Source organism: Camelina sativa, chromosome 19, assembly GCF_030686135.1.
Source record: "Camelina sativa cultivar CO46 ecotype springtype chromosome 19, ASM3068613v1".
NCBI lineage: Eukaryota > Viridiplantae > Streptophyta > Magnoliopsida > Brassicales > Brassicaceae > Camelina > Camelina sativa.
This window is the reverse complement of record NC_141898.1, coordinates 15750732-15822414: the sequence shown is the minus strand read 5'-3', so window position 1 is coordinate 15822414 and position 71683 is coordinate 15750732. Positions and strand designations below refer to the sequence as shown.

General features: G+C 35.2%; 5 protein-coding genes, 2 long non-coding RNA genes and 1 other non-coding gene across 10 annotated transcripts; 3 read left to right on the top strand and 5 right to left on the bottom strand.

Moving 5' to 3' along the window:
• Nucleotides 1–7204: 7204 nt before the first annotated feature.
• Nucleotides 7205–7311, top strand: LOC147920633 (small nucleolar RNA R71). The gene has a single exon (XR_015591905.1). It is a non-coding gene; the product is annotated as a small nucleolar RNA R71 (small nucleolar RNA).
• Nucleotides 7312–26558: 19247 nt separating this feature from the next.
• Nucleotides 26559–28377, top strand: LOC104766559 (autophagy-related protein 8d). Its single transcript, XM_010490471.3, has 5 exons — nucleotides 26559–26828; nucleotides 27517–27572; nucleotides 27650–27702; nucleotides 27820–27938; nucleotides 28049–28377. The coding sequence occupies exons 1-5, from the start codon at nucleotides 26792–26794 to the stop codon at nucleotides 28144–28146; spliced, it is 363 nt and encodes a 120-aa protein (XP_010488773.1). The 5' UTR covers nucleotides 26559–26791; the 3' UTR covers nucleotides 28147–28377.
• Nucleotides 28378–28785: 408 nt separating this feature from the next.
• Nucleotides 28786–29635, top strand: LOC104766558 (protein PROTON GRADIENT REGULATION 5, chloroplastic). The gene is made up of 2 exons (XM_010490470.3): nucleotides 28786–29269; nucleotides 29391–29635. The coding sequence occupies exons 1-2, from the start codon at nucleotides 28973–28975 to the stop codon at nucleotides 29493–29495; spliced, it is 402 nt and encodes a 133-aa protein (XP_010488772.2). The 5' UTR covers nucleotides 28786–28972; the 3' UTR covers nucleotides 29496–29635.
• A 1411-nt stretch (nucleotides 29636–31046) lies between these two features.
• LOC104766556 (uncharacterized) lies at nucleotides 31047–34459 on the bottom strand. Its single transcript, XM_010490469.3, has 9 exons — nucleotides 34303–34459; nucleotides 33250–33444; nucleotides 32673–33064; nucleotides 32515–32587; nucleotides 32343–32423; nucleotides 32188–32251; nucleotides 31629–31716; nucleotides 31453–31537; nucleotides 31047–31329 (listed from the first exon to the last, which is right to left on the bottom strand). Exons 1-9 carry the CDS (start codon nucleotides 34390–34392, stop codon nucleotides 31288–31290), a joined length of 1110 nt encoding a protein of 369 aa, XP_010488771.2. The 5' UTR covers nucleotides 34393–34459; the 3' UTR covers nucleotides 31047–31287.
• A 13413-nt stretch (nucleotides 34460–47872) lies between these two features.
• LOC104766554 (uncharacterized) lies at nucleotides 47873–51043 on the bottom strand. Of its 2 annotated transcripts, XR_015590730.1 has the most exons (5): nucleotides 50885–51043; nucleotides 49524–50799; nucleotides 49256–49356; nucleotides 48372–49095; nucleotides 47873–48298 (listed from the first exon to the last, which is right to left on the bottom strand). It is a non-coding gene; the product is annotated as an uncharacterized LOC104766554 (long non-coding RNA). The 2 variants fall into 2 exon arrangements; XR_015590731.1 differs by lacking the exons at nucleotides 47873–48298; nucleotides 48372–49095 and having other exon boundaries at nucleotides 49268–49345.
• A 5015-nt stretch (nucleotides 51044–56058) lies between these two features.
• LOC104766553 (uncharacterized) lies at nucleotides 56059–59971 on the bottom strand. Its single transcript, XM_087500636.1, has 3 exons — nucleotides 59808–59971; nucleotides 59488–59729; nucleotides 56059–56767 (listed from the first exon to the last, which is right to left on the bottom strand). The coding sequence occupies exons 1-3, from the start codon at nucleotides 59896–59898 to the stop codon at nucleotides 56063–56065; spliced, it is 1038 nt and encodes a 345-aa protein (XP_087356762.1). The 5' UTR covers nucleotides 59899–59971; the 3' UTR covers nucleotides 56059–56062.
• Nucleotides 57054–57959, bottom strand: LOC147920632 (uncharacterized). Its single transcript, XR_015590575.1, has 2 exons — nucleotides 57539–57959; nucleotides 57054–57426 (listed from the first exon to the last, which is right to left on the bottom strand). It is a non-coding gene; the product is annotated as an uncharacterized LOC147920632 (long non-coding RNA).
• A 10118-nt stretch (nucleotides 59972–70089) lies between the features above and the next one.
• Nucleotides 70090–71027, bottom strand: LOC104766552 (glycine-rich protein 3 short isoform). Of its 2 annotated transcripts, none has more exons than XM_010490465.3 (2): nucleotides 70776–71027; nucleotides 70090–70599 (listed from the first exon to the last, which is right to left on the bottom strand). In XM_010490465.3, the coding sequence occupies exons 1-2, from the start codon at nucleotides 70849–70851 to the stop codon at nucleotides 70295–70297; spliced, it is 381 nt and encodes a 126-aa protein (XP_010488767.1). In that variant the 5' UTR covers nucleotides 70852–71027; the 3' UTR covers nucleotides 70090–70294. The 2 variants fall into 2 exon arrangements, with proteins under 2 accessions (XP_010488767.1, XP_010488768.1); XM_010490466.3 differs by having other exon boundaries at nucleotides 70090–70593; nucleotides 70776–71001.
• Nucleotides 71028–71683: the final 656 nt, after the last annotated feature.

The window sequence follows — 71683 nt, the reverse complement described above, 5'->3', positions numbered from 1 at the left end:
CTAGATCTAATCTCAACCTCTCGGTCTGAAAATAGCATTAAAAACATCAATCTAGAAGGGAATTTATATAAAATAAACATTCAAACTAAGACATCCTAACTGATCAAGAATACATATTTGTCTAACCTGTCCCTAGAAACTTTATTTCACTACTCAGATCTCATGGTAGAAAGCATAGAAACACAAATGAATCAAAATTGCATTGTATAGAAAATAAGATAAAAGTGGTAGAGTACAGAATCGAAAACTAAAAAGAACAGCAAAAGAAACAAAATCAAATCCTAACTAAGTGGAAAAAGTGTTTGAGTCGCTTAATCTCTCTCTCAAAAGCTCTCGCTCTCTGTTCTGAGTGTCTGCGGCGTGCTAGGGCGAGAGGAAGAAGAGGGGGTTTATATATGGAAACCCTTTTAACCTAGCTGCTCAGTCCTGCCCGAGGGTCTGCTCGAGACGGTGCACGAGGATCAAGTCGAGTAGTTCCTCGGGTAGGTCTTTTGGTTGTTCTTCCTGCTCTTAGATCCTCTTTGATCGGGTTGAGGCTCGAACTGTTCTTCTTGCACTATCGTTCCTTCGGGTACATGCTCGTTTTTGACCTTGTTTTCCCCATTTTAGGCTCTAAAGCACCTGTTTTCATCCAAAATGCACAAATGCAATAATGCAACACCCTAAATGGCCTAAATGCAAATTCCTACAGTTAAGGACCTGAAAATGCTAAGGTTAGGATATATACAATGCAAAATATGGACAAAAAGGGTGTCTAAAACATGTAAATTAGAGAGTTATCACACCCCCAAACTTACATCTTGCTAGTCCTCTACCAAGGAAGTAGGAGGATGAGGATTAAAAATGGGGACTCATAACCTTTTAATACTAAGCAAAGGATTCAAGCTATAGTCTTTAAAGATAGTTTAATAGTGCTAAGATCAATTAACATACTTACAAATATTTTTCTATGCTTATCACCATGCATCGATCTAGTTCATCCTCCAACTAACAGTAAAGACTTGCAATTCCAAAGAACATCTCTTTCACATTCATTAAAGTGTTTGGCGAATTCTTGCTAATGGAAAGTGAATCAAGCTCAATCGGTTTCAAAGGTAAGGCTTTTTGGTAGGTAGGTTTCAAACAATATCTTTAGGTGGCTTACTCTCAAAAGAAGGAATGCTAGACAATTGTGAAAACTATCTAAGAATGAGAACAATTGGGGCATACAAAGCTTAGCACTTGATGATCTACCCTTTTTCTCATTCACTTTCTTTTTTTCAAACACCCTAGAGTAAAACTGCTCACAACCTTGATTTTAACTCCCCTTTTTTTACAATCCCTAAGGTTTTAACTTTAAACATCAAGCTCTCGTTAATTTTTTTTTCTTTTTCTTTTTTTGCTAAACTTCTAATATACCTATATATATATATATATATTTTTTGTAGGATACTATAGCAAAATCTTTCTCTCTCTTTTTTTTTACTTAGAGACTTAGAGATAATTAAACTGAACCTTATGGACTTTCTTCTTTAGTTTCTCTTTTATCCCTCAACCCTACCCCAAATAAACATGCTAACCATCTATCTTTCAAAACCGATTCTATTAGCTAATTCAAATGATTCTAAACTTAAAACAAGACCCAGTTCTTTGTCGTTCTCAATACTCTCAAGGTTTCACAACCTATAGCACCATGAAAAGGCCTCACTCAACAAATCACAACAAGGCTTGAAAGAAAGGTTTGGGTTCAAGGGTAAGGAAAACAATTCAGGTTAAACGAAAAGATTGGCAAAAATGGAGTGTTAACCCAAGTTTAGAGTTACCATGAGCAAGCATTCAAATTCCATAGGCAAGATAATTTAAGTTCAGGTTAAGTCCAATAATATAGAGATGTTGCAATTCAAGCAAGTTTTACACAAGTGGAGGAAGCTTTCAAAAGACACAAGGTTTTAAACAAAGATTTGTCATTTTTTTCCAAAGATTGATCTTGCAACAATGAATTGTGATTACGGGCTATAGCTTCAATCCTAAGGTTGGACTTTAAGCAAGGTGGTTTTAATCATTGCCTCCTAAAATGCATATGCAACAATCCTATATGAAGCAATCTAGAATCAATCCTAATATGTAAATGCAACTACATAAACACTTTTTTTTTTAATTTTTAAAATTTTCAATTTTTTTTTTTGGTTTTTTATGCAAATAGATGCAGACTCAAATGAATAAAACTAGTATGCAAAAATTTGAAATGAGAAAATAAGAAAATAAAACACAATGTTAAATACATTCTGAGACCCTCCCCCAAACTTAAATTACACAGTCCCTTGTGTAAAGAAAAGTCTGAAAACGAAGTCTGAGAATCACACAAAATGAAACAAAATAAAATGCAATGGTATAAACAATGGTTTGGATGAAAGTGGTACCTCATGGGTTGGTGAAGAAGGAGGTTGTGGCAGCCTCCATGCTCGCCAAAGTGTACCCAGGATCGTCACCGGCTTCAGCAGGTGCCGAGATTCGCTCATCAGAAAGCTCGGTTATGTGCACAGACGACTTGCTCGGACCAGCATCCGAGAGGTTGATCGGGTAGGGCATCGCGTAGCTCACCGGGTAGGGTATCGGGTAGTACGATGGGTATGGTGATAATGGTCCAGAATGGTCACCCGTGTAGCTGCTCGTAGGATGCATCAGGTATGGCATAGTGTACGACATCTGGTAAGGCTGAGGGAAGGGACCTGAGTGGTCACCCGAATGGGTGCTCGATGGAGGCATCAGATACGACATCGTGTACCCTGTCGGGTGAGGCATCGGATAGGCATCCGAGTGGCTTCTTCGTGACTTATCAGGTCTTGTAACACCCTCCTCTGCTTGTGGCTCGTATGATGATGCCCTATGAGGCTCTGCCGGTGCCAAACCTCGGATCCCTCCTAGTGGTCCGCTCCTCCCCATCCATGGGGGTGCATATGCTGAAGTGGGAGCTGAGGCACAGCTTGCCTTGTCTTGCAACTCCCTGATCTGGTCCTCCCATCACCTTCACCTTGCCGGTAAGGTCCTTCACCTTCCTCGCTAGGAACTTGTTCATCCTCTTCAACCACCCGATTCTCTTGTGAGCTTCTCTTACTCCTACCGATTTCTTTTGAGAGAAAACATACTCCTCAAAATCGTAATCCTCTGAATCACCTCCCTGTCCTTGCACTGTTGGCTCTCTCTCTTCAGCTTCAGATTCCCCTTCAGGGTTGTACAGCTCCTCCAATGGTGGCATGAAGTCTATGTTCGTCCCTAGCCGGATTGGGCAGAATCATTTGAGTAGCTCCGACTGCTGGATGAACGAACTTGAAGAGTAACCTATCCTTTGGCTTCTCATAAGCCAAGTATCTCGCCAAAGTGAGGTAGTCGATATCTAGCCATCTCGGCTCATATACCACTCCCTTCAGGGACACATCGCAGGTTACCAAAATCAGTGTGACTAAACCTCCTATGGAGATCTCTCCAGATCCTTCCCGTCTCTCAGTTTTCATTGCCCAGGATTTCAGATACAAGAACTGATCAAGCAGCACAAAAACTAAGCTAGTGTCCGCAACATCCTCTACTAGTGGTCTACCATCCCTAGCATTAAGATTCCACACAAGGCTATGTCTAGCAGTTGGAGCTCATGATCATTCACATTCCCAGTTTCCTTCCTAGCAAATAAAGTGCAGGCTAGGGACTTGTGAAAATACCTCAAGACAGGGCTTTTTATTTGAGTAAATTTGGAGCTTGTGAATTTGTAGGGACGCTTATCTCCTATTGTCAGCCATAGGGATTTCATCTCTTCCTTTCTCACTTCCTTGTTTTCTCCACTACCGGCCTTGAAACCATACAGCTCCTCCATCTCCTTGAAGGTAAGTCGGTATTCCTTGTTGCGCACGGAGAAGGTGATGAACCCGATCCCCCCATCCGGTAGCAGGGTCGGGTGGTCTTTGAAATAATGTAACCGCAGCGTGGAAAGAAAGTGAACCGTCTCCTCCTAGTAGGCTTCAAGGTTGGTTCGCATCATCTGGCCCAGGTAGCACATGTCGAAAAGGAATTCGACATCTCTAGCGATCCCCAACTGTTTCATTGTCTCCCGGTGGGGGTAGCGGGTGCCAACAAAGCTTATCTTGCGGAGGACTTTGAAGAGCTTGGCCGGAGTCTCCACCTCTCTTTGCTTCAGCCTCCTCGATGCTAAGCAGGTGTGTTCTCTCTGCTCCTTTTCATTGTCATGACTCTCACCCTCGGTATCTTGATCTTCTTCTTCCGCCACCCTCTCAGCTACCTTCTCAGCCTTTTTCGAAGCTGGTCTCTTCCCCCTCGCAACTGCCGCTCTGCTTCTCAACCGGGAGGTTTGGTTCTTCTCCGGTTCTTCTCCATCGGCGTCTAAATCGACCTCCATAGAATTGGTAACGGTTCTCTCGAACGTAGATAGGTCCCTACGTCGAGGAGATCTGCGGATTGCACTCGCTACTGGGCTTGGAGAGAGAACTTGGGTATCTACACGATCGGGTGCTCGAGTACCTCCTCGGGTGACAGATCGGGTTGATCATCGGGTAGGGGATTGGAAATATCCACTCGGCGATTGGGAATGTGAAGCGTCTCCTCCTCCCAGGGAATCACGAGCATCGACGCCGTCACCACCAGTTCTAGCAGCGGCGGAGGTTGATCTGGTCCCCTTCTTTTGGTAAGTCTTTACCTTAGGAGCCATTGGTGAATCCTTGAGAAGAAAAAAAAAGAAAAAGATACTAAACCGATATCGATAGGGTTAGTTACCAAGATTGAAAACTCGATTTTTAGGGAGAGAGAAGAAGTTTGGAAGACAAAGAGTTTTAGGGTTTAGAGAAGACTTATGGATTTATGAAGTTGGGGAGTTGAGGCTCCTTAAATAGAGAAGGTCGGCTACTTGGGCTTCACCGAGAGTGGGCTAGGGTTTTGTGGAATTCGGACTCCACTCGCCACCCGAGTAGAAATCCTATAAGACGCGTAGTGTACGTAATCGGGTAAAGCCTCGGGTTCCCCAAAATTTCCATTTTCCTTTTTCCCCCCTTTTTTTTTGAATTATATATATATATATATATATATATATATATATATATATATATATATGAAAACTTATAGAAATAATAAAATATTGTAAAATCCAAATTAAACAAAACAAAATAAATAAAATAAAACTAAAAGAAAGTAAAAGATACATTTGGGACTTCCTCCCAAGTGAGCTTGTTTTAAGTCACTAAGCTTGACTCTTCATGCTCTTCAAGCATTTTTTTTGGGAGGGAGAGGTCTTAGAATCCTCCCCACTGTAGCAGACTGATTCAACCGATTTTCCGGGTTTTGTCCTGGTTCCACATCAATTGTAGTATGAACTTCTTGGCGATGCTTGATTCCTCTTAGCTTCGTTTGGGTGGAGAAAACTTGACCATCAATGGTAGGCCCTTTTATTCCTTTCTTGATGTCAAATTCCATTTTGAAGTGCTCTCCATACTCAATGTTGATCTGTCCCTTTTTTTACATCAATCAGTGCACCTACTGTTGCCAAAAATGGTCTCCCTAGTATCAGTGGATCTTCTGGTTCCTTATCCATGTCAAAGATCATGAAATCGGTAGGAATCTCCACTCTTCCAATCCTGAGAGGCAAGTTTTCCAGGATACCAATGGGATGCCTAATTGTCCTATCAACTAGGACCAAATACATGCTGCTTGTTTTAAAACTGCTGAAACCCATCTTGTTGGCAACTGAAAGTGGCATGATACTGACCGGAGCTCCCAAATCGCACAAGCAATTGTTGAAGATCTGAAAGCCTATTGAACATGGCAAAGTAAAAGAGCAGGGATCCTCCAACTTCTCATTAATTCGCAGACCAGGATCTAAACATACTCCACTCCTCAGAATCGCATTCCCAATCTTTTTAACATCTTCCTTTACTTCAATCTCCAGCTGAGTTGTCTCCTTGATGATTTCCTCTCGAAGAGCGTGTGGTGGCAAGAGCTTAGGAGGTGGGGATTTTCGTTTAGACATACGCTCTACAAGTGCTTCTAATTGGATGTCAAGAGCTGCTCTGATTCTTTTCTCTAATTCCCCTTCCTCAGCTGTAGGAGGTTGAGGTTAATCTGTCATCTGAACGTCTACCCGATGGATCGTGTGATCACTATCGTCGGGTGTGTCATCGTGTTCAGCCTTGAGTGGTGCATTGGTTTGCGATTCTCGAACCAGAGCTCGATCAGCCTCCTCGGGTGAAGGATCGTGTTCATACTCCGATAAGTAGTACTGGTGCTCATAAATCCCACTGTGATCCATATCCCCCCCCCATTGTGAACATCGTTGTCCTCAGTGAGGTAGTCATCAACATCTTCAAGAAAGATGGCCTGGGCAGTAGCATAGTCTTTTGGGTTCTCAACAGCTTTACCTGGGAGATGGTTGTGTTTTGTAGGTGGTTGGGTGTTGGGTTAGCCTTCTAGGTATTCCAACTTAGTATTGAGAGAATCATACTTAGCATTCAGGTCATTGTACCCAAAATCGATTTTGTTGCTCATCTCTGCGAATCGTTTTGCATTGTCCATCGCTGCCGATGCCTGACTTTGTATCATCTGCTGAATTAGTTTGCGTAGGTCAGCTTCTTGAGATTGGTTCTGTGATCCTTACTGTTGTGGGAATCCAGGTGGTGCAATTGGTTAGTGGTAATTGCCAGGGTACTGCTGCTTAGGAGCATAGCCTTGATTGTATTGGACAAAAGGCTTTTGCTGGCCCTGGTTGTCTTGGACTGCGGACATGTAGATTTGATCTTGAGGATTTGCAACATTGGGGTTACGGTATGAGAGATTCGGGTTCGGTTTGTAGTTGTTGTACCCTTTATTATAACCTCCCTGATTGTCGATGTAGTTTACATCCTCTAGCTGAGGACTCTCCCCATCTTGTTGGTTAAACTAGACTTCCTCAGAGATGGAATAGACATATTGCTGCTGGTTGAGGAGTTTGTCCAATTTGTGACTTAGTGCTTTCATGTCGCGCTTGTACTTTGTATCATCGTCTCTAGAAGATCGTATTGTGCGATCATACTCCTCATTGTACTGCCCATCAGATTGAGCTAAGTTCTCCACTAGATCCCAACCTTCATCAACATCCTTGTTGAGAAAGTTACCATTACTAGCAGTGTCCAGCAACATCCTTATCTTAGGGACTACACCACGGTAAAGTGTACTTAGCAACGAAGCATTGATGAATCCATGATGCGGGCATCTGCTTGTGTATCCCTTGAAACATTCCCAAGCTTCATTGAACGTCTCATTGCTTTTCTGAACAATGTTGGACATGTCATTTCGCAGCCTTGCAGTTCTAGAGTTGGAGAAAAATTTAGCAAGGAACACCTTTTTGCATGCTTCCCAAGTGGTGATAGACTCCTTGGGAAGTGATTTCTCCCAAATATGTGCTTTGTCACCCAAAGAAAATGGGAAAAGTCGGAGTTTGAATCCATCTTCACTAACTCCGTTGATCTTTGTGAGGCTACAGAGCCTATCAAACTCATCGAGATGGTCCAATGGGTCATCCATTGGCTGTCCATGAAACTTGTTGCTTTGAATCATATGGATGAGACTACTCTTGATCTCAAAATTGTTGTTTTGAACAGTAGGTGGCACAATGCCATGTCTTTGAGTGTGAGTAGACGGAGCATCTCCTGCTCCTATGTTGGTCCTCTCTTGAGGAGCTGGTGGACCATTCTGATTATTCATGACCTCCTCAATTGTTGTTGTTTGCCGGGTTGGTACTTGTTGTTCACGGAGTAACCTTGGTCTTTCGATGTAGTCAATGAATGGACTCAGGTTTTGGCTACCCTTGGATCGTGTTTGCATGCACAATCAGTTAACCGAGTGAGTACACGAAGGTCTGCCCGATCCAGGTGATCGAGTGACGGGTCGGGTGGGTACTCGGGTTGTACCTGAAATGCAAAATAATCAAACACGATAGTAAACAAGTCAGTTCCGAACCAAAGTATAGAAAAGAACTTTATCTAGCAAGTGCTGAAATCTTAAACGTAGCAAACAAAAGTCAGCCAAATGGCAACAACGCCAAATTGATAACATGATTTTCACCTAGGGTATCAATTCCCTATGCATTTGTAGTACAAAGGGTTATCAATCCAAATGGTTGTTATCCTAGCAGATAAGATATGATCAGAACAATGCAAGTCAAGCCAAGCAATGATGGGGGTTTTATCTAACAACCTAAAATAAGCAAAGGTAAATAAAATAGCAAGAATCACTCGACCTAAGCACTTGATGCAAGCATTCGACTACCAGATCGAGTGGGTAATCGGGTGACAGAGGTAATCAAGAACACAAAGATGAACAGCTCGAAGGTATACACGAAGCTGGTGATCGGGTACCAGTTCGGGTAATGGGTCGAGTTATAGATAAAAAGCTGAACAATCAAGATGCGAAAGCTCCTGAAGATGGGGTAATTGACTCATAAGTGCTCCTGACCAATTTGTGATGTCCTACATGCCTCAAGCAAATATTCCCTAGACAATGAATCTCTTAAATCTTGCTAAAACACTCTCGTGATAGAAACAATCAACCTTAGTCACTCCCCTACCCAACTCTCGTTGGAGAAACATGACCAAGCAGGCATTACGAACTGATTTATTATTGTCAATAAACTCCTTACACATCTAATCTCTTAGGCTAAGTGAGTAAATATCTAGCATTGATTGATTCAAGCATTTCAACAACATCTCTAGATGGCAAAACACCCTAGATCTAATCTCAACCTCTCGGTCTGAAAATAGCATTAAAAACATCAATCTAGAAGGGAATTTCTATAAAATAAACATTCAAACTAAGACATCCTAACTGATCAAGAATACATATTTGTCTAACCCATCCCTAGAAACTTTATTTCACTACTCAGATCTCATGGTAGAAAGCATAGAAACACAAATGAATGAAAATTGCATTGTATAGAAAATAAGATAAAAGTGGTAGAGTACAGAATCGAAAACTAAAAAGAACAGCAAAAGAAACAAAATCAAATCCTAATAAAGTGGAAAAAGTGTTTGAGTCGCTCAATCTCTCTCTCAGAAGCTCTCGCTCTCTGTTAAGAGTGTCTGCGGCGTGCTAGGTCGAGAGGAAAAAGAGGGGGTTTATATATGGAAACCCTTTTAACCTAGCTGCTCAGTCCTGCCCGAGGGCCTGCTCGAGACGGTGCACGAGGATCAAGTCGGGTAGTTATTCGGGTAGGTCTTCGGGTTGTTCTTCCTGCTCTTAGATCCTCTTTGATCGGGTTGAGGCTCAGAATGTTCTTCTTGCACAATCGCTCCTTCAGGTACATGCTCGAGTTTGACCTCGTTTTTCCCATTTTAGGCTCTAAAGCACATGTTTTCATCCAAAATGCACAAATGCACAAATGCAACAATGCAGCACCCTAAATGGCTTAAATGCAAATTTCTACAGTTAAAGACCTAAAAATGCTAAGGTTAGGGTATATACAAAGCAAAATATGGACAAAAATGGGTGTCTAAAACATGTAAATTAGAGAGTTATCAATTTCTCATGCTCTCTTTGGCCATAAGCTCTTGAATTGACCCATTAAGAGTTTCCTTGATCTTTTCTCTCTTTGACTCTTTGATCCAACTTGCTGATGAGAAACAATATGGGCTGTATGATTTCTACACATTGTTCTTAGTAGAAACAACTTCAGGTTTCCATACATAATTCTGGAAGCACCTAAACCAATTGGACCTAAAGCTCTTCAGGTGAAGAACTAGCTTGACCTCCTTTGGCAAATGAAGTGTATCCTTGTATTCCGTGGGCCAAATCTTCTGTTTCTTATCTTGTTGGAAACATAAGAGATCCATTAACGTCCTCCAAGTGGTTTCATGTCGAAACTGTTTCTGAGTTGGGCTATGTAACACGATCTTTGGCTTAGACGTGAAACTGGGACTGAGATAGATTCACTGAGTTGAAATATCCATATCTTTCACATATGAACTGATATTAATGTGATTCCAACCCTCCATGGTTCCGGAATGGATCAAGACTCCAGAACAGTTTGGTTCATAACTTGAATCCTTCTGACTTGGTCGGAATCCTATGTTGAATGCTCGTAGGTCCAAATTGCGTAGCCATGAGTTCACCTGATTTGTAAAAGGAATAACTCCTTCATCCGAACTCTGATTGGACTGATTCCGCTTCGAGATATGCTCTAAATGAAGTAAGAATGTATGCCAAATAATCGTTTGGCTGGAAGAATTGATCTTCAACTTCGTTTGTGTCGAACAAGTCGTCTTGGATTGTTTCATGATCATATCATACCCCTCCTCTTGAAAAGGTTTCATCCTCAAAACTGTTAGGCCATGTGTTTGAGAGTGTTGAAGTGATTCTGGTGGTTTCTCTTTGAGCGAATATATGACTCCATATTGTTGACCATGAAGCACAATTGCACTGCTTTTAGTGAGACCTTTCTTGGTTCGTTCAAAATCCCAAACTTGATCTATCTTGCTATACCAGAAGTGTATCGTTGGCTTTCCTCTACTTGGTTCCATATCCACTGCTAGTAATCTCTTTACTCTATTTTCTGGTTTGAAAAATTCTGAATCTCCAAAAAATAAGTCCACTTCTTCCACCATTTTGAAATCCAGGGTATATACTTCAAGTGTAGAAAATATTGGATACCTTTTTGTTGGTGCATTAGCTGAATCATCCATACTGCCAAGGTTGTTTAAGATCATGCTTTCCTTTGTGGCTTCCTCACTCTGATCTTTTCTAATCTCTTTGTGCTCTGGTTCTTCGGCTTCTCTTTGCTCACTCAGTGAATTTGTTATTTCCAACAGATTATCCTGAATCGGCAACTCCTTATGCTCCTTGTTTTGAATGTGGCATTTTGTATGAACCAGATTCTCTCGCTGCACATTCTCCTCTCCTTTGACTTTCACACTTAATGGTATTTTTGCAACCAACAATTCTCCTTTGGCAACAAGTTCCCCACACTTTTCTCTTGTTTCTTTGGAGGTAGTAGTAGGCTTTGCTTCAAGGCTCAATTTTGGGGTTGTCTTCTTCTCCATAGAATAGCTTGGTTTCAAAGTTGATGAACTCAAACCACAAGCTTGATGTGTTGTACCCCTCATCATGAGTTGTTTCGCAACCAAATAATCCTCTAGCAACATATCCTCCATGCTTATACTTTTCTTAGATAACTTTTGCCGTCTTCGGTGTAACTCTTGGTGATAATGGTTGGGCACAAATCTCTTTCTCATGACTGCTTTCATTTCATCCCATGTGTCAACTGGCCGGTCTCGGTGGCGCATCCTGCTAGTAACCAGTTGATACCACCAATTGATTGCATGATCAGAAAATTCTGTAGGAGCCACTTGAATCTTCACGTGGTTCGAATAGTCTTGACATTTAAAGACTAATTCCATTTTCTTTTTCCACCCCAAGTTTGCATTTGGATCATTCTTTCCATAGTATGGCAGTATTTTCAGCTTGATTCCTCTCAAATCATCATCATTTCTTTCTCTAGCCTCTTTGTTTCGTCTTGGACGCCTTTGACTCTCACTAGAAAAATTGCTTCTTTGGTTGTAGTAGTCGTCTTCTTTATTTATGTGACGCCTAGGTCGATCTCCTTCTCTGCTATAATGCAAAAATTTTGGTTGTCTCTATTGTATCTCTGCTTCAACTTCATCCAACCTCTCGTAGAGGGCATTCATCTCAACCTTCAACATCCGTCGCGTCTCTCCCATAAGTGCTTGTAATTGTAGATTTGGAATACCAAGCCCTCCGTCTTTGATGATCTCACGTTCTCGACGATCATTATACATTTTCTTTTCTTTTTTTGCTTTTCTTTTCTTTCTCTTTTTTTTGTTTTTTTTCCCTCTTTTTTTTTGTTTTTCTCATTTTTTTCTCTTTTATTTTTCTTGTTTCTTTTTTTCTCTTTTTTTTTTGTTTTTATTTTTGAAAGAAGATGAATAGAGAGAGGATGAAAAGATAGAAGATAAAAAGATGGATAGATGAGAAGATGAAAGATTTTGATTAGAAGAATACCAAAAGTCCTTGTGCGGGCTCTGATACCACTTGATGTGATTCTCCCAAGGAATCGACGCTTTAAGGTAGGTAGACTGATAATCCTAGAACTTCGATGGCTCGCGAAGCTGGATGATAAGGCGTGAGATAAACTCGAAAATCCTTATGCTCCAAACTCTCTTAAAACAAACCAAACAAAGCAAGGCGGTGGAACTTTAGATAGAAGATTCGCGAACACAGATGACAAGGCGTGAGACGAATCCCAAAAATCCTTGTGCCCTAGACTCTCTTATAACAACTCTTTAATCCTCAGCTAATGAATGGCAATGTCAAGTGCGGCGGAATCACTTGATATACCGAAAACTCTTTGATGTAACCCACCAAGGAGAAAGAACAAGTTCCAAAGGAACAAAAGAGTTTACCACCCTCAATAAAAGATAAAAGATTTCTTGATTGCTTGATTTCTCAAATGAGATTACATGTGTTTATAAAGAGATAGAAAACTTGGTCACAAAGCCAAGTATTTCTTGAAACTAAAAAGACATTAAAGATAGTAAGTTGAATGAAGATTCAACTCTTGGTGCATGTATCCCTTCCTCCAAAGTGGCTCTTGGTGCATGTATCTCTATTTTCGTCACTCCTCTTTGACCACAAAATAAAGTGATTATTTTGGGCTTTCTTGGGCTTGTATTAGGGTCAAAGTGGACTGGACTTGATAGACATCATCCCCAATAGAATTTCTCATGCTCTCTTTGGCCATAAACTCTTAAATTGACCCATTAAGAGTTTCATTGATCTTTTCTCTCTTTGACTCTTTGATCCAACTTGCTGATGAGAAACAACATGGGCTGTATGATTTCTTCACATTGTTCTTAGTAAAAACAACTCCAGGTTGCCATACATAATTCTGGAAGCACCTAAACCAATTGGACCTAAAGCTCTTCAGTTGAAGAACTAGCTTGACCTCCTTTGGCAAATGAAATGTATCCTTGTATTCCGTGGGCCAAATCTTCTGTTTCTTATTTTGTTGGAAACATAAGAGATCCATTAACGTCCTCCAAGTGGTTTCATGTCGAAATTGTTTCTAAGTTGGTCTATGTAACACGATCTTTGGCTTAGACGTGAAACTGGGACTGAGATAGATCCACTGACTTGAAATATCAATACTTAGCCAATGGTGTGATCGAGATTACGCTCTCTATGGTTTCCGTCTGAGAAGTAATTCATCATTGTTGCTTTGGCGTCATTCGCTCCTCCTGAGAATCCTGGTAATAGTAACTCTTTTGGCCCTGACCTTTGAACCCTATTGCTTGAGTTTCTATGGTTTTTTGATCCAGAACTCAAGTTGTTCGAGCGTTGTTTTCGGATTTGATTTATACAAGACCATTATACACCCTATGGCAACTCCACTAGACATCCTCAAGCGCAGAGCATTCCAAACCTTGCTCGAAATTATGTCAAGCTTCTACTTTGTGTAGACCTTCTCAAACCGGTGAGAAGCTCAGTCTTGACCCTTTCTCTAATGCCAATACGTCTTATGACAATGGCTATCTCTCATCCATCGACTTGGTCATGGAAGAGTTTGTCGACAATCTTGATATCACATGTACCAAGATCCTTCCAAGATTCTGGCTCAAAGCTCTCAAGAACCTATTGCCGACTACCTTTATCTCTGTTTTGTTTCATTGTTGTTGTGGCATTGGGGAGTGCCCTTGTTTCTTGTTTTATTAAATTTGCTTGTATGAACCTTCTCTTTTGTGTAATGAATACAAGTGGTTTGACAAAAAAAAAAAAAAAACGAGAAAAGGATTTGAAGAAGAAAAAAGAAAAAAAATAGAAAGAGAAGATTTGGTCCGTTGGATCTAATTAATCAATGGTGGATGATAAACAAAAGTGCAATCCTTGTATTTATGTATTAGCCAATCAGAATTTTTCTTCTCTTAAAATAAATAAATCCATATATTCTTTTATAAAGATTAATTATTATTAGTTTATTTGATTTTTTAACTAAGAAAGAATATAAATTCAAGAATTATTATAAATAAGCTTATAATAATAATAATTTAATTTATTTTAGAGATTAATGTATATTTCAAAATAATTAGATTTAGGCTTTCAGTGATTATATATTTTTTTTAAAGATTGAAGTGTTCGGTTACATATATATTATAAATAAATTGTTGGATTTAGAAATTTAAAGTTATGCTTGATGAATTGACTTATGTATAAATTTTGAAGGATATGAGAGAATGACTAGATTCAATAAATTTTGTATGTAAATAGTTTTAAGAAAACTATATGGATTTAGTTATAACAAAGAAATTTAGTAGTAAAGTAGTCGTAAAATAGTCGTAAGTAAGTAGCAAAGTACTCACAAATGTAATAGTAGCAAAAACATCGTAAAATAAGTAGCAAAGTAGTCCCAAAGTTAGTAGTAAAATAGTCGCAAAATAAGTAGCAAAATTAATTAGTAAAAAAATAGTCACAAAATGTAACTCTTTTGTGACATATTTTTATGAGTCAGAAACTTATATTTCAAAATGGGAAAAAGCCAAAACAACCGCAATCTATTTTTTATTTAGACGTTTAATACCTCGTCTTTTTATGTTGGAATAAAAATACCTCGCTTATTTTATTTTGCTAGAAAAAGTCTTTGTTTATATAGCTGTTGGTAAATTCATACCAACGAGTTAACGGCCGTTAACGACGTTAGAGAATTACATAACTGTGACACTCCGGTTTCAGTGACTTGCGGAGAGGTTTAAAAGAATTGATTTGGCCATCTATGTCACCAAAGTGCACTTATCTTTTCGGTCAAGGGCCCTGAAAGAACTCCACAGTTAAACGTGCTTATGCTGGAGTAGTCTTAGGATGGGTGACTTTCCAGGAAGTGATCGTCGAACTGTTGAGTTAGGACAAAACACAGGAAAAGATCATGTGGTGATTTGTAGGGATGGTAACAAGTCTTTAAAGCCACCCGGACGTAGCAAACCGGCCGTCGGTTATGGATGTGCTCACGGGGACGTGAGGCCCATTAAGGAAAATGGGCCCAGAGACTGGGAGTGGACATGGGGCTCACTGAGAGGTGGCGATCGGGGCGTTACAAGTGGTATTAGAGCCGAACCCAAACGAGTGTGGAGTTGAGTGGACTCACACTGTAAGGGGGTGACGGTCTTGGTGCGCAACGAGGACGTTGCAATCTGTTAGTGGGGGTGAATTGTGACACCCCGGTTTCAGTGACTTGCAGAGAAGTTTAAAATAATTAATTTGGTCACCTATGTCACCATAGTGCACTTATCTTTTCGATCAAGGGTCCTGAGAGAACTCCACAGTTAAGCGTGTTTATGCTTGAGTAGTCTTAGGATGGGTGACCTTCTGGGAAGTTACCGTCGGAACTGTGCCAGTGAGGACAAAACACAGGAAAATATCATTTGGTGATTTGTAGGGACGGTAACAAGTCTTTAAAGTCATCCGGACGTAGCAAACAGGTCGTCGGTTATAGATGGGCTCACAGGCCTAGTGACGACTTAAAGCCCATTAAGGACAGTGGGCCCATAAACTGAGAGTGGACATGGGGCCCACTGAGAGGTGGCGGTCGGGGCGTTACAATAACAATGTTAAATTTTAACCTCGGGTGTTTTAGTCTATACTAGATAAACACCTGCGCTACGCGGCGGGACTTTTTTTATAAATTAATTTTATTTTAATATTAGTATATTACTATGATTTGTAAAAAAATTAAAAGCATCTAAGATTTGGTATTTTACAATTTCTGAAAGTTTAATAGTTTTATTGATATTTGTAGACATTAATAAATACATGTTATATATTACTTTTACAAAATAATAAGTGTAATGTATAGTTAATCTCAGTATTTTTATTTTATTCTCTCTTCTAATGTAAATAGCTTTTAACAAATTTTTAATATATTTTTCAAGACTAAAATACTTCATAAACTATAGATTCTTTAGCTTTAAAAATATTTATGATGCACAACGATAATTTAAATTGCAAGGGAAATATTTAATATAGTAGATCATAATAATTATTTTAAAAAAATAACTAAATAATTTATTTTAAACCAATTGATTATTTAATATAAAAATATTTTTCCAAAAATGTTATATCTCTTCTTCTTTGGACTTTTTAAAGTTATTAATCGATTCCATAACTCAAGGCTACTAACATAAAAAAAAAACAGTCTGAACGTTAGCAGAATACTAAAATAATTTGACTATTATTCCAATGCAATCACATGTTATAAATATAGATAAGAATATAATTTTTTTATATAGATATATATATATGTCTCTTTTATTTATAAACATGTTTTCTACTTTGATATATTCGATTAATATTTTAATATTATAGAGTGAGACTATAATTTACAAAACTGAAATAATCATATTGAACTCATTATGAAAGATGTTGTCTACTTTTTAAAATTTTAGTATAAAAATGAGGTGTATTATTTATCTTTTAACTCTGTGGGTACATATTTTTAACGGGGTGTTAGCTTTAAAATGTTTTAAACTAAGTGTTCTTATTTGTTATGTTTTCATTTGATATCATTTTCAAAGAGGTTTACATACCCTCAAGAGTTCACTTCAGCTTTTATATTTTTTTTCTTTGAATTTATATTTTCATTACTATAGTAAAGCTCCTAAAATAGTCTATATAAATTTTTTTTTACTATAATCTATTTCACTTTTATTTTTTTCTTTGTAATATTTGGAATCAACAATGAGTTAGCAATAAAATTTAAAAATTTCCAAATTAATAATGCTATATCAACTGTAGAAAAATCTAAATATATATATATATATATGTATATATATATATATTTATTGTATTTAATTTATTTTTGTTTTTCTTTCTACAAATTAAAAATTTATGTGTCATCCACAATTTTTAATTAAAAACTGATGTAGTAAGTTGAAAAGGTGACGTGTATTAATTAAAATTTTTTGATTGGTTAAGTCTTTTTAAATAAGGTGTCAGCACTAGACATGGACTCCTCATACTTTTATTGTATTGATATGCTATCAGTTTCGATTAATAGCCAATGTATTATTGTTCTTATGAATTGACTTCGCCGGAGAAAATACTAACAAGCAGATCTGTAATTCAATTGAAAAAGAAGAAGATCATTAAAAAAAGAGCATGCTGCTTGTGGGAGCCGAACCCACAAACCCTCTTTTTCAAAACTCACATTTTACCACTAGACCACAGTAATACCTTGATTATTAATTGAAAGTGATACCATACATAGATAAAAATATCCGAGGTTAAAATTTAACGCTGTTATATAATTCTCTAACGTCGTTGACGATCGTTAACTCGTTGGTATGAATTTACCAACAATTATATAAATCAATATTTTTTATGAAAAAATAAAGTAGATGAGGTATTTTTATTCTAACCAAAAAAGACGAGATATAAAACGTCCAAATAAAAAATAGACGGCGGTTTTTTCGACTTTTTTCTCTTTTCAAAATTTATTCTTTAAGAGATAAAAATGTTTACATTAACTATTTACAATCACTCATGTTTGAACTGTAAAGTAAATCTCTATGTTTAAGAAGATAAAACAATGTTTTGATAAATTAGTTTTATACGATACAATACTAACAACTTTTCATTGAAACCACATGTAACACTTGTACATGTAAGGGAAAATACAACTATTTCGTTTAAAACATTGAAAAGCAAGAGTTTTGTAGAGATTTTGTGTATATATTAGTTCAAACCAATGTAGAAACATATTAACATTATATAAAGTGAATTTGCTATTTAAAATTTTAGGAGTTGGTAAAAAGTAGCAAAATATGAGTCACTAACGAGTCTCAATATGTGACTCTTTTGCGACTAAAACGCTATGGTAAATTTTTATTCTTTAAAAAGTCACAAATATGAGACTATTTCACATCTATTTTATTTTGTAGTAAAGTACGAACATTTTAGCCACTGAATCCCAATGTAGTCGCATGATAGTTGCAAATTAGTTACAACAGCGTCTCAAAGTTTAGTGACCAAAAAAAGAGGAAAAAACTAAAAAATACATCATCTATTTTTATTTGGAAGTTTAATACCTGGTTTTTTTTGTTGGAAAAAAATACTTCATCTAAATAATATTGGTTTAAAAATACTTCATTTTTAAAATTGTTGGTAAATTCATAAATGTGACTTAACATTTGTTGACGGACGTAGATAACAGTGCTAAATTATATATAGACGTGTTAAATATTGTAACGCACGTGTATCGAAAATTATAAATATTGGATTTTTATATCGGGAACTGAAGTGGATTTGGTTTAATCACTGTTGGTTTATTAACTTGATCGATTTATTGATTAACCAAAAGGATGGTCTAATTAATTATTGGTTTAGCTATTTTCTGGTTTAATTTAATTAAACCAAAGAAGCCCTAATTCTTCTCTACAAGGATCACACTTCTCTTCTCTTCTGTAATAGATGTTTGTCGCCGCTGGATGCTCAGAGAGAGGCAGAGGAAGAGAGATAACTCTTGGTTATTTGGTGTAAAGGAGAAAGAGTAGGAAAACAAGATTTTTTCCTTCGAGTAAAGAGAGAAACAGAACTGTCAAGGTTTGGGAGAAGGAGAATCCGACTGCTCAGATCATTTCGAAAAGTATTGATTTTTGGTAGAGTTATAGCTAAGAGTTTTTCGTACACTCTGATTTTTACAGAAGTGAATTTGAGTTAATATTCTAGGAGATATCGGCAGTTTCGTGGAGCGTTTCATCTTAGTTGCAGATTGAGACCAGCGGATGTTTCTGGATCGATTGCGGTTTCACCTGTGATCGTGATCTCGTCTGGTTTCTGATCGGCACGAGATTTTGTGGGAAGGTTCTTGACGTCTCGGGATAGCATTTCACCGGAGGGATTTGAAACGACCTGACCCGTTTTTTGTTTTTTTAATTAATAGGTAATAAATATAAATCTAATATAAACTACAACTAATGGTCCCATACCCACTAGCCACCTATCCACAACCACAGACAACAACGGAAATAGCAATATCAATAAATATCCAATAATAATATAACCAATAAATATCCATAACAACAATCCAATAATCAAACATCAGGAAACATGAAACCGACAACCTAACAATGTTCCTAAAAACTCAACTCTAGCAACCTAGCAATGCCAGACAACATACAATCGAGTCCCTAGAACATCCTCCTCTTCATCGCCTTGATTCCACGACCACACTTTGCCTTTACCTGCACCACAAACACATATTGAGATGCATGAGTATTTGATATACACTCAGTGAGGCAATCCTCCCATCTACTGGGCTATACACACAAGCAACAGTGATTCCAATGTTCCAAACAAACAACAAAACAAAACATACAAACCAGGAAATCAAACATTGTCTCGCTGGAAGGGAGGTGTCGACCGACACCAGCCAAGTGTCGACCGGCACTGGCCTTGGTGTCGACCGACACTACCCCACAGTGTCGATCGATGCCCAATTTGCTGGTGTCGACCGACACCAAGTGGTGTCAATCGACACTCCCTCTGCAATCGCGATCCGCTCAAAGCCGAGAGTCGAATCTCGCTCCCAACCTCCTCCAAATCACCCAATACTCAAAACCCAAGCCGGAAACATCCTTAGAAACCTGTAGCAACCAATCCCCAACAAGAAAACACACAAAACAACAACACACAAGCAAGAACAAGGAAATCAAAGGCTTAGATTAGCCATGGTCATGCACTCACCTCTTTGCAGGAAGATTTGGACCAACAGCAACGAATCCTACACTCCCAGCAACCTTCTAACACGTTCCTGGCCCTAGATCCCCACTCCCACAGCAAGATCTCACCAAAAACACCTTGAAATCTCACAAACTCTCTCAAGAACCTTTAGAAACTGTTTTCTCCTCTTTCTCTCACTCTTAAACGGTGTAAGACAACAAAAACACAACCCTAGGTCGTTTTCCCCCTTTTAAACCTCGGTTCAATGGTTTTCCAATAATTGGTTCGCGGATGTTACAATTCTCCCCCCCACCAATATAGATTCGTCCCCGAATCTTGAATAACCATCAGCCAAGGACTCTCGTGCAACCGTCTCCACAGCCTGCACCCCTCCGACCGAACTACAAAAGGTCACCTCTAGGCGATAGACTCACGCTCCAGGCATTATTTGCTCTCGACTTTTGGACTTTCCTTTACTCAGAGGCCTAAACCTTGAGTTTTATTGGCTCCTCATCAGGCCGAAACCTGCATGCCATAATATTGGCTCCTCATCAGGCTGAAGCTTGCATGCCATATAAGGAAGTCCAATACTCGTCTCTTGGGTTGCCACCCTACAGCACGCCCCCGGATCGTCATGCGAAGTCGATATATCAGCCATACTCCCAAGCCACAAAGTTTCAGAATATGGCAGTACTAGGAGAACCTAAGTCCCCTAAGAGTCACAAGCAAACAATTCTGAACACGTCTGAGTACCATCCCTATCCAGGTTCCCTTCCCGTGGTTCGCGTAAGACATCTCAATGCCCTACCAACTACATATCCTCTCACTGGAATACCTCATGACCTCACATGGATCCTCTCACTGCCACAAGGGCCAAACAAATGTCCTCAACAGGACCGTCACAAAGACCAAACATATGTCCTAAACATGACCGTCACAAAGACCAAACAAATGTCCTAAACAGGACCGTCACAAAGACCAAACAAATGTCCTAAACAGGACCTTCACAAAGACCATCTGTCCCGAAGGACCGTCACAAAGACCATCTGTCTCGAAGGACCGTCACAAAGATCATCTGTCCCGAAGGACCGTCACAAAGACCATCTGTCCCGAAGGACCGTCACAAAGACCACACATCTGGCTAAACATCCCGCCACAAAGGCCACACAATGTCTCAAAAGACCGCCACTAAGGCCACACAATGACTAAAAAATCCGCCACTAAGGCCACATAAGCCCCTCCAAGGCTCTATCCACTTAAATGGACAAATTTTAACTCACATAAAACTTTCCACTTTTACCACTTTCCACTTTTGGAAACTTTCCACTTTAGGAAACTTCTCTCCAAAAACCCCACCTCACGGAAACTTTGTACCCCGAGCACCACCTCATCTTGTTATTTAGTCGCACAACCAACCACCCCAAGCGACCAAGTAAACAAGATAGGTGGGCTGGAATACTCCATTCCTGCTCCAGCCACTTACAGATGGGACCAGGCTAGACAAGCTCAAATCGCGGTTTGCTTCTCATACCAGTTCTTAAACCAAAAGAATAAAACTTTTATTAACGAAATCCAAACATTCACAACCCCAAAAGAATAAAACTTTTAAACAAAAAATAGGGAATTTAAAGAGGTTAAACATTTACCTCAGTAACTTCAGCAGAAGTGACCCATATAATAACAACAATGCCAATCAAGATCAGACCATCTTCCACCCATCAAAAAAGGATGTAAATTGAAACCTAGAAACGAAGAAGATTCAGGTGTTTGAGTGTATCAATACGAAGAGATCTGCTCGTGTAGATTATTATCGTCTTCGAAACTGATGACGAGGGAGGGAGGGAGATTGGGTTAGAAAAGGCCGAGGAGGACGTGAATCGAAGAAGGCAATGGAGTGAAAAAGACAAAAAGGGGAAATCGAGAGACGACGAGAAAATTGACCATCTCTAAAGAAAAATATTAAGGTATGGTAGAAGAGAGTGGTTGAGTATTTTGATTGATTGGTAGCGTTATAGCGGTTGATTAGTACATATTATATTAAATTATAAAATTAAATTAATATAATTAAATAATAATATATCGATGAACATATTATACTTTATAAAATGAAAATTGCAAAACCAATAAATTATAGAAATCCTATGCAATAATAAATATATTTTAAAATTCATAATTTGCATTATTAATGGTATTAATGATTACATAAAACATTTCAAACATAAAATTGTAGTTTAGGGCCTGACTGGTTCAAATGCAGCGTTTGCGATTGCGGTTGCGGGAGATTGAGGAAGCGGGTGGTTGTAGTTTCGAGCGTTATTAAGCGTTTTGAATGACTGGTTTAGCGTTTTAAAATGGGTGCATTTGCGGGAGTTTTACGACTGGTTGACCAGCGGGTGCAATAGCGGTTAAAACATAATAAATGTAATATATAATTATATAAATGTTTTAAGACACCAAAAAAATTATTAAACTTGATTTATAATTATCATTCATTAAATATACTAATATAATTATTCAAAAAAACAAATAAATTTCATATTGAAGCGAGAGTTGAGAAAAGTCATTAGTGATTTGTTTTATTATTTTTCACAAATAATTTTATTTTCTTAAATTTCTGATGAAATGTTATATTTATTTAGATTTTTTTGAATTTATGTGCAATGTACCATGAAATCTACACCAAGTTTTCCAGATTATTGTTAATTTAACTCTTATTTGCTTTTATATTCTAATCTCCTCAATCGTATTCGTACTTCATTTTCTCCCATCTTTAATGGATAAAATGGTTAGATAGATTTGGGCAACCAATCTTGGAGTTCTATTTTAATATTTATAGTTTGGTTGAAAAAAAAAATGGTTAGATAGAAGATATATGAAAAAATATTTCAGTATCATTGATTTGTTTTAAGTTAAAAAAAAATATATACTACCGCAATCGTCCGCAACCGCAAACGCTTGCGGGAAACAGCTTTTGGAATTCAGTGGTTTCAAGCGGTTGAGAGTGATGGAAAGCGATTGGGAGCAGTTTGTGTGATTGGTACCAATTGCTAGCAACCGTTACCACCCGCACTCGCAGCGTTTGCGGGCGGTAGCGGGAGAACCAATCAACACCTTAGTATCACAATTAGGCTAATTATAAGTTCTTACAAGTGAATCTATCATTAAATTAAAATTGTATCTTTATTTTTAAAGTCAAAATTATTAACAAAACATAAAAGCTTATTGGGCCAATTTGAAAATCCACTCAAAATTAACTTCTTTACATGTATTATTATATACACATTATTTTTTTTTTTTGTTAAACCATCATTATGAACAAATATTTAATGATTTTTTAAAAAATCTTCTTCGTTTGTAACTGAAGTTGCCAAACACACATATTTCTTGGTGGTTGGTTTTCACCTTCTCAACCGCTCAAAATCAGTTTCAACTACTTACTCCTTCCATCGATTCCAACCGTTCATCTCAAACACCATTTCCAACCAGCATGGTGATTGGTAGCCATTTGAACATCCCGTTTCCAAAAAAGATGTTTGAGTGCTTCCTATCAAAATCTAAATCGGAGGGAAGAAGAAGAAGAAGAGTAACCGCGAGGGAAGGAAGGGGAAGGAAGAGAACACTGACGGTAAGCGTTAGAGAAGGAAAAAAACAAAACACATTTTTTATTCATTTAATTTTTATTTTTTTTATATAAAATTAGGAGTTTATATTTTTGTTATTTAATTTCTGTAAAATTGAGGATAAAATTGGTTTTTGATTATTTTTTTTTGGTGGGATTGTTTTTGATTATTATAAAACCTATTAGATTAGGATCCGCTCTATGCGCGGGTTTTAAAAATGTATACAACTCCTTCTGTCTCTAATAGATTGATGTTTTGACATTATCACACATATTAAAAAAAATGAAAATTAATTTGTATTTAATTTATAATTACTTTTGAGTAGATATAGAAAATATAGACTATTAAATTAATGACATATGGAAAAAAACATAAAATAAAAAAAGTTATTTTACATTTTTTATCTACAACATCAATCTTTTAGGCACAAAAATATATCCTAAAACATCAATCTATTAGGGACAGAGAGAATAAAATAAAATTTTGAAAGAAGATATTAATATTTTTTGTAAATGAAATATATTGTCTAGAAATAAATATATAAATATTCTTAACTAGGGATAAGTTTTACTTTAATACACTAATTATAGTTTTATATTTTAAAATTATTATTACAATTATTACGATAATCTAAATCTATACTATCAGTCATCAAAACTTTTTTCAATTATTAATCATTACAAATATTATTACAGTAGGTTAAACCCATGACCAATCACAGGAGTATCTAGTCAACCAAGGACCAATATTGTCCAATTTCAAAAAAATTTCACAACTTATTCATGTTTTATATGGAGATAACCAATCAAAACATCATCTTATTACCACTAAAAAAATGTTCTTACATCCAAAAATATTTTATTGTTAAAGTTTGATCTTATCACCACATATAAAATGACTTTGTGAACAAATTAAACCAATTGTTGTTCATTTACTTTCAATTTGACGTAGTTCTTTTTCATCACTAAGATTTGTTTGTGAGAGTTTGTATAACCACTAAAATATTTCTTTAAAATTGTTTACTTACAAATTATTTTGGATAAAAAGAAAAAAAAATATTTACACGATTGCAATGAGTTTATGACCAACCCAATAAAATTTGAGAAATTCAAAGATAGTTAACTTGATATAATAAAAATAAAAAATTAGAAATTACAAGCACGATGATATATGACTCTTAGATAATTTAGAGATATAAAATATAAATTAAAAAAAACAAAAAATACTACAACATTAAAAAATATAGATTTATTTTACATATCCTTAACTAAAGATAAAAAATTCAAAATAATATAAAAAGATATTTTAAAATCAACACAAATTTCTACTAAGAAATCAAATTTAACTAAATAATATAACTTTCTTTTTTTTTGAACAAAAACTAACTAATATAACTAAAATCTAAAAATATTACATCATAATGAAAACTATACTAAATAAAAGTAGAAGCTATAAGCTCCTAAAGCTATCCACATAGGATTTAGAACAACCAAGAGGGAGTAGCCACTTCACTAATTAACATTTTTAAAAAATTTCAGAATTGCCTATATTACGATTTTTTAAAACAATCAATCAGGATCAGCCAATATTTAACATTTTTGAAATTATGTTAAATTTCTATATTATAATACTTATAAATAATTGTATGTACAACGTCTCATATCGCCTAGAAAAGAAGAAGAGAGAAAATTATAAGATTAAGTATAAATTCATGATATCTTATCAGATTTGAATTTTTAAAAGAGTGTAACATTTAAGTATAACGTTATACTATTTTATATTTTTTAAAATTGTGTGTTTAAAATAAAAAAAAATTGTTTTAATAGGAATTTAAAAGTTTTGGGAAAACGTCCTATTTCTCCCTCGGAACTATCATATCGTATTAGATCCACACCGAACTTTGACCTCGTTCTATAGCTTCTTCGAACTTAAGTCGTCCACCTATTTCTACCCGAATCCATAGTTCTATTGCTATTTTCTCTTCGGATTAAAACTTCTCATCTAATTCTCCATAAATTTGGTTTATACGGTTTATAATTGGTTTAATATTTGCTTAACTAACTAATAAATCCTATTAACCGGATTAAATCTTATTTCAACCCGATTTTAAAATTAAACCCATCAAACCGGATGAAGAAAGCTGAAAATTTAACCACAAAAAAATAAAGCTTAAAAACAATTGAGAAACCTTTGCATAAAACTCATTAATCTCTCGTCAGCCAAGGTAGACTAATCCTTTGGATTTTGAATTGAGGATTTCGATTATGTGGGTTATTAGATAGAAGAAGACTGGGGAAAAACTTTTGGGTCTTGTGGCAAATTGGCAATGATGTGATTTTAGCATAAAGTTTGCTGTTTTGAGAAGAAGATGGGATCTGGGCGGAGCAAATCATGTTGTGGCTCGTCTGTGGTGAGAGGAGATGATGATATCGATGTGGCTTAATCTCCTCTGTCGTCTTCTAGTGGTGGTGAAGCGGAGAAGATCAAAGAGTCTTTGTGTGGTCTTCACTCTTCTTGTCTTCACGACAATGACGATGATAATAATGATGACCAGGTCTGGGTTTTTTTTTAATGTAGTTTCGATTGTTTTATGGAATTAGGTCAAAATCATGAGTCTTGATTTCTTTAGGTGTGTAATGGATGGATAAGGAATGGTCATGGAAGTGATTCACGGCGTAGAATGGAATCAAGGAATCAAAGAGATGATTCAAATTGCTATGAAAATTGACCGATGAACAAAAATCTTAAAATTTGCCCAGAAAAAAAAAATCTGAAAACGAAAGACGTGGGTAACATCGACGACACTAGATTGGTTCATCCTTATCGACAGATTATCAAATCTCAATTGAAATGATTTTTGGTTAATTGCAATGATTTTCCAATGTACTTTTGTAATTTTGAAATCAAAATTCACAAAATAGTAATTTTTTTTTAGTTTCAAAAACCGGGTGAAGAAAAATATGTTAGACATATTGTTTACGGGTCGGGTCAAATTTTTAATGTTGTCTGGTTTGAAAAATTGGTTACATACCAGATTTGTGTCGGTTTGTTAGTAAACCGTTTAAACCAAAAAAATTGGAGAAATAGCAATAGAATTACGAATTCGGGTAGAAATAGGTGGACGACTTAAGCTCGAAGGAGCTATAGAACAAGGTCAAAGTTCGGTGTGGATTTAATACGATATGATAGTTCCGAGGGGGAAATAGGACGTTTTCCCAAAAGTTTTTATAACATAATATTTCATAACTAACATTAATCATATCTAATATTCACCAAAATATATTAAATAAACTCACGCGTATGGATTCAAAACCTAGTTAAAATATTAAAAATAAACCCTTGTTCTCTAATTATCTCATTCGATATCCCAATTCGACGTTAACAACAAACCCTTGCTTCTCTTGTCTTCTCTCTTCGTCGCTGCGACTGCGAAACTCGTGAAAATCATGGCGATTAGCTCCTTCAAGCATGAACATCCTCTCGGTTCGTTTGATTTTTCCCCCTTTTTACTCATCTCTTTTATCTATCGATTTAACCTTAATCGATCAATCTTTGTGTATCTCTCTCTCTCATCGTATAGGGTTTTTTAGCGAGTAGGTTTTTAAAAATTCCCAAATTCTGGTTTCTTAGTTTCAGGTTTTCTTCAATTACTATTGCTTTGATTCTGCATGAATTGTTCCTTGAATCTGATTTCCTTTTGATTCCGTTCTAAATTTTAGTACCTGCAGAATCGATGTTGACGATGATATGATTCACTTGTCTCTCTTCTCTTCTGTGTATTAGTTCCTGGATTAGTGTTATAACAGTAATCGTGATTGAAACAAGTGGATAAGAATGTTTGATGTCGAAGATGAAATAAGGTTGACGTATATCTCTCTTGATTTTGTCTGTTGTTCACGGGCTTAGAAACGCTATATCAGTCCCTGAACATAGTCTTGATTGAACATTATTCTGTTTTCGTTGAGGATGCAAATACATTAGAATCTCTGTTCAGGTGGAGATGATTATTGATGTTGAAGTCTCTCTGTTTTTTTTTTTTTGTCGCCGAGTCTGTGTATTTCACGCGATCAGTCTCTCTGGTTTCGTTTTTGTTTTTGCTGAGGATGCAAATAGATTAATCTGTTGGAAATATTAATCTGTTCGTGTGTATTTTTGGTCTTGAATGTTACAGAAAAGAGACAGGCTGAAGCAGCTCGTATCAGGGAGAAGTATCCAGATAGAATACCTGTATGAATGATAATTCTCTATCTTCTTTCAAGAAAGTACATAGCAACCTTTGCCTTATTCTGTCTTTAATTGTGCAGGTCATTGTTGAAAAAGCCGAGAAGAGTGATGTCCCTGATATCGATAAGAAAAAGTAAGTCTTGGCTTTGCTTCAGAGATTCTTCTCTTTGTGTTTTCATGGTTTATTGCTTAGGATTCTTTATGCCCTGTTGAGATAACGAATTTGGCTGACTTATTGGACAAACTTCAGGTACTTGGTTCCAGCTGATCTGACTGTTGGCCAGTTTGTTTATGTTGTACGGAAGCGGATCAAGCTCAGTCCTGAGAAAGCCATATTCATTTTTGTGAAGAACATTCTACCACCAACTGGTTTGATATAAACACGCCCTTCCCTATTCATCTACTTCTCCAGTTCAAGGAATCATATATTTTTTGTCATTGTGGAACTAATAGTAGTAGTGTTATCCTTGTTATTGCAGCGGCTATAATGTCTGCGATTTATGAAGAGCACAAAGATGAAGACGGGTTTCTATACATGAGTTACAGTGGCGAGAACACGTTTGGGATCTTCTTCTAATGCGCTTGGAATGTGTGGGATGCATCAAGGATTATCAATGTACAGTCTGTCAATTTCTTTGCATGTCTCTTGGTTTTATGACATTGGACTAAGCTTTTGAAACTTGCATATAATTTGCATGCTATGTTATGAACATGATAAAGCTCTTCCCATTCATGGTGCTTCTTTCTTCCCCTTGATGCTACACTTTATTTCATTCCTAGTCGCTATATAGATGAAGATTTAAGGTTACAGAAGCCACTTGTTTCATTCATTGATTAAGATTTGTTATTGAAAATTATAACATGATATTAGTGTCCTCGTCGAATCGATTCATGTGCTAATATTGGCCTGCCTTTTTCACTAGTATTTTGAATCCTTGTGATTCCACTCTTCTCAAACTTCAGCTTGGCAGTGTCCAACTGCTTTGTATCCAGATTCTTTGTATCAAATCTACCAAATTCTTGCAATCTCCTTTTAAAGATTCTTCGTAGATCAATTACTACTCTCTAGCAAGAAAAAAGAAAAAATAATAATTTTGATCGAAAGAAAAGCAGTAATAATAATAACTAATAAGATAAATAATAAATGATCGGACGGTGGAGAAAGGTTTATGTAGGAAAAAAAACTTAAAAATCCTAAACGCAATAATAATAAAACGCGTAAGACCAGAATCATATTTGTGGCTATGGTTTCTCCATCCAAACCAAAACAACACCCAAAACCTCGTCCACACCAAAATGTGAAACTCAAAAACCAAAACCACACAAATCAGTTTTCTCTTTCTCTTTCTCTTTCTCTCTACCATTAGAACCGATCAGAGAGACAGAGAGAAGCTAATTTGATTATGGCTGCTGCTTCACTTCCTGCAACAGGATATAATCGAGGTTTGCTAGGAACTTCCTTCTATGGAGGTTGGGGTAGTTCCATCTCCGGCGAAGATTACCAAAACTTGTTCTCCAAGACGGTTGCGCCGCCGCAACAGGTCCGAGTCTCACGGAAGGCCATCAGAGCAGTTCCTATGATGAAGAATGTTAACGAAGGCAAAGGCTTATTTGCACCAGTAGTTGTTGTCACACGCAACATAGTTGGCAAGAAGAGGTTCAATCAGCTTAGAGGAAAAGCCATTGCTTTACACTCTCAGGTTTGTTTGTGCCCTCAATTAGACCATGTTCACTGTTCTGTCTGAAAAGTAGATCTTAAAAAAAAAACTAGTCAAGAAAGCAGAAACCATGATTTGTGGAATTTGGGTTTTGTTCTTTCAGGTGATCACAGAGTTCTGCAAATCGATTGGTGCAGATGCTAAACAGAGACAAGGGCTTATCAGGCTTGCTAAGAAGAACGGAGAGAGGCTTGGCTTCCTCGCTTAGGTCTTAAAAAAGAACAAATCTTTCTCGTGCTCTCTCCTCTGTATACACTTCACCCTCCTCTTGTTCTTCTTGTCTAGATGTATTTTGTTCAAACCTATAATCTTGATTTTTGTTACATTCCCTTTGCGGTTACTCAAAAACACATGACTGCCATTCTCATCTGATAGTTGTGTTTGCGATACTTAGATACCACTCTTAAAATCAAATGAATCTTGTATATATAGCAAACAAATGAGAATGTTCAATAAGGTCTTAGTTGAATAAGTATTGTCACTAACACAGATACAGACCACGTAATATTGTCACTCTTTCAACATATTAAAAAGCGTGAAACCTGTCTCAAGCCTAATCACTACTCTGAAACAAGAAAACGGGATTGAAAAAGACAGTACGCTTCGCTTTCTATTGAAAATCTCGTTTCTCGACAAAGAAAGGGAATTTTTAAGATCAGGAGGACAGGTATTAAGATCAAATTATGAACAGCATACTATGAACATAAAGCTGACAAGCTATCATCGCGGAAGCTTGATATATATATAGCTTCACCCGGACACATTTTCTTAACTTACAACTGTTCTTCTATTTGCATTTGTTCCCAAAAGTTTGAGTTTATAAAATAACGGTTTCAGTTTCTCATTTTACAATAATTATTTTGTTTCCTAATTTTATAAGAAGGTGAATAAAAAGGTTCACCCAAGTATTGTCCGTGTAACAATATGGGAATAAATGAGTGGTTGTGATAATACAACCATATACATATGTGATTATGAAATATATAGATTGTGAATAGTTGTGTAGTAAGTTCCGGACCAAACTAAAATCAAACCAGTCCGCAGTTAATTCATCATTCACCATTCCAGACTAGTATGCACTACTTTCATACTATAAAATTTCATAGTTTGCAATTGAAAAAGAAATTGGGTATTGTATGGATTCTAATATTGGTCTGATTTTTTTTTCTTTACTTTAAAACCTCCATACCTACTCCATACAACTCCATACCAACAGTATAACTCTGGACAAAAACACAATTTCGGTCTGAGTAGTTGCTTCTAATTGGTTCAATTTGTGTTTCTTTATACTTTTAAAAAATGTATATATATATATATATATATTTGATCACGTAAATGTCAAAACTCACAAAATCACATTCTAGAAAAGAAAAAAAATCAGAGCGAGGAGAGAAAACTTTTTTCTACCATTGAAGCTCTTCAATTAGGAAGCTATTTTCTTTCTGAATCAACTATTTTATTTAATCTAGTAAGTTTTATTTTCTAATCTCATCTTTTTAATTTAGTCGATAGTAGATATTTGAGAATTTATTAGCTAACTTTGGAGTGTATGCACCAACCATTCAAAGCCATAATTCACGCAAAACGAAATATAGAATTTCAGATTTCACAGAGTTTGAAAACAACACAGCAAGTAGATTTCAAACTTTCAAACTTACCTGAACGTTGTATGTGCCATCCTGAGACTTCCTTTTATTTTATAGCAGGTGAATCTGATTTAGATAACAAACAATAGCACTATCTTAGAATTACAGTCAAATTAATCTCCAATAAGGTCCCAGCTGAATTAGTATTACTGTAACTGAGATTCAGTAATTCACAGATACAAACATGTAATATTGTCACTTGTTCAAGTTTCAACCGATTAAAGCTTGAAAAAAACTGTCTTAAGCCTAATCATAACTTTAAAACAATTAACTGATTGAAAAAAAAAAAGAGACGGTTATCTTTGCTTTCTATTGAGGTATCTTGATTCTTGACAAAGAAAGGGATCTCCAAGATCAGGAGGAGAGGTATTGAGACGCATGCGCAAATCCCCAGAGCTGCAGATTAAACAACGTGAAACTTGCACTGATTAATACAAAACTTAAGTAAGATTGCATAATATGTTGAACAAGGTGGAAACTTGATATCAGCACATACTGCATATATGTATAGAGCTATACCTCGACATTCTTTAACTCAAACTCCGTGCTGCTAGCTAAGCATTCGTTCCCAAATGTTTCAGAAGGTCCACTTGTTGCCTTCAACCTAGTTCATGTACAAACGTTTGGTTTGAGTACCATCAAAACGATTAAAATGGGGGAAGTTTCAAAACGAATTAAGCCAGATTGTGCCTTACAAATCTTCGTCTAAGCATAGAGCAAAGTTTCCTCCACCTCCAAATGCCAAAAACTCATTCATACACATCAGGTAATATCGGTTGGCACCTGCACACAAGTTCATAAGAGAGGTTACTTGACTATACACATACTTGAGGGGCTTGATTTATGTATATAGGGCCTGGTTCACAATGTAGGGGCAATTGATAAAAGATGTTACTCTATTTTCCTTCTTCCACACTTCTTGTAACAAGTGTGGATAAATCTACTGACAGGAACCAGGGAACATTCCGATAAAATCAATCGGAGCCAAACATTCTTACGAACAAATTTTGAAGAAATTTTAGGATTCTCCTCAAAATCTACTTTTCAATTTTCTCTATACTCTTATCTTATATATCCATCCTCTATCTATACAATACCTTGAGAATGAAAAGAAAAAGAAACAGCCCAAATGAAAAGGGCCATGTGGTGTTGGGCGTGGCTCATATACAAAGTTTAATGACAGGTCACTCCCACCTCACTGTTTTGTTGGCTATTAATCTACTAGTACTTAATTATAACATAGAATCTGGTTACCGGTAGGTCTAAATATGCGTGGTTCACCATAAATAGTTGTGAACAAAAATGTCTGGCTTGTACCCTATCATACAAAAACATGTGAAGGTGATCAGCAATAAGGAAATTAATTACTCCCCAAGAGAAAAAATTACTATGACAATTAGTTAGCTTGCCTGATATTTCCTCTTAGGAGTAGGTCTCAATGGACATTCCAGTAAAGCCCCAAAAACCGCACCTTGTTTGTCTCCAGCAACCTGCACCATACACAATCATCACAAACTAAGATCTGATCCATTCAACCTTGTCACAATGTTACCAAAGAGCATAAAGGTCAACAAAACAAACCAGTAAACAAGGACCAGGAAGCTCTCCGCTTCTTCGTAGAAGCGTACGTAGTGATATGCCATGTTTCAACGTACTGCCCTTCATCCGAAATAAAAAGTTAATACCAAAAAAACAAGTCTAAAATCTCCAACAACAGATGGAAAATAAACTTCCTTTACCTATACAACAAGAACCATTTGCATCCTCTTACAATATTGGGAAGACACGCTTGCAAGAATTCACACAAGTTAGCAGTGATAAAAACAGAGCTTTCTGTTAATTCTCTCATCTGCTTCACCCCTTCCAAGTAATCGCTACCGCTTTCTACTTTCGCCGAAACACGTAACTCACGGCCCTTATCTGATTCCTTATCTTCACCAATGGATACAAAGGTCCCAGCTTTATCTTGCCCATATTCAGGTTTACAATTCTCAATAGACTCATAGCTGTCTGTTCTAATGGGAAGAGGAGGACATGATTCCGAATCATCATCATCAACATTCCCAGATTGAGGAACAACAAAAGAGAAATACGAAGACAAAGATTTGCCTACACTTGAACTCAGCCTGGCCTACACATTCAAAAGCTTAATGTCACAGATCAAGCCAACCTAAAAGCCTCACCCAAATTGATCTATTTGTAAACAAACAAGATTCAAATCTAAAGACCCATCTCAGGAAAAGAGTAAAAAACACAAAGCTTTAAGGGTGTTGTTAATTTCCAAAACGACCCCAACAGAGAGATAAAAGGAGATACCTTTGGAGAATCGGAGTTGGAGAAGCGTGGAGAAGCAGATTGGCTTGGGGAATCAGCGAAGAGATTAGAAAGCTTTTGGGAGACCTTGTCCTTGAGAGTATGCATTGCGATCAGAAAGATGAGATTTTGATCGGAGACGAATGAATTTGTCGGTGGCTGAGACACAGATAGCCAGAGTCCCGGAGATGTAGAATTCTAAGAATATAATTATTTTTGGACAAATTGTATAAAAACAAACAAAGGAGACTTCAGTCAAAAGATTATAAATAACTAATGAAAATAGGCAATAATATTAAATGTAACCGATTATACATACACTAACTAGTATTTGTCCCGTGCATACGCACGGAATTAAAACTGGTGAAACCATATAATATAATCCTAAACCATATAATATAAATTTCTTAACAGTGATTATTTAAATTTTTGTAAAATAACATTATGATTTGATAAAGTTAGATAGAACATGATTCGTGGAACTGGAATATATAGTTTTGTAAGAACATGTATAGTCAATAACAAATTATCAATTACAATTTTTTAGTTGCCAGTTAAGTAATTATAATATTAGCATGAATCCTTGATCTTTTGCTTCTTTTGATTAAATATAATTTTTGTTTCAAATAGTTGGTACTTCATCTTTTAGCAAATTAAAAGATGGTGTATAGTCATCATTAAAAATTTAGTGATTTATCTTTTCCATCCTCCTAATTAATGACTTTACGTTTAACTGAGTTGATATATTCTAATCAAGGCATTCGTTGTTTGTGGCATGGGAATTCTCAATTTGTGAAACTCATTCGTCTGTTTCAGTTCCAAACGCTTAAAACCATTCTACAATGGTATATAGAAAAACTTAGTATAAAACCGAGGTGAAATGTTCATTTTTTCTTTCTCTTGTCAACTCATTGAATCATTCTCTTACTTGAATGCATATTTCTTCTGCAAAGTTTTATAGTAAAGTAAAAGATTACTCATTTGAAAATCTGTAAATTGGTGGCTCGAGTTAGAGTGAACTTATTTACATGGATTTCAAAATTATTGTTTCAATACCTTTACTTTTCGTTGTTTCCTCAAAATTTGTAGGTCCCCGTCACTAACATGATCCTTTGTGATTAACGACTGCGTCTCTGAATTGGTCATGTTGTTTATTTTGATCTTCTTGCTTTTCCTTACAAATCCAAGACGTGGAGCATGATAAAGACTTTCATAACCACTCTGTTACTCCTTGAAAGCTGCAAATTGCCAAATACACGATTAAATTGGAACAAAGTAGTCAAATACTTTTACCAAAAAAAAAAAAAAAAAAAGTAGTCAAATACAAATTATCAGATTTTTCAAAAAAAAGAGTAAATGACGATGAAGTAAATAAACTAGATGTGAGTAAGTGAAAAAAAAAAAAACAAAAATCGTAAATTGTAAAAGATCAAAAGGAGAAAAATCTTTGAAAGTGAACCTAAAAATTTAATTTAAAGTCACACTACTCTAGATTTTTAAGAAAAATAACGAATGAAAGGAAGCCAAACTATTCATATGAAGCAAAGATGAGAGATGTAGGCGTATTTGTATATGAGAATCATAAACTGCATTTCTCAGAAGGATGGGCGAGAAAAAGGGATCATGGAGTATTGGCCTCGTGTAACTGTTTAATTAACGTCATTTGAGAATATAAGATTTTACAGCTTTTTTTGTTTAAAAATTTCAGTGGAAATGAGATAATTAAATTCATGTTTCTTTAACATTACTACAACAGTTTAATTGATATGAGCTTGAAAAATTACAAAGCCTAGTTATGTTTTTTATAATCAGTTATGTTTTTTAGTTTTTTTTTTCTAACACATGGTCACTAATTTTTTTTAATTAAATTAAAAAAAAAAATCTATATGACAAAATTTGATTGGCTTGTGCTTTATAAGAAAAATGATAACTCGACGACCGATTTTTAAAACGAAGCTATTAAAAATCAAAAACTGAAGATGAAGCATATTACAAATCGAGTTTTAGTTATAGTATACCTAAAGTCTCGTTTCGTTCGTCATCTTTGCCTAATAAATTGTAATATGGTATTTGACCTAAAAGATACAAAATTTACTTTTATGTTTTAGAATAAGTTAGGGTGAACTTGAATTATGTTTGCCACACCAGTTATATAAGTAAAGCTAAATTATAGTATATATGGATATGATTAGCTTCTCTTTCAATGGAGTCAAATATTGAACAAGAATAATTGTACGTACGTATTGATATATATATTTATATAATACGAAACTACGAATTAACTTATAAGTAACACTCATGTGCTTTGAAAATTGAAAACATCAAGTTCTCCAATCCAGTATATGTGTCTCTTTACTTATAGTTTATAGAAACTTTAATCTAATTGTAGGGAGTGGCAAACCGTGGATATGCTTGATTTGTGAGCAGAATGGAATGTATCTTAATAAAGTTAAGATGGAAACTGAATCAACTGGTTAAGATTTGTAAAATGATCGTGCATGAAATTAAGTGACTTTTAGGCAAACTTGTCCGTTATTAAATTTAGGGTCTATTGATTTTTATTTCGTTTATTAAACAATATGCGACATCGGTTAAGTAAAAACGGGTTAAATTAAACATTAATATGCATCCAAATTCCATATCAGGTTCTAGTACAACCACAGTCATGCAAATAAGTTAGTATATCGTTTTAAAATACTAGACCGAAAGTAAAACTACCCAAAGCCATTATCCTCTTCCTTCCTTGCCTTCATCACGCGAGCTGGTCAGCCACTTAAATCCAGATACTCGGACCATTCTTTTCCTGCGACCATAAAAGGAGGCGTAAGCAAACAACTTTGCTTAGTAGAGCGGTCATCCCGTCTCACTAGGCTCAACTCAATAATCTCAATCCGACATAGGTCTAATTCAATAAAGTCATGCATGTCAAATAACCCATAGTATAGTTGTCCAAATCGTTTAGACCAACTGTAACGCCCCGACCGCCACATCTCAGTGGGCCTCACGTCTTCTCACTAGGCCCGTGAGCTCATCCATATTCGACCGCAGTTTGCTCCGTCCGAGAGGTTTTAAAAACTTGTTACCGTCCATACAAATCACCACATGATCTTTCCCTGTGTTTTGTCCTCACTCGCACAGCTCCGACAGTCACTTCCCGGAAGGTCACCCATCCTGAGACTACTCCAGCTCAAGCACGCTTAACTATGGAGTTCTCTCAGGACCTTTGACCGAAAAGATAAATGCACTTTTGTGACATAGGTGGCCAAATCAATTATTTTAAATCTCTCCGCAAGTCTCTGAAACCGGGGTGTCACACGAACCATCGATTTATTGCAATAAAAACATTAACAAAGACAAGCAAGTAATCAAGACTAAATAAACCATAGGTCAAGAGATCGACCAAAGAACTCGGCCACAGTCACGCACTCACCTTCAATTTCGACCCTAGGTGCTAACTTTCGTCTTTCTCTCGTTCTATACGTGCAGTCCCCGATTCGGTTCTGTTTCAAAACATGGACACATCAACTATCATTACCATCCGATGTTAAGACCGTAAAACTATTGATGGACTAGGGTTGGAGGATCACTTACCGATATCTCCTTCGACTATGACTCTTAAGATATCTCGGTTTATGCTCGATGGATCTCTCTCTTTTTCTCTAGCAGAAGCTTAAGGATGTTTATGCGGTGCTCTCGGTTCACACCCTAAGTTTCCTTCTTTTTCGCAACTATCCTTATCCTACCCGGATTGCCTTTTCCGCAAGTTTTCATTTCTCTCGAGTTTCCTTTTCTGTGAGTCGGTCTAAATCCTTTGCAAGAATTTCCTAGTCCCCGGGCCATCCATCGGCCCATGGTCATATCGATCCACCGGCATGTCCATACCGCACATCATGACCGAGATGTTCCGGACCACTCCATAGGTCATCATCACTTGACCCTCAACCGCTTGTACCAACCCAAAATTATCCCCGGGTTCTTTCTGAAATCCTCCTTTCTCAATCATATCCAGGCTTACAAAACAATGCTAAGAACCGATATCAGAACATCACATGAGTTTCTACACCATCCATGAGTATGGTCCTTACACAATTCCTGCTTGCTAAGAACCTATCCAAATATACACACAATTTTCACCCAAAAATTTCACTAAGGCAAGTGTCGAGACTTACCAGTGATTTGCTGTGAAGTGCTCGCTTCCACCAGCCCATCCGCGATTGAGTACACTCTAGGCATAATCGCTGGGCGCTTCGGCTTTGGCGGCAACGGTAACACCTCGCTTGCCCGTTTCTGTCCCTGCGATCCCAGCTGCGGACAGTTCGGTCGGATATGTCTGGATTGACCACACTGGTAGCATACCCGACTATCATTGCCCTTCTGTGGAAAGCTACTGGCCATATGGTCCTTTCCTCCGCATACAAGACCTGCCCAAGAGGCGTCGACACTACCCCGAATGTCTCTTACGGCAAAATGGACACACTCATGTACCATTCGATGTCCTGCCAGTAGGTTTGCGTTCCACGGTCTGTTTTGGTCCGATACCTGGTTCGGACTTCACTTGCGGTACCAATTGTACCGAGGATCCTTCAGAGTGCTGCTGAGATTCTTCGGCCAGCCCATATTCTAACATGGCTGCCTTCTCAACCAATTCAGCAAGGCTCCCATAGTTACGAATCATGCATTGGTTGCGGACATCTATTCTCATGCCATGCAAGAACTGACGAATCTGAACTTGCTCATCCTCCATCTCATGACCATCGTACCTCTTGAGTCGGTTAAACTCGGTTTGTTACTCGCGCATGGTCCGAGCTTCCTGTCTCAAGTCCAAGAACTCCGATTCAAGGCGGTCAAGAGCCTCTTGCGGAAATTACTTCGCAAGGAACAAGCCACGAAAAGTCTCCCACAAAAAATTTGGGTTGGTCATGCGATTCTCTATGCCCTTCCACCATGCATGGGCCTCCCTGGACAGGTAGTGGATCGCAATTCCTTTCGAGACGACTTCTCCAAGGATGTTTATGCGGTGATCTCTCGAGAGCTTAGGGTTATCAACCTATATATAGGGTCGACCAAACCGCCTTGGGCTTCCCCAAATCAATAAGCCCTATCGCACCCTAAGTTTCCTTCTTTTTCGCAACTATCCTTATTCTACCCGGATTGCCTTTTCCGCGAGTTTCCATTTCTCTCGAGTTTCCTTTTCCATGAGTCGGTCTAAATCCTTCACAAGAATTTTTGAGTCCCCGGGCCATCCATCGGCCCATGGTCATATTGATCCATCCTTGTCCCATCGGCCCGATCCATCATTCACCGATGCGACCATTTACCGACAGTTCATACTTCACTGTCACTTGTAGTGTCACTTACACTAGACACTCTACTATCCCATTTTCATCCAGAAACTTACATGCCTGCATCATCAATCACTGTAAACTTGGGATTCGTTTTCTTCAATTCAAATATCTGTTCACTACTGTCACTTCGGTAGTCTTGAACTCTTCATTCTCATTCGGATCCCCTTAACCTATCGAACACATGGCTAGTGTCAAACTGTACCACCGTTTGTCTCTACGTGCATACCGCTACCCGTACCACATGCATACTGCTACCCTTACCGCATGTGTACTGCTACCCGTACCGCTAACCGTACCACCACACGTACCGCGTGCGTATCGCTGGTTCACCCAGCGCGGGTCGTTACACAAACCCTCAAGGCTGATGTACTTGCAAAAAACAAATTAAAATATTTCCTTAAATATGTCTGATTTCTTATTTGTTTGCTCCAACAAGATCTAATCAAGAAATCTATGTAAATATTGGTACTAAATCTGATCAGATTAGCAAATTGTTCTCTGTCTGTTTCCAAGTTAATAAAGTTTTGTGGAACATTTTGCTTTTTCCGTTTTGAAGAGACTTTTATACATGTTTTCTTACATTTCATTTGAACTAAAATTTTTATATTCAAGTTTATGCTTATTTAACTCCAAGTCTGGGCGAATGGTTTAACAATTACACGAAGGTAGCCATAGAGAAACCAAGTGAGTAGAAATTAGTATCTTTTGTTGAGTCATTGATGCACACAAGGTGTTCATAAGCAAAACTCTTACCATTTACTGAACTAAACAACTATTTTCTTGAATATAGTGTGGCTGGAGTTAATGGTAGTAGTTATGTGGTTGATCTGAGAAGTAAAACTTGAGACTGCAAACAATATGATATTGACAAGTATCTGTGTGTGCATGCTAATGCTGATGCCATGTAAGTAGCAAGGAACGTAGGAAATGAGATCCAATTGCATGAGTTGTACAGTAAGTATTATTTGATGGAGCAGTGGGCACTAGAATATTCAAGGACGATATATCCAGTTCCTATTATTTCAATGTAGATGGTTCTTGATGGTGTACTTGGTAAGATTGTTCTTCCGAAGTTTTATGTCATAAAAAGAGGAAGAAAACCAACAAAAAAAATTATATCAACCGGAGAACATGGACGCAGGAAAAAAACATTCGAAGAGGAGTTGGTTTGATAGTGAGGGTTTTCGGGCATAATTGTTTTTTATATAATATAATGTTTGGACAACTAAGTAAAACTTGTTTTCTTTATGGTACAACTTGAACAAATTGAATTTGTTATCTATTATATTACACGCGGTGATTTGTTTATAAATTAGTAGCAAATTTAATATAAACCTTACTTAAAAAAATAGAATTTTTTTTAAAAAATAAGTACATTGTTGCATAAATTAAAATAATTTACAATAATATACAATTTTGTTTACAATTTTGATACTTGTAGAAAACTATCCACAAACAAATATAATAATAATACATGAATAATTGTAATGAAAAAATTTCATTATTGTTATAACAAGAGGTTTAGAGAATTATTTTCATGTATTATTCATCTGTTGTATAGGATACAACATATATATAAGATACAATATTAAGGTTTAGGGTTTATACATGGGCCGATAATGGGCATCCATACAACAATATAATCATTCATAACACTCCCCTTTGGATGACCATTATAAAAATGTAGTCCCAAATGCGCATAAGAGATGCTGCCTCGTTAAAAACCTTACCTGGAAAACCCAATGGGAAAAACCATGGTTAAGGGAAAAAAGTGCAGCGCGCTTTTACTCCCCCTCTTGAGTACATCACTTAAAATCTTTAAGATGATCGAACCAATATGATGAAGTAGTTTCTTGAAAGTAGTGGTTGGAAACGCCTTGGTAATGGTTCGCCAAATCTTCACTTGAACAAATTTGTAGGACATGTATATCACCGTACATCACCATTCTTCTACAGGATATTGTCTCTGAAATGACACATCTTGATCATTATTTTTCGTCTCTCACGATCTCATCAATGTATGTCAAAGACTTTGAAGATGATAGTCTTTCACCATTAGAATCATAATATTCCTCTCAAGACGTTTATCTTTTGCGTGTTCTTTGTTGTCTCGTTAAAAACTTTTCATGGAAAAACTCAAATGGGATAAAAACCATGATAAGGGAAAAGAGTACAACCGCGCTTATGATCATATATCTCCCCCTGAAAGCATCATCTTCAGGTTATTATGATCATATATATCATCTCTTCTGAACTGTTATAAACAGAGCTTTAGTGTACAAAAGCACACAATCCTAAGATTTTTAAATCCATTATAAGATCCATAAGATCAACAACAATGTCTATACCCAGGATTCTCACCTAGAGATAAACTCTCATCATTTTCTCCCCAAAGTTGTCAAATGTCTACAAAACTTTTCTCGCTTTGACAACGTTCTTGAGGGCTATAAAATATTCCTTCTAGCAATATAATCACTTTAAGAGATAGACTGAAACAAATCTTGTTCTTACTGTCAAAATCATAAGGGATCTAGAATAGTTGCTTCCACCAGATCTCTCATAAGTATTTTCTGAGAATCATTGTACTACTTCATGTTCTTTAATTCTCATACAGATCCACTTATGTCCCATTTATTTTACACTTTCAAGTGTAAGGACTACATGTCCAAATATTATCTCTTCAAGAGAGTTGAACTATTTCATAGCTATTTCTTTCAATGATTAACCAATCATTCTTTGTGTACACTTTTCAATAGAACTTTTTCTATTAGCCACGGTTTATGATCCTCGATTTTCATGAATAACAACATCAACTGCAACACTGCATGCAAACATATTACAACGTCGATTTGCTTATTGGTTCCTTTTCTTTCGAGACATGACTCAACTTGTTGAGATTTCTTTGCATTATGATTCTCAGGTACCTGAATCTCTTTCTTACTCATGTCTACATCTCTTCTCGAGATTTCCCGTAACTCTTTGCTTCCTTGGTGCCGTATTATTTTATGCTCCTTTTCTTTTCCGAGGATGCTTATATTTGGAACCATAAGTCTATCACAGTTCATGTGATCTTTAGACTTATACTAGCAGTTGATCTTATCCTTCTAGGACATTAATTGGAGCACAACTGGTATATGTGACTTTGTCACTAAAGGTCAGAAAATGCCTTCTAGCATATTTGCTAAACATTGCAAATAAATTGTTTTTTTCAATTTCTAGCGCACATTTCAAAGTACGAGGATCCAGATAATTTTTCCCAATATATTTATTTCCCTCTGTTTATTTTCTCCCCCTCATGTTGGAAAAACTGACTCACTGAAACAGTCTCTGAATCTCGAGATTATCAATCATCAAGAGAGATTTATATCCAACATAATTCAAACATTCATTCAAATCCCATTTTTACCATTCTGGTGGAGTAACTCAATATGTATAACACATTTAGATGGAATATCTCTGGTTTCTGACCCAAACCAGTTGTACTGGGGAGTACTCATAATAATTTGTTGGTCCGATGCGAACTTATTGACATATAGAGTCATTTTTGTCAATCACATAGCATGGTTTCACCACCATTGTCAATTAACCAAATACTCTTGCAAACTCGAATATATGGTGGATGATCAGTCCACAATATCTCTTTGTATACATACCAGAAAATTGACACTATCCAAATTCATTGAGTCGGTAAAAAAACCATTTAATTGGCTTGCTTTGTAAAGCAGCACACATAAGAAATCACTAGGAAAACTCTTTTGGTTCTCTAATAAATCTTTTCAGAAATTTCTGATTATTCTTTCGTATCACTACTGAACCGGAATGGCTTAACCGGTCATGCAAAACAGTGAGATTTTCACAAAGCATTTTATCTGCATGTAATCTCTAAAATACTTTTATTGTCTTGGGTAATACTTATGATTTCAAAGTATTTTCTTTGCATATTGTCTCAACATGATTACTTTTCAAATCCTCAAGATTTGCTTTTTAATATGAGTGATTAAACTCATTTTGGGTGTGAACATAATCTTATATTTGTTCCATCACCTCTGTATGTGGGATTCATGAATTCTCCCCCTCAAGATGATGACACTTCATGTCTATCAATCTCGATTTGAATTCCACTTTGTAATCAATAACATTCTCAAATTGGGTAATGTATTAGAGCAAGATTATCGGTAGTATCATAATTGGAGTCTCTTAAACACTGTTTGGTTTTTTATAAATTAATTGTGTATTGTTTTGAATATAAGAACCCATGATCTCTTAGTTAAATTTATCTCCTCCAATAGTAGGTTCTAATTTTGGGTCTTTTATTTTTGAAAATATTGTTTTTTGAAATTTAAAAATTTTAAATAGAATAGAAGTGATATAAATGTGTAAACATTTCAGATTTTATAAAAATAGAAAATATTGCATTTAATTAATTTTTAACAAAGAACTGCTTCTTGTTCTAATGGCATTCTTCTTGTGTTGGCCTTTAGAAAGATATAACATTCATCAATTAGCTACATTTTTTTTATATTGACAATCAATTTACTATATACTGCAAGTAATTTATATCAACATTAAGACAAAATATCAAAGCTTCGATTTCAACAAACAAAAAACAAAAGAATCTGCTGTTATTATCCAAGTGGAAGGATGAAAACAGAGAGCTCACACAATCGTTTCATACAAAAAGAAACTCCATCCAATGAAGCTATACTTGTGATCACATTCACACGTCATCGTCTCTATTATGATGCTCCAGGAGCAATTGTTCTAACTCTTCCCTGCGTCTGGCTATCTCCTGCAACAACAGTCAATGATTCAGTGGCTTCAACCTTCTTCTGTGACAACATAAGGAACTTGATCCAGCTCTCTGAAGACAGATTTAGCTTTCCTGCAATAGCTGTTGACCAAGACACAAGGATGCAAAAGAAAAGTAGAGATGGCCATTTATAGGTACATGATATCTCTCTCTCAAAAAGGGCCAAAGGAAAAGCAAAGAGAACAAGAACACAACACATTACGGAACCTGAATCTCTTGAACAAAATCCAAATTGATTTGAACATATGCCCTATATAAATGTAGCTCAACAACCATACCATTTGTAAACAGTAGATAATAAAGTTTTGTCATAGAGATCCCAATCCACCGAATATAATTAAAGAGAAAAAAGCAAAGGCATGAAGTTAAGTTCATTGGATTCATCAAGTCAGAGACAGACTCATATACGTATTGTGAAGATTACTCAGTCAAGAAAGTCTACTACAATGAGCCTTCACTCAAGTTTCAATTAATAAGATCTAAACAAACAAAAACAGCCAAGATCCAATTTTTATGCAAATCCAGAGTGATCATTGATTAGAAATGGCCAAAGAGAGATAGAGAGACATACGGGCAGTAGGATTTGGAGAAGATGACGATCTTGTGGGAAGAGATGGTCTTCTGAACAAACTCGGCTTCCGATGATGAAGCAGAAGAGGACACCATGGAAATGGCTGTAACAAGTGTGACGAACAACATTACCATCAAGATAGATCTAAGCATTGTCATGGTCTCGTTAAGCCTCTCTCTGTACTCAGAAAATTCCTGTTTCTTCTGCATATTCAATTGAATCCGTAGAGACACCTCCTTGGAGAACAAATTAACACTCAAATCAAAGACCAAAGAGAATCAAAACAGAATACATAAGATTTATTTGATTAAGAATCTGGAGTTTGTGGCATCAAGAAGATTTATTTGATTAAGAATCTGAGAAACTTACCTTGTGATTCCAATTGATTCAATCTCTTCCGATTATTTCGACTCCAACTTGAAATCGCATCCATCTCCAAATCTCCAACTATGGCTTCAACCTTCTCCTGATTCCAAATCCATCGATTACATATCACACGGCGTTTCGGGAATTCGATCGCGAGAGAGAGAGGGGAAAATAAATAAAATCGAGCTTCTCAGTTTTTTTTTTCCTTTGTATTATTCTTTCGACCAACAGCAACCCGACACATATCGTCTCTTAAACCACAGTCGGGTATACTATATTAGAGGCGCCTTGAATTTTTTCTTTTGTTCTGATTTCTGTTTTTTGAGTGAAAACACTAAGAACTCATGTATGATACTACCGATGGAGAAGGTCTTATGTATCTTAGACCCTTTTAACTTTGAAACTAATTGGGAGATTATAACACATAATTATCAAATTATGTTTCAACAATAGTATATATACTTTTCAAGAACTTTCAATATTTTTTTTTTCTCTTTTTTTTTCTACTACTTCTTAATATTGTAGTAGAATAGTGGAAATTATCTCACACTATTTTCTTTCATCATCATCATATATTGATGAGATAAGTACCTCATGTACTTTTTTTTTGTCAAACAAGTACCTCATGTACTTATTATTCATTTATAGTGGAGATACTAGTCGACTTAATCACGACCTTATATATATATCATACCCACATTTATAACCACTTTTATAGCAACTTTCTTATAATTGATGTGTCATTTTCTTTTTTCTTTGGATAAAGTCATATTCACTTCAATGAATAGACCAAGCCAATAGGATATGATTTATATCAACATCTCATAATTTTACACAGTCACAAAAAAATGAGATTATAATATTTTTTAAAAAATATTTTTCACTATATTGTGTCTTACATGACAACAATATTTTGTGACAAGTAGAATATATTTTCTCTAATATATTTCTATAAATGATATTATTTTCTATTATATAATTGGAATAAGTTGATCTGTATTCTTTTAAATACTTTTAATCATTTACTTTCTTTAGATTATTCTAAAGAACTAGTGAATTTTTATAGTCATATACATAGACTTAAACCTCCCCATATAAGTGATGCCAAGTAAAAAGATCAATAATCATTATTTAGTAATTTGTTACTAAATTTTCAATGTATTCACCAAAGAAAGTTGGAGACATGATTTAAAATATTTCATTATGATATTAGATCTAATTTTGATTAGATTTAAATTTGTGATTAAATAAATAAAGTAATTCATAAACATTATATCAATCATGTAAATGAATGTTAAATAAGTATTAAGCATCGTTTCTTTATATTTTCTTTTTGAAAAGTTAAATGAATAAATCTATCTACATATATATTTTCTGTTTAAAACGTTTTATAAAATCATTTATCTATATATATATATAAGTTTTAATCAGTTATCAATAAATATAGTTTTTTTTATAAAACATTAGCTAATAAAGCATATCATGCTTATTTATTTGCTAATTTATAAAATATATAAAAGAATACTTATCTCGATGGAGATACGTCATCGGAATTCTGTAACGGAAACATCTTTGACTAATGATAGTTTTCTTGATCCTTTATATTGAATCCTTCGTTTCAAAACAATAAGAAACTTTTAGCCAAGTATAACAAAACAACGAATAATGAATTTGATTGCTATGGCTATTACCATATCACTTAGATCTAAAGAAGTTATTCATAATCATATATAAATCATACGGTTTATAAATCTCGATCATAAATCAATATATAAAAATCATGTGACAATGAAGCACTAGGCATCATAACTCAAACTAACGATCGCTAAACAACCTCAAACCAACGATTTACCAAATCAAAACACTAAAAACAGTGTAGCAGTTAACGCGTAGCATATGCAACATTATGTTCAATAATATGCAGTCAATCAAAATATGTTTTTAATTTGAAACAATAAATAAAAACGATGCTTAATAATATAGCAACTGAGATCGAACAATAAAGCATAATTAATTATGTACAGTTCTAGTCTTCTATGACATGTCCAACTAAGAGGAAGTCATATCGATAATTATAAACTAGCAGATGGACCTCCACAATAAACTAAGCATGAGTATGATTATATATATACATATATATGATATACTAGATCGACAATTATAAACCATGTGTCGATCAAAAACAATAAACAAAATAAGATATGAGCCAATCGATAAAGAACAAGGTTACTTATCTTGATGGAAACATCATTACTCATACGAACTCAGGGAAAAAGACACCATCGACGAATGATTATTTGCTTGGTTCACCAACTCATGTTGCAACAGCAAATTCTCGATGGAAACTATTAGAGAAGTTGGTGACGTTGGAGAAAGAGAAACGGTGACGGCTGCTCAAAAGTCTCGATGGCTAGGGGTTTTTTTTCTTAAACGGTTAGGGTTTAGAGCTGATAACGTGTTATAACAAGAGATTTAAGGAAATTATTCTCATGTATTATTCATCTGTTGTATAGGACATATATATAAGATACAATATTAGGGTTTAGGGTTTATACTAATGGGTCGATAATAGGCATCCATACAATAATATAATCATTCATAACAATTATAGAATTGATTGTATTCTAATTTTATCATGAAAGACCTTATACTTTAAAAATTACATTGTCATTGTAAATTACATATAATTACAAAAGCTAAGAAAATATATTTTTTTAAAACATATGATTGCATGTACATGTGCCATATATACCTTAATTAACTAAAACCATCTGTACAACTAAAATTATTTAGTTTTAATCAAGGTATGACTAAAAATATATAGAAAAATCATAAGTGTACAACTTGCCACGATGGGTACAATTTCAAAACTAGAAACAATTTGTGCATTTTGACGGCTACACATGTACAATTTGGTGGCCGGACAAGAACACATGAGGATCACGTGTTTGTTGTGTGAAACCAAATTTTAAATTTTTTAAAATTTTCAATTCTGCAATTGGAGGGAGAAAGAAAGAATCGGAAGTGTGGGCTCCCATACTATTTTTTAAAAAAGAATTCAAAAGAAAAACGAAAAAAAAAAATCCTCTCCTCCTCTCTCCTAGTTTTAAGGTTTGCGATATCTGAGGAGCTGGATCATCAAATTTTTTTGAAATGAGCTGCGACTCTGGAGCATCGGGGATCTTATGTGGTAATTCCTCTAACCGAGTAAGATTTCGTGGCAAAAAATTGTCATTGTGGCTCGACAATTGTTGAGATAATATCTTGATCAACTCTAAACCTCTTTCACTACTACCGTTGTGCGTATGCAGCACAAAGAATGGTAAGCACACTATAAATTTTTTTGGATTATCAATTTTTCCAATTAATTCACCAGCTGCTGTTTTTGCAGTTTCTGAATGTAGCTTGTGAACGATACCCATGTCTTTAAATGGGTTGTTGAAGCACTGGTGGATAAGGTATAACAATTGGATTTTCAAGTGGGTGTTCTCTAAGAAGAAGTTAGTCTGATGAAGATGGATAGGATGAGAGATATGAAGGAAATTAGGAAAACGTGTCTACTCGTTTTCTGTGGATGTTTGCGAATTGTAGGTTTTGGAATATAGTACAACTAAGTAAAACTTGTTTTTTGTTCTGGTACAACTAAGTGAATACTTGTTGGTACAATATCTGGTTGTAATTTGTATCTTGTCCTATCTTTGCCCAAGTTGTTCCTTCTAAGACCCAAGTTGCATGTATCATCTCACTCTCAGGTTGTACCTTATCCTTCACATATAATTCCACATATTTGACCCTAGCATCAAGGACATAAAATTTGTTAGTGCTATCCTTAAACCCTTTGTTCACCCAATCTTCTAGCTGAAGCAAGCTTGCTGCAAGTTGTAACAAATTCTCCAGCGCCACATCAACCAGATTCACATTCTTCGGGTTCACATCATCTTGATCCACACCAACATCATCCTGACTAACATCATCAGGATCCACATCATCCCCCAGTTATACGAAGTTATACATTTAAAAATCTAATATTTACCTCCAAAGGAATTATGAAACTAGGAAAGACCCACCGTGTATCCACATCTCCACCAAAGTGGCCCATCAAACGAAAGATGTCTTTCATGTTCTCATCAAATGTCAATCGACCACAAGGGAAGATTTTACACATATCATGATCATCCACGACTCTAAGAAAGAAAGGCCATAGAGGTTGCTTTCTTCCCTTCTTTTTTCTCCCCTATGATGACGCTATATAAGCAATACAATACTGCCATCTTCAAACGATCTGTAGAAAGTTTCCTCATTGATAGTAGCTTCGCTTTAACATCTTCATATTTTATTTTTGATCCAACCTCAAAGTACCTCCCAACAAAGTTTAAACTGCCCAAACTTTCCTTGAAACATGGATACTGATGACAATATGACCCAGAAATAATTGTCATTTCTCTGAGAGGATACCAGATGGGTACACCATTGACCATGAACCAACATTTATTTTTCTTCTCCAAACGCGCCATGCGAATCAAGAGCATCCACATACCCATCAACTTATGATTGGAGTCTTTGGGCATATGGAAGAAATGTTTGAATTGTGGATGCAATAGAAACCAATCCAACTCGTCTTGTTGAAGATGACTTCCCAATAAATTCATCGCCTTTGAATTATAACACATTCCAGATAACTTGAAAGACTTTCTATACTCGGTGTACTCGAAGTACTTATTCAGAGGTTGCATTACTTCGACATCGTTCTCAGATTCCTGTAAAACACATATCTAGTTATACCAAGTTTTACTAAGTTATGCTTTTTAATAAATGAATTTCACAAAAACATAGTTATATCAGTTTCTACTGAATTGTTCAAAGTTTAGATACATATCGATGAATCCCTATCATTTGACTCAGTTTTATCTCAATTACCTTCATAATCATCTCCACGAGTCTCTTCTTCTTCTACGATTGTATCTGTTCGGTTCGATGGTCCAACAAAGCTTGGGTTCTTTGTATGCACTATTGCGATTCTTGCACAAACAAAAAAAAAGAGAACAAACCCAATTAACAATTCCACTCTAATTCTAACCTACTTATCCAACATTCAATTCCATAACAAAATCGACAAAATCAGTTTACCCAACATTCATTTGTATTTAACATAAAACTGAAAAAACATAAACAGACTTCAACTTACCCAGACTCGAGTTATCCTTAGTTGTAAACTTGTACTAACACTGGAAGGTGAAGAATAATTTTATACTCGATTTTCGGGAAAGATTAAAAGAGGAAAAGGGCGAGATCCTAATTGGGTGGGTTTAGGTGGGTGGTGGTGGGATATGTAATTCTTTAGCCACACATTTTCGATTTTAAAAAACTATAAAATAAAATCAGTTTTAGTCAAAGGAGAAAGTAGAATATCTTTTTGGGTCAAAGGTATTGGAGATTTTGGTCCCTTATTCTTCCACCTTCGTATAAGCAGGGTGTTCTAGGCACATGATAAAGATCTTACATCCCACCATCTCGACGGCCTCGCCTATTGCCACGACCTCTTTGACTCCTGTCACAACCACCATCTATACGTTCAGTGTTTCTGCCACCGCCTCCACGTTCCGTGTCGCTACCTCCTTGGTCCGGCTCATACTTAGTTTCATCTGCTTCTATGGAAGGAATCTCCCTAGCATATATGTTCACACCTCCCGTTCTTATAGGAAAACTTTTGAGTCCACAACTTGGTTTCCAACATCTGTTAATATGAAAATGAAAACCAGTTAACTTAACCATACACATAAAGAAGCAAATTAAAAATATGATCCTATAACCATGTTTTGAGTCATCCACGGGCGCAACCACATTGGGAAGGAAAACAGCCGCCAACAAAAGAAACAACACTGCGAAAGCTCTCGTATTCATCTTGATAATTTTTTCTACTAATTTACGAAGCTTCACACTCGCTTATCTTGATATATAGTTGCACCATATCCATGACGTAACAAACAAGTGTTTGTTTAGTTGTTTGGTATATATACAATGAATAAGTAATTAATAGACGTTAGTTGGCAGGTGAAAGTCAAGTTGGCTGATCGAGTAAAACAAAAACAAAAAACAAAACAGAGGGACATTTTTTCTTCTAATATTAATAATCAAACTTCCAAATGGGCCTGGGCCGTGGCCTTTAAAATTTTGGATCCAAGTACAAATTTAGGGTTTACAGCAACAAAACAGAGCAAGTCATCGGCAAGAGGATCAAATCCTGTTGACCAGTGGAAGCAGCGAGTGAGCTCACCAATTCCGGTTGATTCAACGGCCACAACTTCGCGGCAGCAATGATAGGATCCCGACCATCGATAGAAGAATCCAATTTATGTCGTTAATCGTGTTCCAACAAGCCACCTGATCAGCTACAACCCTTCTGGTGTACGCAACTTCTAACAACCGACATCAACGTTGAATCGCTGCAAATGAGCAATTTGCTACATAACCAAATCAATAATTTGATTAAAATATAGCATCATATTAAAAAAATAGATGAATAGGATGAAAAATAGGCAAAATTACTCTTTTCATGTTTTGATGGTAATGGTGGTAGTAGAAAGTAGTCGTGGCTGGCTACCAGAGGTGGTGGTTGGAAGAGGTGGCCGAAGGACAGCGACCAGAGGGGAAAGTGGCTGGAGATGGTGGTAGTGGTGGTAGTAGTAGAAGGGTAGAGATGGTGGTGGTAGGAATAGAATAGTATATATTATAATTTATATAGAGAATATCTTCTTACTATTAATTTGAAAATACAATTTGTAAATTAACCTTTTATTTGTATTTACATAACTAAACCATTGTCATTTGAATAAATATCAAAATTTGAAATTATAATTTGTAATATCCAAAAAATATACATAGAAATTAATATCAATAATTTAAATATTATTGATATTTTTAATTTTGTAAATTTTTTAAATTCTTGTGGATTATGTTATAGAACGGGTTAGAGTTTACATAAATATGATTATTTATTTTTGTACGGATTTGTCTACTAAAATATTTTAATTTGTTATCAAATTAGACAACAAGAAATATTATGCCAATCCTTACCGCTATCAAAAAAAAAAAAAAGTACAATCCATCTAAAATTATAAAATCTATATTTTGGCTGAACTGTACTTTCAAAGACATAGAAGTACTTTAGATAGACATAGAAGTATTTTAGACCACCTCTATCTATTAGAACCTCTTAAACCATCTCCAATTCACCTTTATTTTTATTTTTATATTTTGTTTTAGAGTAAAAATTATTCTAATCCATCTCTATATCCACATTTAAAATAGAAATTACTATCTTTTTGCTCCATATATACAGGATTTTTTATTTTTCCTGTATAATAAAGTCAAAATTTTTTAATTACAAACTAGTCCTTTAACTTTTAATTTTATTATGATTTATGATAAAAATCAATAAAACAAATATTTTTGATAGTTAATAATATAATTTTATATTCATTATAAATATTGTTTTAGGTTTTAAAATTTTATAATTGGAACCAAATTAAATAAATAAAAAAGTTTCTTTTAAAATTTAATTGTAAAATTTTTATTTATATAATGATTCTTTAAGTAAATGGGTTAATTTTCAATTTTTATTAATAAAAATTTATAAATAAATGGGTTAATTTGCAACTTTTTTAAGCAAAAAAATACTAATACTAAAATAAAAATTGGAAGATTTTTTTTAAGAATATTTGAAAAAGGACAATTCTTGGGGTGAACCTCTTTTATTCATCTCTTTAAATTAAGGAAACAAATCTTAATTAAGGAAATAAATTCTGTAGATCAATCAATTTTAAAATTGTAAATTTTAATATTATATTACAGATTTAATTATCACATCTAAACTCTAACTACTTTTTATAAACTCAAACCGACGTATAATTTTGTTTAATTGTAAAATCTAAATCCTAACCACTCTTTTATATACCCAAACCGACATATAATTTTGTTTAACTGTAAAATCTAAACTCTAACCACTCTTTTGTAAACCCAAATCGACATATAATTTTGTTTAATTGTAAAATCTAAACCCTAACCACTCTATTGTAAACCCAAACCAATATATAATTTCCTTTAATTGTAAAATCTAAATCCTAACCACTTTTTTGTAAGCTTAAACCAATATATAATTTTGTTTAATTATAAAATCTAAATTCTAACTATTATTTTATAAACCCAAACTGACATATAATTTTAAAAATTATAAATTTAAATCATAATCCTTTATTATAAACCCAAACCGACCTAATTTCCTTAATAAAAGATCGACATAATTTGTTTCTTTAATTTGTTTTATCATTTTATTTTAATTTTGATTTATTTTTAAAAATATAATATAACATGACATATTGTTGTATTCTAATTGGTTAAGTAAGAGGAGGTGAATGAGAGTTGTTCACCCATAGGAGTAAACCCAATAAATTTTCTTTGAAAAAAGACAATTCTTCTTATTCACCCCCTCTCAATTATGGAAACAAATTTTTAATTAAAGAAACAAATTCTGTATATTAATTCATTTTAAAATTATTAATTCTAAACATTATATTGTAGTTTTTAATTATAACATCTAAACCGAAGTCACTTTTTTATAAACACAAAGTGAAATACAATTTTATTTAATTATGAAATCTAAACCTTAACCATTCTTTTGTGAACTCAAACTGACATATAATTTCGTTTGATTATAAAATCTAAACCCTAACCACTCTTTTGTAAACCCAAACTGACATATAATTTCTTTTAATTATAACATCTAAACCCTAACCACTCTTTTGTAAACCCAAACCGACATATAATTTTGTTTAGTTGTAAAATTTAACCCTAATTATCTTTTATAAACCTAAACCGATATATTTTCTTTAATAAAAACCTTTACAGAATTTGTTTCCGTAATTTGTTTTGTCTTTTTTTTTTTTATTTATTTTATATATACGATATGATATGGCGTTTTTTTTTGTATTTTGATTAGTGAATTTTGAAAGAGTGAACCCAATAATTTTTCTTTGAAAAAATAGAAGAATACTTGAACTAAAAAGGAAAAAAAGCTTAAAAATATCTCATCTAGTTTATATTTGGACAAATAATACTCCATCTTTTTTGGTTGGAAAAATAATACCTCATTTAATTAATCAATATTGATTAATACCTCAACGTCTAAGTGTTGTAAGTTTCATACCTAGCACGTGTATAATTATTTGAGAATTACAATTTTGACCTTAAAAACAAAGTTTAATAGTATATTTATTTTAGATAAAAGAGATAAAACATAAAACAAAAAAAAACAAAAAAAACAAAAAACCACGCTGAGAGCGTCGTCTTCTTCGTTGTGCTTCTTCTCTAAGAACCTGCTGTGTAGATTTGTGTTCATTTTCTTCACCAAAACGAAAAATCCTAACTAGATTTCATAAAAATTCTCCATGGGTTTGTTTTCTCTTTCAGTTTGAAGAGGAAAGATACATAAACACGATGTCGGAAACTGAAATTTTAGATCTAACAAGTAGACATAAAACAGAAGATAAATATATATGATTGTAGGTATATAGCGATTTGCCCAATTTGAGTTCGGTTTTGTTGTATGGGTATGCCCAATTTTCCCAAAGCTTAAATCTTTGTTAATGTTATTGTCGGTGGTTCTTAATGGAAACAAATCATGAAAATAAAAATTTCTGGGTTTTTGTTTCAGCTTGTGACGGTGATAATTCTGGCAACCTGCGAGTTAGAGTCAAGCCTCTTCACCTTCACCATCATCAAAGAATCGTGACCAGAGGAGAAAACGTGTATAAGACCTAGCTCTCGTCCTCATAAGCTACCATCGCCGAGTCAGCCACTTCCGATGTGGTCTCCACCGAGTCAAATATTTTTTTTCCTTTTTTATTTTTTTTTCGATTTTACTTTTTTCTATTTTATTTAAAACAGAAAATTATCTTTAAGGTCAAAATTGTAATTCTCAAATAATAATACACGTGCTAGGATATGAAACTTACAACATTTAGAAGTTGAGGTATTAATCAACATCGATTAATTAAACGTATAATTTTTCCAACCAAAAAAAATGGAGTATTATTTGTTTAAATAAAAAATAGATGTGGTATTTTTAAACTTTTTTTCCGAAGTAAAAATCATCTCTATTTTAAAACTGAAAATAAGAAATACATTGAAAATAGTTTTAAAGTTTTTTTAAAAGTAAAACAAATAATATGATAATTTATATATTAGCTACTTTTAGTAATTGAACTAGTAAATGGATGTCAAAAACAATCTCTTAAACGAGAACCCGAATCTATTTTTTTTTTTTTACTTTATATATTTTGTAATATTCTTTTAGAAAAGAGTAGCTAAGTTAGATACCGTGAATGGTGTTCCTCTTCGCTTTACGTCATATTAATTTCAATAATACAAAACATTTGTAATCTGTACAAAAATAATTTTCTAAAAAAGCATATACAGTCGTGTTTTTCATTGTTATATTCCATAATATGTATATATATTAAAAATAAAATAAAAATGACATCTTTAATTGCGTATTTTTGTAAAATATCTTTTAATTTTTCTTTTGAAAAATAAGAAATATAATCTATTCTCGGATCTTTTTATCGTAACATTTTGTGCATATCTTTTCATTTTAGAATTTTTTTAAAAAATCAAAAAAAATCATTTTGTTGTCTCGTTTGTTACCTTTCAAAAAATATTTTTTAAAAGTAAATTTTGAAAAATGAAAATGTCACCTACATTCGACTATTTTCATAGTAATATTTTTGTAAATGGCTTATACGCTTGTGTCTATAAAGTTAAATATTTATTTAGTATTGAGACTTTTACAAACAGTTATATTTATTCAAATGTTCATATCCTTTAAGCTGTATATATGGTTTGAAAACAACTAAACTTTTGTTTTTTTACAAAAGAAACATTTGTTTTACGCTGAATCAAGATAATTTAAAATTCATTATGCAACGTTATTCTATACTCTCTAATTCTTTATTAACATACATCATTTTAAGTTTGAAATTAATCCACTAATTATTTATCTAATTAAAGATTTTTGGATTGACTATAATAATATAGAACATTTTTCTATAAAATTCTATTGAAGATGCACCGGTTCCTTTCCCAGTTTTGGTTGAATTATACTTCAAAAAAAAAAAAAAAAAAAAAAAAATCATCAAAATGAGATGAGCACTTGAGTGATTTACCATGAACATGGACCAATCTATTACGAAAATTGGTTGGAAATTGGCAACCTTATGTAGCCAGTCGTCGTGACTATGAGATCTTCAAGTTCAAAAGTTTTTAGCCGCAACCACAATTTTTTGGGGGCCAACCCTTGAAGCCGAAAAGCTTTCTCTGGAATATCTAATTCCTAACTCGTTGCTCCAATCTATAATATTATCTGTTTTTCTGAGTTCAGCTTAACGTATCTTTGGAACAGTTAGCTTCCTTGGAGTTTTCTTCAATTAATTAAAAGTCCTTGGCATTGTTCATGCTTTTGTTTATTTGCTTGTTGTATTCTTTTTCTTAAAATCATATTCTGAGCCTTGCCAAGTATAATAAACATAGAACTCTTATAACACCGAAGCCTATAAACATTCGGCGAAGTGGTGTGATGCATTCGATTACATATAACTTTATTGTAGTTCTGTATACGTAAACACACTTGGCATTAAAAATAGAAACTTGCTAGTTATAGGCAGAGATACCTTACATCCCCCCACCTCCTCCACGGCCGCTACCGCCACCACTTCCTCCTCGTCCGCTACCGCCTCCACCACCTTTGTATCCTCCTTGGCCACCCCCACTGCTTCCTTGTCCACCACCTCCACCACCACCTTTGTGCCCTCCTTGTCCACCACCTCCACCACCACCTTTGTGCCCTCCTTGTCCACCACCTCCACCACCACCTTTGTGCCCTCCTTGGCCGCCTCCGCCCTTCTGTCCTCCTTGGCCGCCTCCGCCCTTCTGTCCTCCTTGGCCGCCTCCGCCCTTCTGTCCTCCTTGGCCGCCTCCGCCCTTCTGTCCTCCTTGGCCGCCTCCGCCCTTCTGTCCTCCTTGGCCGCCTCCGCCCTTCTGTCCTCCTTGGCCGCCTCCGCCCTTCTGTCCTCCTTGGCCGCCTCCGCCCTTCTGTCCTCCTTGGCCGCCTCCGCCCTTCTGTCCTCCTTGGCCGCCTCCGCCCTTCTGTCCTCCTTGGCCGCCTCCGCCCTTCTGTCCTCCTTGGCCGCCTCCTCCTTGACCACCTCCGCCCTTCTGTCCTCCTTGACCACCTCCTCCTTGACCACCTCCTCCTTGACCACCTCCGCCCTTCTGTCCTCCTTGACCACCGCCGCCTCCACCTTTCTGTCCCCCTTGGCCACCGCCCTTTTGTCCTCCTTGGCCACCACCACCCCCTACTTGTCCTCCTTGTCCACACTACAAGAAAACAAGCTGTTTGGGACTCCAAAAATCGTCCTAAAATGGTCGCAAATGCACTATATATGACTATTTTGTGACTGTTTTGAATAGTCGTTAAAATTTGGTCGCAAAATTTATTGGTCCCGATATAGTCACAAAATACTGACCACTATGTGACCTCATTTTATGTCTTAAATTTGCGACTACATTAAGATCAATATGTAGTCATATATTCCTGACCCTTTTGCGACAAACTACATAAAAAAAAGTAAAAAAAAAAATATAAAAAATTTATACAAGAAAATGAAATTAAAAGTAGTTTTTATTTCTTTCGTAAATTCATTATATATATACAATATATCTATATAACTATATCTATAGATTGGCAACTGCCGGAGATGTATTATTACAGCGACGGAGAACAAAACGGTGGCGGCGACCGGAGTGCCAGAGATGCGACTATGCAGAAATCGAGATGTATTGATGGTGAACTGGCAGAAGATTCGAAATGTAGTGGTGGTGGTAAACGGTGCGAGCAACCACCATCATCTCCGACATCGTTGACACTGGGATCTTCAGATCCACCACCTCTGACGTCGTCGTTGACAATAGGGTCTTCAGATTCAACACCTCTGAAGTCGTTGTTGACACTGATTCTTCAGATCTGTGGTTGAGACCTAAAGTACAAATCAAATAAATAATTAAAACACATAGAATTTCTCCAGATCTATTCTCAGCAACGATGGGTTCAGAAACAGATTAAGAACGGAGAGAGAAAAAGAGACAAACTTGTTTCCACCGTCTACACTGACGCGGTTGCTGTATTAGATCCGACGGCCGGTATAGAAACCACGTTTAACTCTGCTCCTTTGGTATCTTCAGAGGAGAAGGCGACAAAGAGAGAAGATGAGGAAAAGAGAGAAAACAAAAATTGATTTTCTTTAGAAAGAAAGGGAAAGACACGATGAGTAGAAGGGAAGGAGAAAAGAAGATGATTTCTGTCCGTTGGATTGACTTCATCAATGGTGGATAATAAACTAATGACAATCTTTGCCATTTAAGAATAGCCAATGAGAAATTTTCCCCTTTTTTCTTTGATAAATTTTGGTAATTTGATTTCATTTTATGTTATAATTTAGATATTGGGGGTATGGATTTATAAAGTATTAGAATTGATTTAGATTTAAATTTTGATCTATTAGATTTCAATTAGATTTATAAAGAAAACATTTTGGTTTTTTTTAAAGTGATGGATTTCTGTTTTTAATATATATATATATATATATATATATATATAAGAGTTACATTATTCGAGTTTTATAATTATGATTAAAATAAAAAATGACTAGCAAAAATTGGTAACAAGCATTCAAAAGCACTTATAGTCCAAACTTATTATACATATAAAATTTTAAGTTGAAGGGCCACAAAGATTTACAAATGATTTTACAACTCAGATTAGAATTCTCAATGTAATTAGAAATTACATAAAAATCACAAATATTACATAAAAATCACATGTAACACTTATACATGTTATATATGTAAGTTGCAAATATATTTTCTAAACATTGGAAATTAAAGTGTTTTGGGTATTAGAATGATTGAGTGTCTAAAATAGTTCATATCTATGTAGAAACAAATAACTTAACATATTTTACAATTCTTTATTGTTGAATATATAAATAAATTCGTTAGGCCTTGGTAAAAAGTAGCAAATTCGTCACAATCTCATGTGTTAGTAGCAAAGTGGTGGCAAACTAGTCGCAAATATGTGACCGTATTAGTACAATAGTCGCAAAGTGTAACTGTTTTGTGACCTTATTCTATGAATCACAAACTTATACATATCAAATTTTAAGTTTAAGGGCCACAAAATTTTGCAAATGATTTTACAAGCACTCATATTAAGAATTATAACTACTATCTATGAGTGTAATAAGTAAAAACTTGATATAGTAAGTAAAGTTAGAAATTACAAAACAATCACAAACAAGATATAGAAATCACATGTAATACTTATACATGTTATGTAAGTTGCAAATATTTTTTCCTAAACATTTGAAATTATATTTCTTTTTGATATAATGATGATTCATTGTCTAGAGTGATTCATACCAATGTAGAAATAAATACATTCACAAATTTTATAATTCTTTATTGTTGAATATACATAAACAATTATTAGAAGTTAGTAAAAAGAAGCAAATTCGTCACAATCTCAGGTGTTAGTAGCAAAGTAATCACAAAATAGTCACAAATAATTAACAAAATAGTCTCAAAATGTGACCGTTTTGCGACACTATTTTGTGAGACAAACAAAAAAAAATTAAAGCCTCCAAAAAGAAAAAGAAAAAATATATGATTCGGCAATCACTCGTAGAATTATAAAAAATATTTCTTAAATTAATGAGTAAAAAATTGATATAAAGAAAATACCTAAAGTCACAAATAAGTAGCAAATTTGGGACTACTTTTGTGACTGAAACTCCCGACCATAAAAAGCGTCTCTAATTCGTCACAATTTACGATTATTTTAGGATTACAATGATATAGTCTTATAATAGTCTTATAATAGTCACAAATATGAGACGATTTGGAGACTACAACTGTTTGTCGTAATTTTGGGACTGTTTTGCAACCATTGTTTATGTAGTCTTCTATTAGTTATAAATTCGTCCCAAAAACGTTACAATTATTTGTGACCAAAAAAAGAGTCACAAACTGTAGTCTCAAACTGCATGTTTTCTTGTAGTGCCACCACCACCGCCTTTATACCCTCCTTGGCCACTTCCACCACCTTGGTGTCCTCCATGGCCACTTCCACCGCCTTGGCCACCTCTGCCTCCTTGGCTATATTTGGATTCTTCTTCTTCTCCACCAAGGACCTCACCTGCTTCTACGAAAGGAATCTCTTCAACCTGTTCACAATTCCCGTACTTGCATGGCGACTTTGAGTTCTCCACTTGGTTTTCACCAGCTTTAATATATTTATGAAAACCCCGTTAAGCATACAATAGAGGAAACGCAAGAAAAAATTAAGGGTTATGACTCTAACCTTGTTTTTTGTCATCGATGGAAGCATCCACCGTAACCGCAAAAACAGCCGTCAACAAAAGAAACCACACTACCAGAGCTCGCGAATTCATCTTTACTGTCTTTGCAACATGCAAAATTAATTGACGACCTATACACCTGCTTTTTTTGTTATATATAGTTGTACCTTACACTGAAGGAGCAAGCAATTAAGAAAATTCTATGTATTAAATAAAACTTAAGCGGTAAAGGATCTTGTGGGCACATGATGACCAAAAACATCTTAGTTGGCAGCTGGAAATATATCTGCAAGCTTCGTTTAAGCGTCTGGAGAGAACACGTAGGATTCAGAGTCGCCACGTACCAAGGTTAAGCGGGACTACCTTTGATCATCATACATTATTATATGGCAAAATACGAACACTAACATTTAAACTAGGTACTTTCCATTTGCATGCGTTCGTGTTGACATATGTATTTCGTGATGTTCGTTAATTAAGAGTTGTGCATGTGGACACTGGAAATAGCTTTATCATGTGAAGGTGGCATGAGACGCTGACCTTGGCCCATGCATGTGGACGTAAAACTACACCTGGTACAAGAAATTTGTCAAAAAATAAAAATAAAAATAAAAAATATTACGGCAATGCAGAAATAAACCAAAATGTATACAAACAAATATCATATTCTCAATATCAGATGATACGAAATGAATAGTATTCAAACAAGAATGTATCGGGTGCATCATCGAGTTTTGTTAAAACAGAAATATCTAGGAAGAGAGTTTGATGCTTTTCCCCCAAAAATTTGTTGGGATACAAACAATATCCCACATCTGAAGATTAGAAAATAAGTTTTTAATATATAAACCAAGACCAACTCCAATTAATATTAGGCCTTTTGGGAAGGAGCCCAATAAGAAATCCATGCGGGCTTTGCCACCTAGGCCCAAAGCAGACAATATCATACTAATAAGGGAGTTGGCTTGGGCTTGAATCAATAATTGATATCAGAGCTACAGGTTTTGTTGGAGGACTTACTTGACTCAAGATAACGAATTCAAAGCTTGAGGTTGAGAGATTTGACGGATCATGAGACTTCTCTCTGTGGAAGATAAGGATGTATGCACATCTGAGAATACTTGGGTTGAAGGATGTACTGGTTGAGCAAGCTCCGCTCCCACCATTAACAGAAGTAGAAGAAGCTGATCTTGGAAACAAGAAAAAGAGAATCACAAATGAAGCAAAAAGGAAAGAACGATGTGAAAAAGCAATGGACATTATCTTCTTAAATGTTGGAGATAAGGTGCTGAGAAAGATTGAAAAGTGCACTACTGCTGCAGAGACGTGGACGATGTTAGAACGCCTGTTCATGGTAAAAACACTACCAAACAGAGTATATCTTCAACTAAAGGTATACACGTTCAAGATGCAAGAGAGGAAAACAATCGATGAGAATATCGATGAGTTCTTGAAGATGATTGCAGACCTAAGCAATCTGACTATTGAAGTTCCAGACAAAGTACAAGCTGTTCTTCTTTTGAGTTCACTTCCAGCAAAGTATGAACTGTTGAGAGAAACTCTCAAGTATAGTCGAGAGGGAATAACGTTTGAAAAAGTAGCTAGTGCAGTGAGGTCTAAAGAGCAAGATCTTAAGGAAACGTCCAGTTCAATGTCTCCTGCAGAAGGTTTGTTTGTCAGTTCCAGAGGCAGACAAAATCAAAGAAACAACAATCAAGGTAGAGGAAGATCTAAAAGCAAGCCTAGATCACAATCAAGACCAAGACATAACAATAGCAAAGGTTGTTGGATTTGTGGAAAAGATGGTCATTGGAAAAGAGATTGTCCTGAGAGGAAGAACAATAATCACCAGAAGAACCTAGTGGAATCTGCAAACATTGCATCAAGTAGTGTTGAGCCTCTTCTTCTCACAGCAAGTATACAAGATCCTAAAGATGAATGGATCATGGATTCAGGATGCACATTCCACATCACTCCTAACAAAGATCTGTTGTTTGATCTTAAAGAATTTGAAGGAGAAAAAGTGTTAATGGCTAATAACACACACAATGATGTTAAAAGAATGGGGAAGATAAGGATTGTGAATCCCGATGGCACACAAGTGATCTTAAGTGAAGTTAGATATATGCCATCTATTGGCAGAAATCTAATATCATATGGACTTCTTGAGAAGTCATGCTGCAGATATGAGGGTAAGGATTTCAGAATTCAGTTTTATAAAGGGGATCAAAAGGTGATTTCAGGAAAGTACGTTGATGGGCTATACTACCTTGAAGGAACTGTCACGAAGAATGAAGTTTCAGTGGCTAAACTGGACATTGACATGACAACAATATGGCATTCAAGGCTGGGACATATGAGTCTAAAGAGTATGCAGTTGTTAGTAAAGAATGACTATCTGTCTGACAAGGAAGTGAAGACTTTGGGCTTTTGTGAGAATTGTGTGCTAGGAAAGTCACACAAGAAGAGCTTTGCAAAGGGAAAACATACTTCAAAAGGGACTTTAGACTACATACATTTAGATTTATGGGGTTCTCCTTCAACTCCCATGAGCCTTGCAGAATGTTAGTACTTTGTTACCTTTATAGATGATTATTCAAGGAAGGTTTGGATCTATTTTTTAAGAACAAAGAATGAAGTATTCTCTAGATTCAAGGAATGGAAGAATGCAGTTGAGAATCAGACTGTGAAGAAAATCAAGTGTTTAAGAACTGATAATGGCTTCGAGTTCTGTAACAATCAGATGGATGAGTTATGTAAGGAATCTGGTATCAAGAGACATAGAACTTGTACATACACTCCTCAACAAAATGGAGTTTCTGAGCGTATGAACATGTCTATCATGGATAAAGTAAGATGCATGCTTTCTGAAACTGGTCTGGAGCAAAAGTTTATGGCAGAAGCTGCATCTACAGCAGTCTACTTGATTAATAGGTCACCAAATTCTTCAATAGAATACAAGCTACCTAAAGAAGTCTGGTCAGGAGTGAAACCAGATTTATCACACCTGAGAATGTTCGGATGCACTGCCTATGTTCACATTACTCAAGGTAAGACAGAACCAAGAGCCATCGAAGGTGTCTTTATGGGTTATCCTCAAAATGTGAAAGGTTATAGAATGTGGATTCCAGAGGAATAAAAGGGGTACTGGAGCCTAGGTACCTGGGTTTCGCTGAAGGGGAGGCCATAGGATCGTGGTACATGGTTTGAGGGGAGGTTTGTTGGGATACAAATAATGTCCCACATCTGAAGATTAGAAAATAAGTTTCTAATATATAAGTCAAGACCAACTCCAATTAGTATGAGGCCTTTTGGGAAGGAGCCCAATAAGAAATCCGTGTGGGCTTTGCCACCTGGGCCCAAAGCGGACAATATCATACTAATAGAGGAGTTGGCTTGGGCTTGGAAAGCCCAACAATTGGTATCAGAGCCTCGGTCGAAAGTGGACCTAGGGGAGTGGGTGTGGGCTCTGTATTCGGTGTGGGAGGATCTCTCAAAAAGATGACATAATTAAGGGTGCCTCAAAAATACTTCAGGAATGAAGGGGTACCAGAATCTAGGTACCTGGGTTTCGCTGAAGGGGAGGCCAAAGTATCATGGTACATAGTTTGAGGGGAGGTTTGTTGGGATACAAACAATGTCCCACATCTGAAGATTAGAAAATAAGTTTCTAATATATAAGCCAAGACCAACTCCAATTAGTATGAGGCCTTTTGGGAAGGAGCCCAATAAGAAATCCGTGCGGGTTTTGCCACCTGGGCCCAAAGCGGATAATATCATACTAATAGGAGATTTGGCTTGGGATTGGAAAGCCCAACAAAATTTGTATTTTAGAAATATTATGGCTCCAAAATTTGTATTTTAGAAATATTATGGCTCCAAAATTTACAAGTAACACATTTTCCAAATTCTGGAACATGGACCCAACACTATTCCTATACGTTCCTTTTTTTTTTATGAATGATAGAAGAAATTTGTTCCTCTCCAATTTTGATGTGGAACAAATAGGAAAAATAAATAAATTATTATCTATAAAAAAAATAATTCATGCAAAAGTCTAATAAATTGTAAAACAACGTTGATGATAACTATCAAATTAAACCTAACTATAAAAGGTACATGATAACGTCAAAACTCTTCTAAACAATTCTATCTTTTGATTCAACTAGTTCCACAACTTATCATAAACAATTCGTACATATCTAATATCAAATTCAAACTCATCTTGATCTATCTCATAATTATCTCATGAATTGTTTAATAATTTAAGTCTTATAAAATACAACTATAAATAATCTTCAGCACAAGAAGCCATCGACCATAGGAAAAAAAACCCTACGATCCATAGACGTAAAGGTGAAAAAAAATCATACAGTATTTTATAGCATAGGATTCTCTTTTAATGTTTTGCTTACAGTCTTGTGTTTGGTTTTGTTAATTTATGTATTTGATTTTGATCTTTAGAAAATACTTGGATTATGGCAAGTTCACGAGAGACTAGTGGAGATCTTTCGAGAAACAAAGGCAAATCGACCACTGCATCAGGGATTGACACCGAAGGAAAGGTATATATGTTTTGTATATAATTATATATTGAATTTCAATGCATATAGGATGAACTGTAATACTGTATTTAAATGAAACATGATTACTGAGTATTTATATATTATAGTATGTATGGAAGGAAAGACATTGTCAAATTATGCTTGAACTCGTTATTACGGAGCTAAAATCAAATGACCACTCTAGTAGAATGCCGAATGTTGCTGGTAGAAAAAGAGTAGAAAACAAATTATTTGAGTTGACCGGAGAGAAGCTTGTTTGGGATGGTGAGATAAAGAGCAAAATCGAGTACTTGGATAAGCTTTGGCAAATTAATAGGCAACTGATGGAACGCACGGGTGTTGCTGTTGATCCGTCTACTGGACAAATAATTATGACAACATCTTGGTGGAATGATCGAATTGCTGTAAGTCTCTTTGTTATCATTTATAATATTTTTATATGAACAGAAAAAATTATTCTAATATGTTTTGAATCATTGATAGGAATTTGGAAATAAAGGAAAATTTGTTCGGGTTTTGAAGAACAAGCCTTTGCCCTTCAAAGATTTGTTGGACCAAATATATGGTCAACATGATGTCGATCAAGATGAACATTACTCTCCATTTACTTTTGGGGCACATCTCCAGGAGACACAATCTGCTTTAGCAAACACGAATGATCTAGTAATACAAGAAACACAAGAGGATCAAAGTACAGAACCATCTTTGGATGTCACTAATTTGGTTCCTCCTACTAATCAAGTACGTGAAACAACAACAACCCAGAAGAAGTCTGGTCTTCGTCCAACAAGAAGAAGAACTCATTTTGAATCGCAAGTTGAGACTGGCTTTCAACGTGTAATAGATACTCGTCAAGATTTATTACAAGAACTACGTTCACGAAAGATTCAAAAGCTATCATATGGCGACGCTACGGTGGTTCTAGAAAAATTACCTATTGAACAACTTGGAACATTTTGGTGGGAGGCGAACAAGTTATTAAAAAAGGATGCTGACATTCGTGAAGCATTTATAAAACTGGAGAGTGTTGAAACTAAGATCAAGTACATGGAGGCTTTAGTTGGAATCGATAGACACGGGTATCCATGCAACAACGTCAATCTGCAAGTGGCAACTAATTTTATGAAAAACAGCCAGCAATTAGCTGCAAATGTTTCTGTGGAGAAGATAAGAGAACGAGCAGTTGGATTTAGTATGTCTCCTCATATCACATATGACATCGCATCTCACCATCTCTCCCAAGAGTTTGAAAATAATTTAGGAGGCTGTGAGGCTATGAAAACTAGTTTTACAGCTTTACTTGGGTTGCCTTCTTCTGAAGTAGGAGAACCGACTACTAGACCACCAATGATCAACTTAGTCGGTGATAGTGGTGACAACAATATTGATTAGACATTTTTTTTAATTTGATCTTCCTAGGATTTGTGTTTGGTTTTTTTCTTTGGGTACGAAGAACATCTTTCTTTTGTTAGATTTTTATACTTTTAAGTTTATTTCCTTTTGATCTTATTATATTATTTTTTTTGCTTGAGTTTTATGTTGGATGTTCTATTTATTTCTTTTGGTATAAGTTACAAAATTCATTGCAACAAAAAAAAAACCCTTACGAGTACTTGCATGTGAGAAAATTGGTTTCTAACTTTATATAATTATGCTAAAAATTTGACAATGATATTTCCAGGAACTTCGTATTCTAGAGTTACGGTTACGTGGGATTCACAATTTAACCGATGAAGAGTTAGCAGAATTGATGTTATTGGAAGAGGAAGAGTTTATGCAGAACTACATGGAACCAATCATAAACTACTATCAAAAGAATTTTTTGAGAAAACCCATGAACGAAGAGTGGGGAAACGGTTGGAGTATCATACAAGGACAAATTTACAAGAGTGAAATGTCATGCCACACTCTTATACGCATGAATTCAAAAGCATTCACCAGTTTGTGTGAAGTTCTTCAGAACAAATATGGATTACAAGAGTCAAAGAACATCAAGATCGATGAAAGTGTCGCAATTTTCTTGATTCTTTGTGCCCAAATCACAGCCAACATGACATTGGTTTAATATTTGGTCATGCTCAAGAGACTATATGTAGGAAGTTTCATCTTGTTTTGGATGCGATAGTGAAGCTGGCTCTAGACTATTTACGGCCAAGAACAACACGTGAGCTTGAAGCAATATCTAAAAGTTTAGAAGGGGATAAGCAATATTGGCCTTATTTTAATGGATGTATTGGAGCACTTGATGGAACCCATATACCAATTATGGTAACTCCAGGTCGAGATGCACTACGATTTGTGAATCGAAAAGGAAGACCAAGTCTTAACGTTTTGGCTATGTGTGATCTAGATATGCTTTTCACTTATTGTTTTGTTGGAATGCCCATGATTCACGAGTGTTGGCAACAGCTATATGTGAAGATCACATGTTTCCCAAACCTCCTGATGGTAAATACTATCTTGTAGATTCTGGATATGCCAATAAACGAGGATATTTAGCTCCATATAGGAAAGAAAGGACAGAAGGTACACGGTATCATCTACAAGAATTTTTACATGGTGAGCCTCCCAAGAATAGCAAAGAAATGTTTAATAGGTGGCATGCGTCTTTACGTTTTGTTATTGAACGTACGTTTGGTGTCTGGAAAAAAAAATGGAGAGTTTTAAATGAATTTTCAAGGTATGATATTCCTACACAGAGAAAAGTTATATTCGCGACAATTGGACTACACAATTTTATTCGTTGGAACAAAATTAAGGATAAAGATTTTGAAGAAGTTGAGAGGGAAACTGATGTTAATCATATGCATCAAAATCAAAACAATGATGAAGATAATGAAATGGAAGAAGAACCAGCTGCAGAAGGAGCCTATATGAAAATTGTACGAGATCAAATTGCTGAGTAAATATGGTCTATAAAGAGACGTGGTTCTCAACGTCTATAGTTGATTATTTTTTATAATTATCATATTAGTATCACACATTTGTAGTGGTTACCGAAAGTTCAAACAATACATGTTCATGTATTCATGTTTGTACGTTGGTTTTGATGGGTTGAAGATGCTTGTTTTTGATTAAAAAAAATATTTTTATTTTTCTTTTAATATTTTTTTTATATGTTATTGCTTGTTCTGTTTTTTTGTTACCATTTACCATACCATTTATTCTGTTTTTTCTCTGCATTTATTCCTTTTCATTCCTTTTTTATTTTTAATTTTTTTCTTTTTGTTCCATTTTATTCCTGTTCCTCCTCGTTCTTTTTATTCTTCAACTGGTCACCAATAAGAGCCTAAACCAAGTTAACGATTATATTTTCGTTACATGGTGCTTCCTTGATCAGCAAGGATGAGATGAACCTTGTTTTCGATTACACTCAGGTTTCGTCGCTGTATTCTCTTTTGGTTTCTTGCTGGTATCAGAAATAAGCGTCAGTGGGAATCTCTACGTTGGATCAAGGTTGTTTCGGTTACACGCGGTATGGTACATCTCCCACATCCGTTTTCTAGGGCCATTCGTTTCTTAAGGAGATGGAGCGGTTTGTGAACTCATCATCATCATCATCTTATTGGCCAAATAAATTCAGGGACCTTGTAAAAATCTAAAAAATACTGGCCTTTTTAACACACCTATTAAAAAATTGGTCCTCAAATTTAATTAATTTTTTTTCTGGCCTTCAAATATAGGCAAATTTTTTTTGTAACCCTATTCAAATGCTCCACTAGATCTCCCCAAGAACCGCCCCTCAACCACTAACTTAGCAGAATCTCAACTAGATAAACTGAAGTTAATGACTTGATATACTGGTATGAATCATGATATTACCTAAATAAAGAACATTAGCAGGGCCGATTCTTGAATTTTGGTGGCCTAAAGCATAGAAAAATAATTTTGTTTTATTATATAAAATTAATATTTTTTTACTACAATGCTAAAATATAATAAAAAACATGGAAAAAATGAAATAACTAAAATATAATTTTTGTAACTTTTATTATAGCAAATACTCAGTAGACATCATTGTTAATAAAAAATAGTTGGTAATAATATATTATTATAATAAAATAAAAATTAAGGAGAAGAAGTAATTTTGATGTTCTTGTATAAAATTTTAGTTTTGTTTGAATATTATAATATTTTGTAGTCAAGTGAATTCAAATTTTTGTAGATTTTAATGTTAAAAACCAAAAAGTAATAAATAATTTTTAAAAATATTAGACTATTCCAACAAAAAAAAACCAAAACCAAAACCTGTAAATAAAAAACAAAAGAAAAAGAAAAAAAAACTGTAAATGACACGGCAGAGTTGAATGCTTGAACCCATGACTTGCCACATAATCGCATGATACGGACCCAACAGACCTGCCTAATCTCTTAAACATGTGTTGCTAAAAATTTTAATATATGATGTGGCCTAAAGCAGGTGTTTTGCCTGCTTTAGGGGTGGGCCGGCACTGAACATTAGAGTGACTGATATAACTTTTGACTAGCAAAATCTTTCATTTTGGGATCACTGATGATCAACCAGAAGAAAGTAGATGAGCATGCACGACGAGGAGATGGTCAATATTATAGTGTAGCTAGATCTAAATGAATTATATAAATAGTTATTTTCTGTTGTTTATAGATAGGTGACAGTTTTACAACTCTTTTCAATATAGCCATTCATACTTTTATGTTAAAATTCGCATATGTAATTCTCTGCTACAACAAAAGATTTATTGTCCTAAGTTATAGAGTAATTCACATATGTAATTCTCCGCTACAATTGTCTCTGTGACTCAGTAGTCAGTAGGATATTGACTTTCGTTTTCATGTAAGGAAATGAAACTATGGTCTTTGTTTTTATGTTTTTCATGTGCATTAAATGTTTGGGAAAAAATTGTCTGAGCTACCAATAGGCAGTAGTTATGGGCTATTCCAATTATACAATGGGCGAAATGACAAGGAGCAGAAAGATCTGTCGACAAAAATTTTTGGTATGGATCTGTCGTGAAATAAATTCAAATATCTATTAGATCATATTATGATATTTACAAGTGCATGGCATGTACTACTACTAGTACTTGACAGTTTCAATGAATTTAAAGATCTATATCACGTTACCGTGCAGTTTTGTACAATGACGTGAGTGTAAGTAATTTGAAATCTCATCATATTTCATACCAATTTTTTTTTTTTTTTTGAAATAGTGTTACAAAAAACTTAATGCTCGTGTATTTTATCTGTAATAAAATAAAGTTAATAATCTTCGTTTGTATCCTTGTATATATTTTTATGAAACTCTTTAAGTACATATACTAATATATCTAAGTGAAAAATTCTTATAAATTTTTTAATTTTTAGATTTTGATTTTTGTTTTGCAGAAATTTTCAGAATCATACGATGAATTTCCGATGGTAGTTGTCAAACACATCCTCTACAAAATATTTCTCTATATGATCTTTAATATGCGGGAAAACGGACCATTAATTCTGCAATAAACTAAGTTGTTTTAACGTATTTATACACATAATTTCGAAACATGTTTATAATTACATGAACTAACCTATAATTTGATTCAGTATATAAACTATAAGATAGTATCTATGGTACTTCAATTTTGTATGTTTAGTTAACTTTGGAAACTTTAATGCGTGCAAATGAAACCTCGATATAGTCTAATCTTTTTGTTTATTCTTCGACCTTAAGAGTATGAATTTACAGAAAACCGAAAGATAATAATAGAAAATAGAGACGATATTTTATTATGCAAACATCGCAGATTACAACTCAAACTCGAAGTCATTACATTATGAAACTTTATTCCCATTAGTATCCTTAAGGCGCTTCATTACAAACGCACCATGGTTTACCTATAGTCATACACACATAAGTGTATATATATCTAGAATACAACGCATGGTGGTCAACTTATTATATTGTTTTAGTGACCCGACTGAGTCTGAACAGCTTCTCCAGCATACGAGCAACACCTTACACATCCACGGTAATTTCTGTAGCAGCAGCCGTGACGGCAGTAACCACTTCCTCGACCTCCTCCATTGTATCCTCCTCCGTTGTGACCTCCTCCGTTGTATCCTCCTCCGTTGTGCCCTCCTCCATTGTATCCTCCACCGTTGTGCCCTCCTCCATTGTATCCACCTCCGTTGTGCCCTCCTCCATTGTAACCTCCTCCACCATGGTATTGATCAGGCTGCACGGTTTCCTCACTCTCTGACTTCACTTTACCTTTCCAAAACATTACATTATTTTAAAGATATGCTCTCTTTTTAAAATATATGTATGTAAATTCGGATCTCGCGCTTTAAAAGAAATTATTTATAACATAAAAAATACGTTCTATGTAAAACATAAAAAGAGTTTGATACATGTAATAAGGATTCAACATCATATCTACTACGTACCGGAGGCAGCGGCAACTTCTGAGACAACGAGAAGAACTGCAAATAGACCCAACATAACTAAAGCCTTGGAAACCATCTTCTTTAACTCTTTATAACACTCTTTTTATATATGATGCAAAGCCCAAGTGAATGAAGTGATGGATCATATGTTATTCACTATGCGCTCTATTTATAGAAGACGAGAAAGAAGAAAATTCAAGAAAGAGTCAAATAAACTAATCAGTCTAGTAGTCCAATAATTAAATACAAAGTGGTAAGGAGATAAGTATCAAAGTCTCGTGTACTCGTCTATAGTATTAACTATGGCCCCTTATGGTTGGTTGTTGGATTCACAGTAAATAAATTTGAAACTCCATAAATGACAACACCACCAGTCTTTTACTCTTTTAGTATATTGTACAACTATTAAGTTTTTAAACACAGTGCATTCACATGCATATAGATATTATTATCTCCGTAAAATTATGGTTGGCACAAAAAAATATATGTAGAACTCCATAATTGGACTACTGCAACTCTGCAAAATCCCCGATAATATAAAATATATGATAATTATTATATACATTACCATCATCAATTCATCTCCGTAAAACTATGGTTTGTGACATTCAATGCGAATATAAAAACTATATAACCATTCAAGAATAGAAAAAATGTTATGTCTAATCCAAGAACCCACTAGATGACTTATGATTCTATTTATTATACAAAATAAAATAAAATTATTCTAACCGCAAAGCTAACCAGTAAATTCTAAACCTGAATGAAACATTTTACTATGATAAAAAGGAACATTTAAACTATTAGAGACAATTAATATTATGAAAAGGAACATTTAAACTATTAGAAATAATTTATATTATGACCTATGGGTAGTATATATTTTGGTGTTTTAGCATATTGAATGA

What these genes read in the sequence shown, in the direction of transcription:
- LOC104766553 (XM_087500636.1), bottom strand. Translation starts at nt 59,898, where the DNA reads ATGAATTCGCGAGCTCTGGTAGTGTGGTTTCTTTTGTTGACGGCTGTT. An exon ending in CATCGATGACAAAAAACAAG is followed by an intron (nt 59,730 to 59,807) that starts GTTAGAGTCATA and finishes AATATATTAAAG; the next exon opens with CTGGTGAAAACCAAGTGGAG. An exon ending in GCACTACAAGAAAACATGCA is followed by an intron (nt 56,768 to 59,487) that starts GTTTGAGACTAC and finishes GTTTTCTTGTAG; the next exon opens with TGTGGACAAGGAGGACAAGT.
- LOC104766556 (XM_010490469.3), bottom strand. Translation starts at nt 34,392, where the DNA reads ATGACCAATTCAGAGACGCAGTCGTTAATCACAAAGGATCATGTTAGT. An exon ending in AAATGGTTCTTGTTGTATAG is followed by an intron (nt 32,588 to 32,672) that starts GTAAAGGAAGTT and finishes GATGAAGGGCAG; the next exon opens with TACGTTGAAACATGGCATAT. An exon ending in ACGCATATTTAGACCTACCG is followed by an intron (nt 31,717 to 32,187) that starts GTAACCAGATTC and finishes ACTTGTGTGCAG; the next exon opens with GTGCCAACCGATATTACCTG.
- LOC104766552 (XM_010490465.3), bottom strand. Translation starts at nt 70,851, where the DNA reads ATGGTTTCCAAGGCTTTAGTTATGTTGGGTCTATTTGCAGTTCTTCTC. An exon ending in AGAAGTTGCCGCTGCCTCCG is followed by an intron (nt 70,600 to 70,775) that starts GTACGTAGTAGA and finishes TGTTTTGGAAAG; the next exon opens with GTAAAGTGAAGTCAGAGAGT.
- LOC104766558 (XM_010490470.3), top strand. Translation starts at nt 28,973, where the DNA reads ATGGCTGCTGCTTCACTTCCTGCAACAGGATATAATCGAGGTTTGCTA. An exon ending in CCATTGCTTTACACTCTCAG is followed by an intron (nt 29,270 to 29,390) that starts GTTTGTTTGTGC and finishes TTGTTCTTTCAG; the next exon opens with GTGATCACAGAGTTCTGCAA.
- LOC104766559 (XM_010490471.3), top strand. Translation starts at nt 26,792, where the DNA reads ATGGCGATTAGCTCCTTCAAGCATGAACATCCTCTCG. An exon ending in CAAGCATGAACATCCTCTCG is followed by an intron (nt 26,829 to 27,516) that starts GTTCGTTTGATT and finishes TGAATGTTACAG; the next exon opens with AAAAGAGACAGGCTGAAGCA. An exon ending in CCTGATATCGATAAGAAAAA is followed by an intron (nt 27,703 to 27,819) that starts GTAAGTCTTGGC and finishes GACAAACTTCAG; the next exon opens with GTACTTGGTTCCAGCTGATC.